The sequence below is a fragment of the Pseudophryne corroboree genome, assembly GCF_028390025.1.
Source record: "Pseudophryne corroboree isolate aPseCor3 chromosome 3 unlocalized genomic scaffold, aPseCor3.hap2 SUPER_3_unloc_1, whole genome shotgun sequence".
NCBI classification, from domain to species: Eukaryota; Metazoa; Chordata; class Amphibia; order Anura; family Myobatrachidae; genus Pseudophryne; species Pseudophryne corroboree.
In genome coordinates, this window is record NW_026967493.1 from 236,076 (window position 1) to 308,164 (window position 72,089).

The 72,089-nt window shown below is 47.6% G+C and overlaps 1 protein-coding gene across 1 annotated transcript; it reads right to left on the bottom strand.

Annotated features, from left to right (window-relative positions):
* Positions 1-2,508: 2,508 nt before the first annotated feature.
* LOC134983077 (uncharacterized) lies at positions 2,509-30,277 on the bottom strand. The gene is made up of 8 exons (XM_063948772.1): positions 30,174-30,277; positions 28,350-28,473; positions 28,175-28,272; positions 27,924-28,026; positions 11,892-12,029; positions 4,695-5,174; positions 4,460-4,528; positions 2,509-4,380 (listed from the first exon to the last, which is right to left on the bottom strand). Exons 2-8 carry the CDS (start codon positions 28,432-28,434, stop codon positions 3,740-3,742), a joined length of 1,614 nt encoding a protein of 537 aa, XP_063804842.1. The 5' UTR covers positions 28,435-28,473; positions 30,174-30,277; the 3' UTR covers positions 2,509-3,739.
* Between the last annotated feature and the right edge of the window lie 41,812 nt (positions 30,278-72,089).

The window sequence follows — 72,089 nt, forward strand, 5'->3', positions numbered from 1 at the left end:
GAGCATCCTCATTCTTTCCGGCTTATAGTTGGTCTGGGTCAGTTTAATATGCAATTCTGGTACTGTATGTGGATAATTAGCTAGTCACAGAGACTTTTGCAAAATCAAAATGTAACTTGTAATAGAAATAAGTTTATGATATAGGTATGAAATTTGTAAAACAACCATAGAGCGCAAAGAACTGGGCAGCTTAAAGTGGTACCATGTGCAACCACAATACAAGGTAAGAATATATCAAGAGGTAGTGTGTAAACGATGAATATTAAGCACAATGCCTTGTGTACATCCTGGGGATGAGGGCAGTGTAAACAGTCAGTCTGCAATATAAGGGTTACATCACAATAGCATAGGTGAATAACTATTATTTGTCCTTTTTTATCCTCTTCCCTCCTTATATCTGGCAAATATACTGTCACACACAGGACTGGCTGCCCAATTATCTTATCCGGTGCTGCCACTTCCAGGTGTTTGTATGTGTCCCACACTGTGCTGCTGGCAGTAGTTTGTTTCATAACTAGAGCCCGGACAGCAACATCAGCACTGCCAGTCAGCTGATCACTTCTCAACCAATCCTAGACCTGATTCCCTGCACATGACTTCAGTGACCTATCAGCAGCCAGGGTGCACTATATAACTCTCTCCCTGGCCATTACTCATTGCCAGATTAACTTCTGCTATTATCTGCTTCCTAGTATCCTAAGTGCAGTTGTTTTAGAATTGGCTCCACAGCACACAATCAGATTCTACTTAGCACCTTCTAGAAGATAATAGCTATAAGCCTATTTTGCTGCTATGGACAACATCTACACTTCTATAAACCCGCACTTTAGTAAATATACCCCTAGGAGTAAGTCTTGCCAAATTGAATAAGTTACCATATCTGATATGGGATCTTCCTGCAGGACCATTTGTAGCACTGCAAGAATATCTGGATGTGTGTCGGCCTCCTGACTACAGACCCGTGTGTTTGAGGTGGGAATCACGATGGAGAACCGGAGAGCCTTTAGTTTAAGGTGCCAGTAACTACTGCAGATAATAGATGTTGCCGGGAGTATGAATCTGCAGGGAACCGGAGCCCTTCAACTGTAGGGTCACTACATCCAAAATCAGTGAGGAGAGATAGGAATCACATATTCCAGGTGTACCCCAAAAGGTGAATCAGCCTTATTCAACAAGGCCCGCTAATGCGATACAATTGCATTGAACCTTGTTAGGCCCCAGTGCACACGTGCCGGTCGTTCTGCACATGTGCAGGGCTGGCAATGCATTGATGTGAACGCCTCTGCATGATTGACTGGGTGGGAGGCTGACTTCTTCAGTTTGCCCATGCTTGGTGTCGGATCACAACGGACACCTGGGTTCAAGAAGTGGTCTCCAGCAGATATGCCCTTTCTTTCCTGACAAGGGGAATGGTTGCGGGGGCTTGGCGTCGGAAACTGGCGTGACGTCACGTGCAGTCACTGTGACGGGAAACATGGTGGCGGCCTGACTGCCTTCGTAGGGGGACTACCCTAAATCAGCTGAGTACTAGTAACACAATATTTGGGGATAAAGAATTACTGTGGATTATACATAGTATCTAGGGGATTCAGTCAGGATCCTGGCTGTCTGTATCCCGGCAGTCAGAATACTGACCCTTTTCTGAATGCAGACACCGGCATCCAGAAAGGTACAGCATCCCGAAGCTGGAACACCAACAGCAGGAATCCCGAATGAACATCCAGCGGGCCGTAAGGCAGGTAAGCCGCGGGGGGAGGAGGGGGGGGAGGTAATGTCTATGCTGCGGGGAGGGGGGTTAGGCACCCCCTCGGTGGGTTAGGCTGCGGAGAGGGTTAGGTTTAGGCTGCGGGAAGGGGGGGGGGGGGGTTAGGGTTACGCACCTCCGGGTAGGGGGGGGGGGGCAGGGGGGGGGTTTATAGTTAGGCACCAAGGGTGGAGGTTATGGTTAGGATGCAGGGAGTGGGGGTGAGGGACCCCCCCATACTCACCCGTTGGCATCAGAAACTTCGGGATCCGGCCGTCAGTATCACGACCGCCGGGATCCCACCCGCCGGCAAATCCTACTGTTCCCGTATCTAGAATGCTGAACCCCTAAAGATTAACTTGTTATGCAAGAACAATTCTTATAGTAGTTTTTGTTGTTCGGTTTTTTTTTTATAAATATTTTGCTTATTGATGTTCAGGATTCTCGTATACACTGAATTTTAAGTTAACAGAGTTTGACATTTTTATAATATTTTTTTTCGTATTGTCCCTTTCCCACTACAGGTTAAGAATTTACTTTGCGCCTCTGTTTAAAATACATTTCTAGATTATGATTTCCAGTGGTAACAAATCCACAAACATTACCCACAACACAATAACAAAAATACTTATTAAGCTACAATACATATTATACATTGTATATAGCGATGGTAAATGGATGATGACAGATATGCAGAATGGTGCTGCGGGGAAAACCCCCAAATCTGTTAAAGAACAGAAGGTCTGTGATGGAAACATAGATCATGAGTGTAGTAGCAGGCTTTTATTTATCTGGTGCCACACGGGATCCACCGCGCCTTACATAATACATAAAGAGCAGTTGTGCAAACAATAAAAAAATGGAAAATAAAATGCAAATACTTACAGCACAAAACGTTGCATAACATAGGATACAAGCTGTCTAAACACTGCTGCACATGCAGTCATAATATCCACAAAAGCAGTGACGGCTAAAAGATGAGGTTGGCGGCCATTATTGGCAATAGAGAGGTGATGGTCTACAGACGTGTCCACATACATCTATTCTCAAACTGCACCAAATTAACCCCTTAATCTTTAAAAAAAAAAAAAAAAAACACCTCCCAGGGTGTGTTTTTAAAGTGGGGGGAGTGCAGGGGGGCGATTTCCCGCAGGGATCGCCAGCGCTGAATCCTGGCCATCTTGCGGCACCCGAGAAATAGCACAAACCATTACGCAGTTAAGCCCGCCCCCCAGCCAATAGGAGGCCAGGGGGGGAGGGCTTAACACTATAATGGTTTATGCGGGTTCCCAGGGCGCCGTCCAATCAGCGCCGGCGGTCCCCAGGGAATTAGTGAGGTAGCCCAAAAATCTTCCGGGGGGGCCAGCGCCGGCAGTGCAGCTGGCCCCATAAGATTTCCGCCCATACCGATTGAGTGGTTAAGCGCATCATGGGCTTGCTACTTAGCAGTGACAAAACACTAAGCCTAAGTACACTATAGGCAAACTATGCCGCAAAGCTGAGGAAAAAGTAGCACCCCATGGGAATTGTGCCAGGCCTCTCACGCCATGTGGCACAGAAAGGGTAGGTGTAAGAAGGCACGTCTGTAGGTGAGGGATGGAAAAGCACATGAAGGATGAGGGTACTGCTGGTATATGCCATAAGTTCTGTATCCTTTGCTAGTCATCACTATGCTGCAGACTTGAGCCATAGGGAATGATCATGTGATGACTACTGAGTATGTGATTGGGCACACCTTTGGCGTTCAGGTGCCTTGCTAAGTCTGGTGCTAATTGGTATTGTTGCTGCTTACTATCTATTGCGCTACATGGTTTTATTACAATATAAGCCTACTGATAGACAGCGAAGAAAAATACTTAGGTGCAGATCACTGAAATAATAATTCAACAATACCTCATATGTAAAAGGTGTATAAAAAGCATTTTACTTATTACCAATGCTGTAAAGGAATACACAAAAATACAATATATATTTATTTTTTTATAAAATCCTAAACTATTTTTCTTTCATTTTTTTATAGGATGGTTCACTTTTTATGCCCCTACTTCTGCCACGTCTGGGGCGGCCACGTCGTCTCGGGGGAGTACCTGTCACAGATGTTGAGGGGGTGCTGGCAGCACTGCTCTCGGGAGAAGGCGGCGTGAGCGGTAGGCGTGCCAAGACATCATGGTGCAACTGGGAAATGGTAGCTATACAAGCAGCGCTATGTTCCCTCACAGACCCTGTTAAGCCCTGTAACGCCCCGCTAATCTGTAATAAATGGCTGTCTATTCTCTCGAGGGCATTGGCGATCCGATTCTGTGCGTTTATATCTACGCAATTGTGTCTTAAGCCCCTTTGCAAGTGGGCATTAATTTGACGCATCTGACGATTTTGGCCGTGCATAAAGTCTCTTTGGGTGCGCCTGAAATCATCGACGGCACCTTGCAGATTAGTGAAAGGCTCAGAAGGGCGTGGCGGTGGGTGAAGGGGGGCTTCATTCTGAGACGGGTAACGCGTTGGACTTCTGTCGGCGGCAGGCCGGGGGGCGTCTGTGTCGAGAGGATGGAGTGTAAACAGGGTGTCACGTTCAACCTCCGTAGGCTCGTCGTCGGGCTCTTCTAAATTTGTCTGCTGTGTGTGGTGCCACGATGGTCCTGCAAAAGGTTAATAGATGTATTTTACAATAACTTTCAATGGTCACGTTGCTGCCAAGGCATTAAAAAGTGGACTCACCAGGTTCCTCCTCATCTTTGGTTGTGTCGGCTTGAGAGGGCGGAGGTTGCCTGCGGGAGGAACCTCTTGCTTGAATGGTGGGATAAAAAAAATAACATAATAAGTACATATAAGGGACGCGTCAAAGACTTGCCCAGTTCCTGTACTAATGTTTAATTTACATTTATTATGATTTAATGATATAATGAAACATACAGTGCATACATTTTATGGGCAAATTCACGGTTATGCTCACCAGCCTGATAAGAATCATTGGCACCATGAAGAAGCTCAAATGGGAGGACGCGCCTCAGCTGCTCCTCATAGGACAGGTATTCGACAACCACTGGAGGCTCGCCGTCTGCCGCCCCAACAGCGGCCCTTCTCTCCTCTGCCACCTTCTCTTTCACGCGCCTCTTTATGTCTGAATACCTCTTCTTGCAGTGTGTCACAGAGCGTTTCAGCGGGCCCACCGCATTTACAACGTGGCAGACCTGGTTCCACAGCTGGCGTTTGCGACTAAGGGGCGTCTTGGCTGCCCGACTCCCCAAAATCTGCTCGTAGCAGGCGACTATGCTGTTGATGAGGACGCAGTTCTCGTCGTGGGAGAACCGGATGTTGCGGCCGCACTTGGTTTTGCATACTTGCCCGTTGTCATCGCCCCAGTTCTCCTCTCCGAAGTCCTGCAGTTCCTCTGCCATTCTCTTCCTCGCTTCCCTTCTCTTGTGTTGTGGTCCTGCTTGGTGAAAAGTATGTGGCTTAAGATTTCAGAAATGTTATTTCTCTTACGTCCTAGAGGATGCTGGGGACTCCGTAAGGACCATGGGGTATAGACGGGCTCCGCAGGAGACATGGGCACTCTAAAGACTTTAGATGGGTGTGCACTGGCTCCTGCCTCTATGCCCCTCCTCCAGACCTCAGTTAGAGAAACTGTGCCCATGAGTGACTGGATGCACACTAGAGGAGCTCTCCTGAGTTTCTCTGAAAAAGAATTTTGTTAGGTTTTTTATTTTCAGGGAGCACTGCTGGCAACAGGCTCCCTGCTTCGTGGGACTGAGGAGAGAGAAGCAGACCTACTTAAATGATAGGCTCTGCTTCTTAGGCTACTGGACACCATTAGCTCCAGAGGGTTGGAACGCAGGTCTTATAAATCGCTGGTCGTCCCGGACCCGCGCCGCCGTCCTCCTCGCAAAGACTTCAAAGACGGCAGAAGACTTCAGATCTTCACTGAGGTACCGCCATTGAGGGGGCGGAGCTTGATCCTCCAGCACTAACCAGCGCCATTTTCTCCACAGCACTCTGAAGAGAAGCTGCTCCCCGTACTTTCCCCTGCTGAACACAAGTACAGAGGGCAACGTTTATTTGGCGCAGCGAGTGTATTATTGATATATAACGCGCTGGACAGACTGGGATTTTGTTCCAGTGTCCAGTGGCGCTGGGTGTGTGCTGGCATACTCTCTCTCTGTCTCTCCAAAGAGCCTTATTGGGGATTGGGGGACTGTCTCCATATATATATATATATATATATATATATATCCCAGTGTGTGTGGTGGTGTCGGTACGTGTGTGTCGGCATGTCTGAAGTGGAAGGCTCGTCTAAGGAGGAAGTAGACCAGATGATTGTGGTGTCTCCGTCGGCGCAGTCGACACCTGATTGGATGGATATGTGGAATGTTTTAAATGCAAATGTGTCTTTATTACATAAAAGATTGGACAAAGCAGAGTCCAGAGAAAAAGCAGGGAGTCAATCCATGGCTTTGACTGTGTCACAAGGCCCTTCAGGGTCTCATAAACGTCCCCTGTACCAGGTAGCAAACACTGATACCGACACGGATTCTGACTCCAGTGTCGACTACGATGATGCAAGGGTGGACAAAAGTATTCATTATATGATTATTGCAATAAAAGATGTTTTGCATATCACAGAGGACCCCTCGGTGTCTGACACGAGGGTATGCATGTTTAAGGAAAAGTAACCTGAGGTAACCTTTCCCCCATCTCATGAGCTGAACGCTTTATTTGAAAAAGCTTGGGAAACTCCAGACAAGAAACTGCAGATTCCCAAGAGAATTATTATGGCGTATCCTTTCCCCGCACAGGACAGGTTACGGTGGGAATCCTCGCCCAGGGTGGACAAGGCTTTGACACGCTTGTCCAAAAAGGTGGCGCTACCGTCTCCAGACATGGCAGCCCTCAAGGATCCTGCTGATCGCAGACAGGAGACTACCTTAAAATCAATTTATACACATACGGGGGGCTTGCTCAGACCGGCAGTAGCGTCGGCATGGGTATGTAGCGCAATAGCAGCATGGGTAGATAACTTGTCATCTGACATTGACACCCTAGATAAGTATAGCATTTTATTGACCTTGGGTCATATAAAAGACGAAGCGTTATATATGAGAGACGCTGCGAGAGACGTTGGGCTGTTGGGTTCAATAGCCAATGCCATGGCAATTTCTGCTAGGCAAGCCCTGTGGACCTGCCAATGGACGGGTGAAGCCGATTCAAAAAGACATATGGAAACTTTGCCTTACAAGGGTGAGGTTTAATTTGGGGAGGGCCTCGCGGACCTGGTTTCCACAGCTAGCGCAGTAAATCTTCTTTTTTGCATTATGTTCCTCCACAGCAAAAGAAAACACCTCAATATCAGATGCAGTCCTTTCGGTCGCATAAGTCCAGAAGGGGCCGGGGCTCTTCCTTCCTCACCAGAGGTAAGGGTAGAGGGAAAGGAATGCCTGCTACGGCTAGTTCCCAGGAACAGAAGTCCTCCACTGCGGGAATCCGCGCCGGTGGGGGCACGTCTTCGACTCTTCAGCCAGATCTGTGTTCTGTCAGATGTGGATCCTTGGGCGATAGAAATTGTATCCCAAGGCTACAAACTGGAATTCGAAGTGCCTCCTCGCTGCTTTTTCAAGTCGGCTTTGCCAGCCTCTCCCCCAGAGAGGGAAATAGTTTTAGCTGCGATACAAAAGCTGTGTCAACAGCAAGTGATTATCAAGGTTCCCCTAGTGCAACAGGGGAAGGGGTACTATTCAACTCTATTTGTGGTCCCGAAACCAGATGCCTCGGTCAGACCCATTCTGAATCTAAAATCCCTAAACCTGTATCTAAAAAATTTCAAATTCAAGATGGAATCTCTCCGGGCAGTGATCTCCAGCCTGGAAGGGGGGGATTTTATGGTGTCACTAGACATAAAGGATGCATACCTTCATGTCCCCATTTATCCTCATCGGGCGTACCTGAGATTCGCTGTACAGGACTGTCATTACCAGTTTCAGACGTTGCCGTTTGGGCTGTCCACGGCCCAGAGGATTTTTGCCACGGTAATGGCGGAAATGATGGTGCTCCTACGCAGGCAAGGAGTCACAATTATCCCATACTTGGACGATCTCCTGATAAAAGCGAGATCGAGAGATCAGTTGCTGAAAAGCGTGTCACTCTCCCTGAGAGTGCTGCAGCAACACTGCTAGATCCTAAATCTGCCAAAGTCGCAGTTGATTCCAACGACTCGGCTATCATTTTTAGGCATGATTCTGGACACGGAAAAGAAGAGGGTTTTTCTCCCAACGGAAAAAGTCCAGGAACTCTAGAGCACGGTCAGAGACCTGTTAAAGCCAAAAAGAGTGTCAAGTTCATCAATGCACTCGAGTACTGGGAAAAATGGTGGCGGCCTACGAGGACATACCCTTCGGCAGGTTCCATGCGAGGACATTTCAGTGGGACCTTCTGGACAAATGGTCGGGGTCCCATATACAAATACATCAGAAAATAAGCCTGTTCCCCAGGTCCAGGGTGCCTCTCCTGTGGTGGCTGCAGAGTGCTCACCTTCTAGAGGGTCGCAGGTTCGGCATTCAACACTGGGTTCTGGTAACCACGGACGCGAGCCTCCGAGGATGGGGAGCAGTCACACAAGGAAGAAATTTTCAGGGACTGCGGTCGCTTGTCTACACATCAACATGCTGGAATTAAGGGCCATATACAACAGCCTACGACAAGCGGAGACTCTTCTTCGCGACCTACCTGTTCTGATTCAATCAGGCAACGTCACAGCGGTGGCTCATGTAAACCGCCAAGGCGGGACAAGGAGCAGAGTGGCAATGGCGGAAGCCACCAGGATTCTTCGCTGGGCGGAAAATCATGTACATACGCTGTCAGCAGTCTTCATTCCGGGAGTGGACAACGGGGAAGCAGACTTCCTCAGCAGACACGATCTCTATCCAGGAGAGTGGGGTCTTTATCAAGAAGTTTTTGCAGTGATAACAAGTTGTTGGGGGCTTCCTCAAATAGACATGGTGGCGTCACACCTCAACAAGAAACTTCGGAGGTATTGTTCCAGGTCAAGGGACCCTCAGGCGGTAGCGGTAGACGCCTTGGTGACACCATGGATGTTTCCGTCGGTCTATGTCTTCCCTCCTCTTCTACTCATCTCAAAAATACTGAGAATCATAAGACGAAAAAGAGTCCAGACAATACTCATTGTTCCGGATTGGCCTCGGAGGGCCTGGTATTCAGATCTTCAGGAAATGCTCACAGAAGATCCGTGGCCTCTTCCTGCCAGGGAGGACCTGTTACAGCAGGGGCCCTGCGTGTTCCAAGACTTACCGCGGTTACGTTTGACGGCGTGGCGGTTGAACGCCAAATCCTAGCTAGGAAAGGTATTCCGGGGGAGGTCATCCCTACTCTGATAAAAGCTAGGAAGGAGGTGACGGCGAAACATTATCACCGTATCTGGAGGAAATATGTATCTTGGTGTGAAGCCAAAAATGCTCCTACGGAAGATTTTCACCTGGGCTGTTTTCTCCACTTTCTGCAGACAGGAGTGGATATGGGCCTAAAGTTAGGCTCTATTAAGGTACAGATTTCGGCCCTGTCAATATTCTTTCAGAAGGAATTGGCTTCTCTCCCAGAAGTCCAGACTTTTGTAAAGGGAGTGCTGCACATCCAGCCTCCTTTTGTGCCCCCAGTGGCACCATGGGACCTTAACGTGGTGTTACAGTTCCTTAAGTCACACTGGTTTGAACCTCTTCAAACAGTTGAGTTAAAATTTCTCACTTGGAAAGTGGTCATGTTGTTAGCCTTGGCATCTGCGAGGCGGGTGTCCGAATTGGCGGCTTTGTCTCACAAAAGCACCTGATTTTCCATGTGGATAGAGCAGAGTTGAGGACTCGTCCTCAATTTCTGCCTAAGGTGGTTTCATCGTTTCATATGTTTCATATTGTGGTGCCTGTGGCTACGGGGGACTTGGAGGATTCCAAGTTTCTTGATGTAGTCAGGGCTTTAAAGGTTTATGTAGCCAGGACGGCACGGGTTAGGAAAACAGAGGCACTGTTTGTCCTGTATGCAGCCAACAAGGTTGGCGCCCCCTGCTTCTAAGCAGACTATTGTCCGCTGGATCTGTAACACGATTCAGTAGGCTCATTCTACGTCTGGATTGCCGGTACCAAATTCGGTAAAGGCCCATTCCACTAGGAAGGTGGGCTCTTCTTGGGCGGCTGCTCGAGGTGTCTCGGCATTACAACTTTGCCGAGCAGCTACTTGGTCGGGTTCAAACACTTTTGCTAAATTCTACAAGTTTGATACCTTGGCTGAGGAGGACCTCATGTTTTCTCAATCGGTGCTGCAGAGTCATCGGCACTCTCCCGCCCGGTCTGGAGCTTTGGTATAATCCCCATGGTCCTTACGGAGTCCCCAGCATCCTCTAGGACGTAAGAGAAAATATGATTTTAAACCTACCGGTAAATCTTTTTCTCCTAGTCCGTAGAGGATGCTGGGCGCCCGTCCCAGTGCGGACTACATTCTGCAAGACTTGTATATAGTTATTGCTTACATAAGGGTTATGTTACAGTTTTGATCAGGCTCTGACTGATGCTGTTTTGTTTCATACTGTTAACTGGTTCGTATGTTCCCAGTTGTACGGTGTGGATGGTGTGGGCTGGTATGTATCTTGCCCTTAGATTAACAAAAATCCTTTCCTCGTTCTGTCCGTCTCCTCTGGGCACAGTTCTTTAACTGAGGTCTGAAGGAGGGGCATAGAGGGAGGAGCCAGTGCACACCAATTTAAAGTCTTTAGAGTGCCCATGTCTCCTGCGGAGCCCGTCTATACCCCATGGTCCTTACGGAGTCCCCAGCATCCTCTACGGACTAGGAGAAAAAGATTTACCGGTAGGTTTAAAATCTTATTTTTATCATCACTACTAATTATATAACAATATGAATCTTGCTATACTAAGGGTATCAGTAATCTGTTTCAACCAATAAACCTTCACTGAAAGCCTTCCTTGCAGTAGGTGGTATCCTGTCTCTAGGTCGACCATACTTAGGTCGACAGTCATTAGGTCGACCACTATTGGTCAACATGCAGTAGGTCGACGGTTTCTAGGTCGACAGTCAGTAGGTCGACATGACAAAAAGTCGACACGAGTTTTTCACAAAATGTTTCAAATTTTTTTTTTTTTTTGACTATTCCATACTTTACGATCCACGCGGACTGCAATTGGGAACGGTAATCTGTATTGAGTGCAGCTGTAGTGGAGCGAGGCACCTTGCCCGAAGCATGGTGAGCGAAGCGAGCCATGCGAGCAGACACAGTGCACTAATTGGGGTTCCCGGTCACTCTCCGGAAAAAAAGACACAAAAAAAACCCTCATGTCGACCTTTTCTTATGTTGAACTAATGTTTGTGTCGACTTAGTCGCAGTCGACCAATAGTGGTTGACCTAGACACTGTCGACTTAAGTGTGGTCGACCCTATGAAACACACCCGCAGAGACCATAGCACCCAAAATTTTGATTACCATTCACGGTTCTAGCACCTCCCACCTCAACCCCCCACAATCCTCAGATTCAGAGATCTTCCACACTTTCCCATGCTATTTGGGACTTTGTAGACATGCATTAGATGCAATTCCAGTCAAATCGCATGTTATGAAAACCTTTGGTTTGTATTTAAAGTCTGCATCCGATAGCGGTAATTTCTGTATAAAACAAATTTGGGTGCTGGTTTTTTTCGTGTGTGTGTGTATTTGGATGCAATTTCACAGTAAAGCCACAAATGTTTTCTCTCTTTGCTTTGACCTGCAAATATATCTGTGTAAACTGCCTGATGAAGGGCCGGTAACTAGCGGCGCTCCAGATGCTGTGGGACTACACATTCCAGCATGCCTTGCCACAGTTTTAGCAGGATCTAACAGCAAAACGATAGCAGTGCATGTTGGGATATGTAGTTTCACAGCAGCCGGAGAGCCGCAGGTTGCCTACCCTTGGTCTAATGCTCAATAAAGTCTGATTTCCAGGTAAAACATTTCCCACCCTGAGAGCAAGATTATGTTTTCTACTCTATGTGGATTCTCTGTTTGTTAAGAAAAACTAGGGACGAGACTGGTCTTCAATGTAGTTCCATCCCACCACCACATCTGTTGTCTACCTAAATCGGTCATTAAAACATTTCTCACCAAGGGGCGAAGATTCGGATTCCTCCGTAATATAAGTAGATGAATACGGTGTATGATCTGTGGACGCATAGATGTCACGGTATGGGAGATTTTCTCCGTCACATGAGTCGGATTCCTGCTTGATGCGAGCAGATGGATCTTTATGCCATTCGTTTTGGAGAAAGAAAAAAAGAATGATAATTCGATTTATCAGATATTATTTTATCCTTACTACTAATCCGGTGATATAACAATACCAGTCCTGCTGGCCACCCCTATGTATTATACAAAGGATTACAGATTTTGGTTGTAACCAATAGTCTCCCACTGAAGGCTTTCCTGTTAAAAACGATAACACAAGAAATCTGCTTATGGGTCATGGCTTCCTAAGCCTACCCTTAGAACAGGAATTGGTGACTTTTCACCAGTCCCTTAACAATGGAAAACAGAGCTGGAGGGAACCGTTACGGAGATCACTCCTAGAAACCACACCTGCAGCAGAACCACGCACAAATCCTCTAACCAAGGTTAGACCCTATCCCTTTTATGGCACTGGGTAGCTCATGCAACCTGGATTGTAATGTGACTAGAGTCTGAGGTTTTGTTACCTTTTTATGTGCTGTAGATAATGGTTATATGGGTAGGTGCCTTGTGTAACCCAGACAAGTATGCTTATTAAGACTAGTGCAATGGCACAGTAGCAAAATGGCTGCATGGGTCAGTTTCCTAAATACGTACAACATAGAGGCTTTGCACTGAAGTGACCTGGGGCACACTACAGCTTGCAAGCGAGAGACGGAGCACCCCACAGGAGTAGGGACACCGGATATTTAAGATGAAAGGCTTTGTAGCTTCTCATTCCCTGTCTGAATTTACAACTTGAACCAAGACATGTACCAACGCGTTTCGCCACAATGGGAACTTGGTCAGGAGGTTGGCCTGGTCCTTTAAATAAAAACTCACTGTACTATGAATGGCACTCTCTCTTTCACTCAGAATGTGGATGAGAAAATACAAAGGGAAAGTTGCAGACCTGCTAAGCCGGCTTTAGTGCATTGTGTTGTGACTAAGGCACATTGTTGCCACAGAGACGCCTAACACTAAAAGGGTCTCGCGGGACCTGCGTGCCAAGAGGGGCTGTTTGCAAGACTGCAGCAGAGATGTATGGGCGGCTGATGGGTTCCTGCATGTAATTGCCCCTGATGCACTGCCCCATCCTTCCTCACTCTTTTCTTATTTGCAATCTTTCACTACTGGACTTTGTAAAATCCATTGATGATGGGAAAAAAATGAAGTTTAACTGTTTATTGATCGGGATTTTGTTCTAATTCCTTAAAGAATGTACAATAGTTTATTTTTATTAATCACAGATTGGACGGCTTCTATTTACAGACCGATGAGATAGTTGGGTAACAACTGTTTTCTCAGACACCCCATCCATTTAAAACCGGATGATCTGCCCATTCATTTGAATCCAGTCCACTAAAACACTCCCATCTCTACCCTGGTGTGCATAATATACAGTATCATAGAACATACAATCATATATACAATGATATAAGGAGATTTATGGTAGACTTATCATGGTCAAATCTCTTTCTGCGAGGTACGCTGGATTCCACAGGGAATACATCGGGGTGTAGAGTGGGATCTCGATCCACAGGCACCAACAGACTAAAGCTTTGACTGTTCCCAGGAAGCATTGCACAGTCTCCTCTATAACCCCGCCTCTGTGCACAGGAGCTCAGTTTCAGTAACTAGTCCAATGCAGTAGTAGGGTAAAGAGTAGGCAGATGTTAGTCACATAGAACCACATTCTCACGACAGGAGTAGAGACTAGCGGCTAATGCCATACAAACCCAAAGAAGCTAAGTGCATCAGGGAGGGCGCCCTGTGGAATCCAGTGTACCTCGCAGAAAGAGATTTAACCATGGTAGTAAGCATAGCATAAATCTCCTTTTCTGCAGCGGGGTACACTGTGTTCCACAGGGAATACATCGGGGATGTCCTAAAGCAGTTCCTCAAGGGAAGGGACGCACTGTAGCGGGTACAAGAACCCGGCATCCAAAGAAAGCATCCTGGGAGGCGGAAGTATCAAAGGCATAGAACCTAATGAACGTGTTCACTGAGGACCACGTAGCCGTCTTGCACAATTGTTTTGTGGACGCGCCATGACGGGCTGCCCAAGAAGGTCCAACAGACCGAGTAAAATGGGCCTTAATAGCAGCAGGAGCCGGGAGCCTGGCCTGCGCATAAGCTTGTGCAATCACCATTCTAATCCATCTGGCCAAAGTTTGCTAATTCGCAGGTCAGCCACTTTGGTGAAAACCAAAAAGGACAAAAAGGGAATCTGAGCTCCTGATAGAGGCAGTCCTTTCCACATATATACGGAGAGCCCGTATCACATCCAAAGACCGCTCTTTGGAGGACAAGTCAGAAGAGGTGAAGGCCGGAACCACAATCTCTTGGTTAAGGTGAAAAGATGACACCACCTTAGGCAAATGACCTGGGCGAGTGCTAAGAACTGCCCGGTCACAATGAAATATCAGAGAGGGTGGACGGCAGGACAAAGCGCCTAAGTCCGAAACCCTTCTAACAGAGGCAATAGCCAGCAAAAAGAGGACCTTGGCAGTAAGCTATTTAAGGTCCACCGTCTCAAGAGGTTCAAATGGAGACTTATGCAGGGAATACAGCACCACAGACAGATCTCGTGGAGCCACAGGAGGGAAATAGGGAGGTTGAATTCGCAATCTTCCGCTGAAACCAAACCGACAAGGCAGATATGTGAACCTTGAGGGAGGCCAGACGAAGTTCTAAGTCCAGGCCTTGTTGCAGAAAAGCCAAAAGTCTGGAAGTCGTGAATTTGTATGCGTTGTAATTCTTAGCAGCACACCAGGTGAAGTAAGAATTCCAGACCCTATAATAAATCTGTGAAGAAGCCGGTTTGCGGGCCTTTAACATAGTTTGGATAACCGCCTCAGAAAATCCCTTGGATCTCAGGAGTGAAGCTTCAAGAGCCACGCCGTCAAAGCCAGTCTGGCCAGGTCCGGGTAGACTCAAGGGCCCTGAATGAGGAGGACTTGGCATTGAGGAAGTAGAAGAGGACACTATCGATAGACCCTGCAGGACTGAGAACCAATACCGTCTGGGCCACACTGGAGCGACCAGAAGTAGTATTCCTCCTTCTTGCTTGAACTTCCGCAGAACCTGGGGCAGGAGCGACACTGGAGGGAAGACGTAGGGCAGCCGAAAGTTCCATGGAATTGCCAGGGTGTCCACAAATGCTGCTTGAGGATCCCTTGTCCTTGATCCAAAGACCGGAACTTTGTGATTGTGTCGAGACACCATCAGGTCTACGTCTGGTAGACCCCACTTGTCCACTAGGAGTTGAAAGACTTCCTGATAAAGACTCCACTCTCCGGCGTGCACGTCCTGACGACAGAGGAAATCCGCTTCCCAGTTGAGAACTCCAGGAATGAACACTGCCGATATTGCTGGCAGATAACGTTCCGCCCAACAAAGGATTTTTGACACTTCCATCATTGCCATGCGGCTTCGAGTGCCGCCTTGATGATTTATGTAAGCCACTGTGGTAGCGTTGTCTGATTGTACTAGTACAGGCCTGTTCTGTACCAGAGGCAGAGCAAGAGTCAAAGCATTGATCACTGCCTGCAATTCCAGAATGTTTATCGGGAGGAGAGATTCCTCCCTGGTCCACCGACCCTGGAGAGAGTGTTGCTCCAACACTGCACCCCAACCCCTCAGTACCCGATCCTGTCCTGAAGTTTCAGGACTGAAACAGTCTTTGGCTGTGTGTGTCCAGCAGTGCCCCCAGGTGCATCATGCTCCGAGCAGGGACCAGCAAGGACTTTTTCCAGTTGATGAGCCACCCGTGGGCTTGTAGGAACTGGACTGTCAGTTCCAGATGACTGAGGAGAACATCTTGGGAGTTCACCAGGATCAACAAGTCATCCAGATATGGCAGGATCCTGATTCCTTGATGATGGAGATGGGCCGTTATCACGGGCATTACCTTGGTGAAGATCCGAGGGGCCGTGGTCAATCCAAATGGCAGAGCCTGGAATTGATAATGTAGGTTGCCAACAGCAAACCGCAGATACTGATGATGCGAAACAGCAATAGGAATATGCAGGTAAGCATCCTGTATGTACAGGGATACCATATAGTCTTCGGGTTCCATGGCCAGGACAATTGAGCGCAGAGTTTCCATACGGAATTTTGACACCCTCACAAATTTGTTCAATGATTTGAGGCTGAGTATAGGCCGGAAAGACCCATTTGGTTTCGGTAATAGAAACAAAGTCGAATAGTATCCTCCGCCTCTCTGGGACAGAGGTACCGGCACCACCACTCCTGTATCCAGGAGAGAATGCACAACCATGTGTAGAGCTTGCGCTTTTAACGGATTCGAATGGATAAATGTCGAGCAGAACTGGCGAAGGGGACGTCTCTTGAAAGAGATTGCGTACCCGTGAGAGACAACTTCCCGCACCCAGGCGTCTGAAGAGTGCTTTAACAAGGCCTGGGCGAACTGCAGAAGTCGGACCCCCACCCTGGGATCCCCCAGTGGGAGTCCCGTCCCGTCATGCAGCAGGCTTGTCTTATTTGGAAGCAGGCTGACAGGCGGCCCAAGATTGTTTAGGTTTGGGCTTAATGGATTTGGAAGTACGAGCCTGTCTCGGGTATACCTGACCCTTTGTTTTTCCTGGAGGACGAAAATAAGATTTTACTCACCGGTAAATCTATTTCTCGTAGTCCGTAGTGGATGCTGGGAACTCCGTAAGGACCATGGGGAATAGCGGCTCCGCAGGAGACTGGGCACAAAAGTAAAGCTTTAGGACTACCTGGTGTGCACTGGCTCCTCCCCCTATGACCCTCCTCCAAGCCTCAGTTAGGAAACTGTGCCCGGACGAGCGTACACAATAAGGAAGGATTTATGAATCCCGGGTAAGACTCATACCAGCCACACCAATCACACCGTACAACTTGTGATCTGAACCCAGTTAACAGCATGATAACAGAGGAGCTTCTGAAAGATGGCTCACAACAACAATAACCCGATTTAGTTAACAATAACTATGTACAAGTATTGCAGATAATCCGCACTTGGGATGGGCGCCCAGCATCCACTACGGACTACGAGAAATAGATTTACCAGAGAGTAAAATCTTATTTTCTCTGACGTCCTAGTGGATGCTGGGAACTCCGTAAGGACCATGGGGATTATACCAAAGCTCCCAAACGGGCGGGAGAGTGCGGATGACTCTGCAGCACCGAATGAGAGAACTCCAGGTCCTCCTCAGCCAGGGTATCAAATTTGTAGAATTTTGCAAACGTATTTGCTCCTGACCAAGTAGATGCTCGGCAAAGTTGTAAAGCCGAGACCCCTCGGGCAGCCGCCCAAGATGAGCCCACCTTCCTTGTGGAGTGGGCATTTACAGATTTTGGCTGTGGCAGGCCTGCCACAGAATGTGCAAGCTGAATTGTACTACAAATCCAACGAGCAATAGTCTGCTTAGAAGCAGGAGCACCCAGCTTGTTGGGTGCATACAGGATAAACAGCGAGTCAGATTTTCTGACTCCAGCCGTCCTGGAAACATATATTTTCAGGGCCCTGACAACGTCTAGCAACTTGGAGTCCTCCAAGTCCCTAGTAGCCGCAGGCACCACAATAGGTTGGTTCAAGTGAAACGCTGAAACTACCTTAGGGAGAAACGGAGGACGAGTCCTCAATTCCGCCCTGTCCGAATGGAAAATCAGATAAGGGCTTTTACAGGATAAAGCCGCCAATTCTGACACGCGCCTGGCCGAGGCCAGGGCCAATAGCATGACAACTTTCCATGTGAGATATTTCAAATCCACAGATTTAAGTGGTTCAAACCAATGTGACTTTAGGAACCCCAAAACTACATTGAGATCCCAAGGTGCCACTGGAGGCACAAAAGGAGGCTGTATATGCAGTACCCCTTTTACAAACGTCTGAACTTCAGGAACTGAAGCCAGTTCTTTCTGGAAGAAAATTGACAGGGCCGAAATTTGAACCTTAATGGACCCCAATTTCAGGCCCATAGACACTCCTGTTTGCAGGAAATGTAGGAATCGACCCAGTTGAAATTCCTCCGTCGGGGCCTTACTGGCCTCGCACCACGCAACATATTTTCGCCAAATGCGGTGATAATGTTTTGCGGTTACATCCTTCCTGGCTTTGATCAGGGTAGGGATGACTTCATCCGGAATGCCTTTTTCCTTCAGGATCCGGCGTTCAACCGCCATGCCGTCAAACGCAGCCGCGGTAAGTCTTGGAACAGACAGGGTCCTTGCTGGAGCAGGTCCCTTCTTAGAGGTAGAGGCCACGGATCCTCCGTGAGCATCTCTTGAAGTTCCGGGTACCAAGTCCTTCTTGGCCAATCCGGAGCCACGAGTATAGTTCTTACTCCTCTCCGTCGTAAAATTCTCAGTACCTTGGGTATGAGAGGCAGAGGAGGGAACACATACACTGACTGGTACACCCACGGCGTTACCAGAGCGTCCACAGCTATTGCCTGAGGGTCCCTTGACCTGGCGCAATACCTGTCCAGTTTTTTGTTGAGGCGGGACGCCATCATGTCCACCTTTGGTTTTTCCCAACGGTTTACAATCATGTGGAAGACTTCTGGATGAAGTCCCCACTCTCCCGGGTGGAGATCGTGCCTGCTGAGGAAGTCTGCTTCCCAGTTGTCCACTCCCGGAATGAACACTGCTGACAGTGCTATCACATGATTTTCCGCCCAGCGAAGAATCCTTGCAGTTACTGCCATTGCCCTCCTGCTTCTTGTGCCGCCCTGTCTGTTTACGTGGCGACTGCCGTGATGTTGTCCGACTGGATCAACACCGGCTGACCTTGAAGCAGAGGTCTTGCTAAGCTTAGAGCATTGTAAATGGCCCTTAGCTCCAGGATATTTATGTGAAGTTATGTCTCCAGGCTTCCCTGTGTGACTGCTCCCCAGCCTCGCAGGCTGGCATCCGTGGTCACCAGGACCCAGTCCTGAATGCCGAATCTGCGGCCCTCTAGAAGATGAGCACTCTGCAACCACCACAGGAGAGACACCCTTGTCCTTGGTGACAGGGTTATCCGCTGATGCATCTGAAGATGCGACCCGGACCATTTGTCCAGCAGGTCCCACTGGAAAGTTCTTGCGTGGAATCTGCCGAATGGGATTGCTTCGTAGGAAGCCACCATTTTCCCCAGGACCCTTGTGCATTGATGCACTGAGACCTGGCTCGGTTTTAGGAGGTTCCTGACTAGCTCGGATAACTCCCTGGCTTTCTCCTCCGGGAGAAACACTTTTTTCTGGACTGTGTCCAGGATCATCCCTAGGAACAGAAGACGAGTCGTCGGAATCAGCTGCGATTTTGGAATATTGAGAATCCAACTATGCTGCCGCAACACTACCTGAGATAGTGCTACTCCGACCTCCAACTGTTCCCTGGATCTTACCCTTATCAGGAGATCGTCCAAGTAAGGGATAACTAAAACTCCCTTCCTTCGAAGGAGTATCATCATTTCGGCCATTACCTTGGTAAAGACCCGGGGTGCCGTGGACAATCCAAACAGCAGCGTCTGAAACTGATAGTGACAGTTCTGTACCACAAACCTGAGGTACCCTTGGTGAGAAGGGTAAATTGGGACATGAAGGTAAGCATCCTTGATGTCCAGAGACACCATATAGTCCCCTTCTTCCAGGTTCGCAATCACCGCTCTGAGTGACTCCATCTTGAATTTGAACCTCTGTAAGTGTTCAAAGATTTTAGATTTAAAATCGGTCTCACCGAGCCGTCCGGCTTCGGTACCACGAACAGTGTGGAATAATACCCCTTTCCCTGTTGCAGGAGGGGTACCTTGATTATCACCTGCTGGGAATACAGCTTGTGAATGGCTTCCAATACTGCCTCCCTGTCGGAGGGAGACGTCGGTAAAGCAGACTTTAGGAAACGGCGAGGGGGAGACGTCTCGAATTCCAATTTGTACCCCTGAGATATCACCTGAAGGATCCAGGGGTCTACTTGCGAGTGAGCCCACTGCGCGCTGAAATTCTTGAGACGGGCCCCCACCGTGCCTGAGTTCGCTTGTAAAGCCCCAGCGTCATGCTGAGGGCTTGGCAGAAGCGGGAGAGGGCTTCTGTTCCTGGGAACTAGCTGTTTGCTGCAGCCTTTTTCCTCTCCCTCTGCCACGGGGCAGAAAAGAGGAACCTTTTGCCCGCTTGCCCTTATGGGAACGAAAGGACTGCGCCTGATAATACGGCGTCTTCTTATGTTGAGAGGCGACCTGGGGTAAAAACTTGGATTTCCCAGCTGTTGCCGTGGCCACCAGGTCTGAAAGACCGACCCCAAATAACTCCTCCCCTTTATAAGGCAATACTTCCATATGCCGTTTGGAATCCGCATCACCTGACCACTGTCGTGTCCATAACCCTCTTCTGGCAGAAATGGACAGCGCACTTACTCTTGATATCCCGCTGTGCATCACGTATATATAGAAATGCATCTTTTAAATGCTCTATAGTCAGTAATATACTGTCCCTATCTAGGGTATCAATATTTTCAGTCAGGGAATCCGACCACGCCAACCCAGCACTGCACATCCAGGCTGAGGCGATTGCTGGTCGCAGTATAACACCAGTATGTGTGTAAATACATTTTAGGATACCCTCCTGCTTTCTATCAGCAGGATCCTTAAGGGCGGCCGTCTCAGGAGAGGGTAGAGCCACCTGTTTTGACAACACCCTAGGGGGTGTTTCCCAACGCACCCTAACCTCTGGCGGGAAAGGATATAATGCCAATAATTTTTTAGAAATTATCAGTTTTTTATCGGGGGAAACCCACGCTTCATCACACACTTCATTTAATTCCTCAGATTCAGGAAAAACTACAGGTAGTTTTTTCTCACCGAACATAGGCCCTCATTCCGAGTTGATCGCTCGCAAGGCGAATTTAGCAGAGTTGCTCACGCTAAGCCTACGCCTACTGGGAGTGTATCTTAGCTTCTTAAAATTGCGACCGATGTATTCGCAATATTGCGATTACAAACTACTTTGCAGTTTCTGAGTAACTTCAACCTTACTCTGCCTGTGCGATCAGTTCAGTGCTTGTCGTTCCTGGTTTGACGTCACAAACACACCCAGCGTTCGCTCAGACACTCCCCCGTTTCTCCAGCCACTCCTGCGTTTTTTCCGGAAACGGTAGCATTTTCATCCACACGCCCATAAAACGCTGTGTTTCCGCCCAGTAACACCCATTTCCTGTCAATCACATTACGATCGCCGGAGCGATGAAAAAGCCGTGAGTAAAAATACTATCTCCATTGTAAAATTACTTGGCGCAGTCGCAGTGCGATTATTGCGCATGCGTACTAAGCGGAATTTCACTGCGATGCGATGAAAAATACCGAGCGAACGACTCGGAATGAGGGCCATAATACCCTTTTTAGCGGTACTTGTATTATCAGAAATGTGTAAAACATTTTTCATTGCCTCAATCATGTAACGTGTGGCCCTACTGGAAGTCACGTTTGTCTCTTCACCGTCGACACTGGAGTCAGTATCCGTGTCGACGTCTGTATCTGCCATCTGAGGTAACGGGCGCTTTAGAGCCCCTGACGGCCTATGAGACGTCTGGACAGGCACAAGCTGAGTAGCCGGCTGTCTCATGTCATCAACTGTCTTTTGTAAAGAGCTGACACTGTCACGTAATTCCTTCCAACAGTTCATCCACTCAGGTGCTCTGATAGAGGACAGGACCCCACTAGCCCTTTGGGGAGACAGAGGGAGAGTTTGCCAGCACACACCAGAGCGCTATATATATACAGGGATAACCTTATATAAGTGTTTTTCCACTTATAGCTGCTGTATAGTTAATACTGCGCCTAATTAGTGCCCCCCCAGTCTTTTTTACCCTTTTCTGTAGTGCAGGACTGCAGGGGAGAGCCAGGGAGACTTCCTTCCAGCGGAGCTGTGAGGGAAAATGGCGCCAGTGTGCTGAGGAGATAGGCTCCGCCCCCTTCTCGGCGGCCTTTTCTCCCACTTTTTATAGTAATCTGGCAGGGGTTAAAATTCATCCATATAGCCCTGGGGGCTATATGTGAGGTATTTTCGCCAGCCAAGGTGTTTTTATTGCTGCTCAGGGCACCCCCCCCTAGCGCCCTGCACCCTCAGTGACCGGAGTGTGAAGTGTGCTGAGGAGCAATGGCGCACAGCTGCAGTGCTGTGCGCTACCTTGGTGAAGACAGGATGTCTTCTGCCGCCGATTTTCCGGACCTCTTCTTGCTTCTGGCTCTGTAAGGGGGCCGGCGGCGCGGCTCTGGGACCGGACTCCATGGCTGGGCCTGTGTTCGATCCCTCTGGAGCTAATGGTGTCCAGTAGCCTAAGAAGCCCAATCCACTCTGCACGCAGGTGAGTTCGCTTCTTCTCCCCTTAGTCCCTCGATGCAGTGAGCCTGTTGCCAGCAGGTCTCACTGAAAATAAAAAACCTAAAACTAAACTTTTCACTAAGAAGCTCAGGAGAGCCCCTAGTGTGCACCCTTCTCGTTCGGGCACAAAAATCTAACTGAGGCTTGGAGGAGGGTCATAGGGGGAGGAGCCAGTGCACACCAGGTAGTCCTAAAGCTTTACTTTTGTGCCCAGTCTCCTGCGGAGCCGCTATTCCCCATGGTCCTTACGGAGTTCCCAGCATCCACTAGGACGTCAGAGAAAAAGGAATGAAAAGTAGTACTGTTTGCCTTCAGTGCAGAAGGATTACTACTTGGGAGGAACGCAGTCTTAGCAGACGCCAAGTCAGTCAAAAAATCTTATTCAGATCCTCTCCAAATAGGATTTCTCCCTTAAAAGGGAGCACCTCCAAGGTCTTTTTGGAGTCTAGGTCCACCTTCCAGGACCTTAACCACAGAATTCGACGAGCCAGTATAGACGTAGTAGACGCCTTGGCCGCCATTACACCTGCCTCAGAGGACGCCTCCTGAATATAGTGGGAGGCTGTGGTAATGTGAGACAGATATTGTCTGCCAGTGTCAGAAATATCCTGAGGCAGCTCATCCTCTAAAGCCTGAACCCATGCATCAATTCCTTTTACGGCCCGGGAGGCTGCCATAGTGGGTCTATGTACAGAATCGGTAAGGGAGTAAATAGACTTCAGGCATCCCTCCACACGCTTATCCGTCGGTTCCATCAGTGAGGTGACAGTGGTGACAGGCAGAGTAGATGACACTACAAGACGGGCAACATGAGCGTCCACCGGCGGTGGAGTTTCGAACTTGTTACTCGACTCCGCAGGGATAGGATAACGAGCTAGCATCTTTTTAGACAGGGAGAATTTCTTTCCTGGAGGCGACCAGGATTCCTGACGAATGTCAATTAAATGGTCAGAATGTGGTAAAACTACTTTAGTAACCTTCTGACGTTTGAATTTATCAGGTTTCTTAGACACAGTAGTGGGATCTACATCATCATCAATTTGTAGAATCAGCTTAATAGCCTCCACTAGGTCAGGAACATCAACCTGAACTGCAGGTTCCTCGTCAGAAGCGACTGTATCAGTGTCTGACAGATCAGTATATTCCCCATCCTCATCAGAAGAATTATCTGAAATATTAGTGGATTGTGAGGAGGAAGCAGCCCGCTTAGATGACCCCTTGGCCCCAGAGGGGCGTGGGATCGACTTTTGTCTAACCAAAGATTGATTTAATTCTTGTATCTGGGTAGACAAAGTGTCGGCCCAAGGCGGATTAACTACAGGGACAATGGCTGCAATGGCACGGGAGGTCCCACAGGGGGCGTAAGACGTGTCAAAAGTGTATTCAGCATACTTGAAAACGTTGTCCAAGGTGGTTCCTGATTGACCACAGGTGCTGCGGGCTGACTGGGAGATGTATGACACCCAGTACCTGAACCATCAGTTAAAACTTCCCACTCAGGTAAATCCTTGGTGCAAGCACTGCATGATGCAGTAGCGTCCGTGGATTTCCCACCCTGTGTGGCAGACGTTATAGGGACTGATGCCTTAGAGTGTAACAGTACAATATAGCCAGACAAATACAATACCTGCAACAACAACAAAAAAACTGATTTGTGTGACAGTAAATACAGGACACAAACAGAGAATTAAAGCGGTATGAGGTACAAAACAGTATATACTGTGTAGAACTAATATATATATATATATATATATATATATATGAGACCCAGGGTACAGAATATAGTGAAAGCAATAAGTGTGATACACTAGAATTAAATCCACACAGCAGCTACAGGCAGAAGTTATTTTAGATAAACAATAAAACTGCGCTGGACTAGTAAAATTACATATATATGTATATATAGATATAACAATGGCGGTCATTCCGAGTTGATCGATCGCTGGCAGTTTTTAGCAGCCATGCAAACGCTATGCCGCTGCCCACTGGGGAGTGTATTTTAGCTTAGCAGAAGTGCGAACGCATGTGTAGCCGAGCTCAGCAAAAACAGTTTGTTCAGTTTCTGAGTAGCTCTGAACCTACTCAGCACTTGCGATCACTTCAACCTATTCGTGTCCGGATTTGACGTCATACACCCGCCCAGCGAACGCCCAGCCATGCCTGTTTTTTTTCAGACACGCCTGGGTTTTTGGCATATTATGAACGAGGGGTGTGCAATACATTTCCGGATGTGCAGTGCATAGGTAGAGTATACACAATCTGACTGTCTGGTTGTGAGCTGTAATCTGTGACTGAAGATCTAGTGACACGTCAAGGCTCAAACCATATATAAGCAGCACTGCACACTGAAGAAGTCATCATATTCCCTTCCCTCACGAACTAGTTATGGAGCTCACCAGAGGCAACTGGAGAGCAATGATCTTCTATAACTACAAGAGTGGTCTGTGACAGCCGGAGAGTTTAAACATACGTCAAGATGCGTTTGGGGGAGAAAGCACCATCCTGAACCACTGTGTTTGAGTAGTTTGCAGAATTTTGGTGCAGGAGACGGTCCCTGGAAGACGAGCTGAGTTGCAGTGAACCTGTGTCTGCCATCACATAGGACAACGTACCTGCCGTACAGGCCATAGTTGCAGTGGACGTTAGGGTGACCTTGGCCAAGTTTGAGAAGGAGATAGGCATCTCATGGGGATCCATCCGTTTAATACCCTACAAAAAGCTTGGCCTGAGCAAGGTTTCTGCACACTGGGTTCTCCACCAGCTGGCTCAAGAGCAGAAGAGCTGTAAGCCATTTCCGACTTCTTCGTGTTCCCACAAATCAAGCACAAGATGCGTGGGATCAATTTTGAGTCACCGGGAGCTAGAGTGGAGACCTTCATCCAGTATGTAGAAGACATACCTGCTTCGTACTGGTCCAGCTGCTTCACCAAGTGGTTTGAGCGCATGCAACTTTGCATTGACTCCTCTGGAGAATACTTAGAAATAATGTAATGTTCACTTTATTTGTAAATATAACACTTTCTGTGCATCCAGAAACCTATTGCACACCCCTCGTATAGGGGCACATCTGTTTGACATATAAAGGATTGGGGACACTGCTGTGTGGCATATTATGAATGGAAGGCACTGCTTTGATGTATATTAAAATTAGGGGCACTAATATATGGCATATTATGGGGTGTATTCAATAACTGTCGGAAGCTGCCGTCTTGTCGGAAAGACGGCAGCCTCCAACAGAAATAGGTTGGCAGGGGTTCTGACCTATTCAATAAGGGCTGATTTTTTCCGACAAGTCGGGAATTCCCGACTTGTCGGAAAACACGTGGATCTGCGGTATAGACGCCGATCCACGTGCTTCGATCGGAAATGGAACGGCGGAATAGACGCCGATCCACGTGCTTCTGTCGGAAATGGGCCTCCCCCCGCTGCCGGAGACATGTCTCCCCGCAGCCAGATCCCCCCACTGGCCGCCGATCTCTGCTCCCCCCACGGCCCACAGGCACCTCTTCCCAAGCAGCGCCTACCCTCGTCGCCCCAGACATGCCCCCCCCGGCGATCTCTGCTTCCCCCCACGCTGCCCAGCTTACCCCGCCGCCGTCCCGCTCACGGCCGCTGCCATCTGCACTCTTGGCCGCTGCGGTCAGCGCATCCGCAGCAGTTGACAGCAGCGGCAGGACAGGACCCTGTGTACGGCCAAATCCGACAGTCGGATTTGGCCATACACTGAATAGGGGTTGTCGGATCCATTCCGACAACAACATGTCGGAATGTATCCAACTCTTATTGAATATACAAAAGAAATTTACAAAGTGATAAGGATCAGGGCAAACGTTGTTAACAGTGCAGCTAGGGTCTATAATTCACAGTGCATATCCCCTTGCACCAGACAATAGCAATTTAAATATAGAAAAAGGAAAAACAGATCCCAGCGCTCAAACAACTACCAATTTTACAAAAGCACCAATAAAGTGAAAGGGAACAATAACAGTACCGTAATATATGATATTCAATTATTCCATTATTCACAATCCAGTCATAATATTCCAGATTCTGTAACAGATTGTAACTCCTTCATACAAAAGAGCGTCAATGCTCATAAAGGAGTACAAGGAAAAAGAAGAAAGTGCAATAGTGCAAATTATCCTTCATTTTAAAGCACCAATTTATTTATCCATCACACTTACTCCTAACAGACGAATTTAATGGCACAAGGATTTCCTCATAGGCATTAACAGCAACCGGTGTCAAAGTTCTGAAGATCATATAAGGAGATACGCCAAATAGATGATTCTGTAACAGATTGTTACCCCTTCACATCTGGATAAGCATCGAAGCTCGTGGTGGGGTACAAAGAGTGGAAAAAGTGCAATAGTGCAAATTATCCTTTAAAATTAAAATCAATTTATTTTGCACTTACACCAAAAAGACGAATAACAGCACATCAAGGTATTCCCAAAGGCATTAGCAGCAGCTAGTAGCAGAGTCCTGGAGGCTCCAAATGGATAGGAGCACCCTGGGTAACGGCTCCAGTAACCGCGATCCAGCTCAGTAACCCGGTACCAGCTCGAGATGTCAGCCACAATGGGGTAATACCACAGGGAGATTGTCCGCTTAACACGTTTCAGACAATTAGTGTCCTTCCTCAGAATAGACGATTAGTGTCCATCCTTGAATATACCCCTATGAGTATTATCTTTAGTGACACGTCCAAAATGTTGCCCTTTCAAAATTAAAATATGCCCTTCTCTGTGATCTGCACCCTGTCCGAGACACTCCTAGGGGGGAATTCAATTGCTGACGGGAAATAAAATAAATAAAATAAAACACAGCCGCTGGGTTTTGCTATTCAATTGAAGGACAGAAAATGGGACGTGGTGATTTCTATAAAAATCGCTGAGTCTTTTTTTCACGCACCTCCACAGCAAGTCTGATTTTTTTCCTAAAATTGCTACTTTTAGGAAAACTCACCAGGACATGTTCTGGTACCCCCACTGAAGACTAATTAAGCAATTAGTAGTTTCCAATCAGTATAATTAGTCTGTAATTACTGACCTTCCGAAGCGGTGTTTTCTCCTACAGCGTCGGGATCTGGTCCTCTGAGTGTAATGCACGTGTGAGTGTGTGTGTGAGCGTGTATAAGTATGTGTGTGACCCCCCCCCAAGCCTCCACCCTGTGTAGTGTCACACACACACACACACACACACACACACACACACACACACACACACACACCCCCCCCCTCCCCTCCCCTCCCCCAGAGGCAGCAGCTGGAAAAGCGACATCTTTCACAAGCCCTTAAGCCTCCTAGCAGCCTCAGACCCTACCGGCAGCCCCTCCCTGTGGGAGAATGGAGGGAAGACCACCGGGAGCCTCGGAGACCACCAGACAGGTATCTTTTTACATTTTTTTATTGATACCGCGAGTATCGGGAGCGCGCATACACACTGTAATACAAACTCAGTCGCAAGTTTTTTTTACCTCGCTAAACTTTGCGCCCAATTGAAATCCCCCCTAGAGTGAACCTTAACATACAGTACACAGTAACAAATATAGGACTCTGTTCTGTACCTATTGTGCATTACTCACCTGTGCCGATACCCGTAGGGATTTCCTCCTCCTTACACTGCTGATCATACGTCTCCTCTTCTTCGTCTATATATTCTACTTTAATACCAGTAAGATCTTCGTCCTAAATAAACCATAAAATACTTATGCTAAAAGTCTGGTTTTCATTCATTCACACTAGACAGCAGAAGATCAGTGTAGAAGACCCACACACAGCTGTTTTACTAATGAAATACTAAAAAGTCAGTTTGGTATTTTGATTTTATATCTACCTGATAATCTGGTGAGGTACTGTGATTTTCTTCTTTATGATCCTGTGAATAAAGCTGACGGGAACATCTCTCTGGGGGATTTCTGTAACTGGTCCTGCCTGCAAGAGACACATATAGTATATATGTGACTATCAGATGATGTGTGCATCTAAATTAACAGAAAGTCTCCTCTTACCCAGTGATGTGAGGGGCCGGTGATTCTCCATCATCACGTCCTTGTACAGATCCCTGTGTTCCTCTATATACTCCCACTCCTCCATGGAGAAATAGACAGTGACATCCTCACACCTTATAGGAACCTGAAACACACAATGACATACTATAGTCATCATTTAAAAAAAAAAAAAAAAAATTAAAGCAAACCACAGTACTCTTTTAATCCATTCTCACTGTACAGACCTTTTTCGTCTATAGTATATTAGCCCCAATAACATTCACAATGTGTTGGGAGCAGTCTCATTCCTTCCCGTATATCACTTTACTGATCCCTATACTCAGGGGTTAAAGTGAGCTGGAACGGGGCGGAACTGCGTTCCGTCAGTTCCACTTGGAGACAGCTCCGGCTCACCTAACCCGATGTGTGCCCGGCGCTGCCGGAGCTCAGTACTGAGCTCCGGCTTCCGACGCTGTCCCTGTGCGCTACGGTAGAGACGTCATGACATCTCTCCCACAGTGCAGAGGAGCGGGCGCCCAGAGGACTGCAGCGGCCGGACATAGGAGTGGGGCTTGCTAAGTATTGTGATTTTTGTTTGTTTTTTTGTGCTTTCTGTAGCGGCGCATCTACTGGGGAGCATTACTACTGAGGGGCATCTACTGGGGGCATTACTACTTGGGGGCTAAACTACAGGGGCTAAACTACTGGGGGCATTACTACTTGGAGGCATTACTACTGGGGGCATTACTACTTGGGGGCTAAACTACAGGGGCATTACTACTTGGAGGCATTACTACTGGGGGCATAACTACAGGGGCTAAACTACAAGGGGACATTACTACTGGGGGCTAAACTTCAAGCGCCAACTACTGGGGCTAAACTACGGAGGGCATTACCACTGGGAGGCGAAACTACATGGGGCAAACTACATGACGGCTAAACTGTTGGGGACATTACCACTGGGAGGCTAAACTAAAGGGGGGGTAATCTACTGGGGTCATAAATGCAGGGGCATTACCAGTGGGGGTATAACTACTGGGGCCAAATGACTGGGGGCATTACTACAGGCAACATTACTACTGGGGGCAATACTACACAGGGGCATTACCATTAAGGGTCTTACTACTGCGGGCACTACTAATGAGGGCATTGTAAAGGGGGCACTTCATAAGGGGCATCACTCCTGGGGACATAAGGGGCACTACTATTGCGGCCATTGCATAAGGGACACCACTACTATGGTCTCTATATAAGGGGCACCACCACTGTGGGCACTACCAGTACAGTGGACATTGCATAAGGAGCACTACTACTGTGGGCATTGTATAAGGGGCGCTACTGCTGTGGGCATTATGTGTATTATGGGGTGCTACCACTGTGGGCATTATTACTATTGCGTGACCACGCCCCTTTCTTGTGAGGTCACGCCCCTTTTTGCGGCACGCGCAATATCATTATTACATGGTTGCCGTGGGGGGAGTTGGGGGGGGGGTGAGTTCCATCACATCTCTAGGACCACTTTAAGCACTGTATATACTATTCATAATAATCCCAATAACATAGTGTGCATACTGGGAGCTGTCTTATTGCTTCATATATATAACTATATAGTCCCATCTCCCCTATATAATAATACCACATATCAGTATGTGCCAGGAGCTGTCTTATCCCCATAATATATCACTGTACAGCCCCCTCTCCCCAATTTAATAATAATAATAATAATGTCCCCTACCATAGCCTGTGTGTAATGGGAGCTGCATTATTACTCCTCACACCCCACTGTACGCAGATAATAGTATATTAGTATAAATATAATAGTATATTATCACAGATACACGGTACCTCCGCCTTACTGCTAACGTTGCACACCGTTCCGTTATCAGGAAGTGGTTTTGGGCATGTGATAGAGAAGCGCTCGCCAGGATCTAAGATGGCGCCGGAGAGAGTCTCTAGCCACGCCCATTTCCTTGCGTCACCTGTCAGATGATGTAAACATTACGCTTTGGTCCTGGGAGACTATGAGAAAATGGCGGCGGCTCTATATTGATTACACGGCAGGTTCTGCCTATAACAAGGTCGCATTATATTTACCTACAGAAACAAAGGACTTGTTTTTTTTAACTTTTGTAAGGTGTCCTCTGTTTGAACCACGAGAAAATGGCGGCTGCTTTCACCCACTTTTCTCAAGTCAAATGCCCTGTTCACACAGCATGTTATCAGTGAAATTCAGCTTCATGTACATATTGTACACTGACTGACTGGGAATTCCCTGTATACTTACACAGAGATGTTTGCCAGGAATAGGTGTGCTAATAGAAAATGGGCATATGCTGACGCATACCGCCAGTGCCCTATTGGGTCTACTCTTACCTCCCAACCATGCAGGAGTGTGCATCTGAACAGGGACCTGGTTGCAAGATGGAGGGGACATGGATAGCCAGGGGCATGTGCTCTAGGTCGCCCCCATATCCATCTACGGCCCACCCTCCCCTGTCAATGACGCACGTATCAGGGGTTGTTACTAGGCGTAGCAGCAGTGAACAGTACATACCACTCATCTGCCCAGCTGATTGGGACATGGACGCAGAACAGAAACCTCAAAATGTCACTTTCCCGCCAAAATCAGGACGGTTGGGATGTATATACAGGAAGAACGTCTATTTATCTGGTACACATGGCTTCTTCTTATCTACTAAATCTTCCCAGCTGGTGATAGGTGTTCTGTGGCGGTGGTTCTCCTCTCTAATAAATACAATGGTTGACCACTGCCAATCCTCACCACCAACCACCCTCTCAGGATGGCAATATCGGTGAACGCTTTCAGGAAAATGATGCGGCTTTATTCAAAGAGAGCATTTGTGATTCATTTTTCATTTCAGATTTTTTTTCTACGATGCTCTTATTTATTTTTTAGTTGAAAGTGGAACCAAAAGCCTGTGAGTCATAGGTGTGCAGAAGCTTTTAGATCTGGTAGATGAAGCAGTAAGTTCCGGACAACTGGGCATCACTCAGCTGTTTCGGCAATATTTTATGGGTAAGTTGTGGCGATGCCAAACCAGCCCTATCGCCACCTATTAATAAATACGTCTGTGATATATGAAGTTTTAACAACGAAAAAAACAACAAAAAACTGCTGTATAGCGCCTCAAATATAGTGATGTAGCAAGTAATTAATTATAATTTAAAATTACTCTGACACCTGCACTGCCGTAAAATACTGTGTGGGTGTTTAGTTAGGAACAAATATGGAAAAAAGTAGAGAACGGCTGCGCAATGTGTTAGGGCAATACAAAAATAAGCTGACGTGTAAGCGATAAAAATAATTTATTATACTAATGACATTGAATTATCACATTAAAAGTCAATTATATATTTACGAAAAATAAAATAAAAATGATACCAAAGTTTGGATGTTAAAACACCTTGATATTGAAGGTATATGAGCTGGAGGTTAACACCTTCAGTGATGATGAGACAATGTGTCCAGTTTCAATCTCCATAGAATGTATCCACAGTCAAATGAGCCACCGATCAGTTAATGGCTGATATAGGAGCGCCGTAATTAACAGTCTCAATATGGCAAATGGAAAGCTGTTGCCTGACACATAAATGTGTACCTCTTCGTGGACTGGTCCAAACCGAGCGTCCTCGGTTGTGTTGTCCTGCAATGCCCACTACTTGCTATGCAGCGGAGAGGTGATCGTGCTGTCGCCGGGCGGGTATATTAAGTTGTCAGCAGGGTGCTGGTGAAAGCTGCCGGCGGCAGTGAAGTAAAGCTGGAATGTGGAACCAATGTGGAGATAGCTCAATCAGCAGCTTGCTACCTTTACAGATACCAGGATCAAGGTGTACAAGGAGGCGGGGTCCTGACGCGTTTTCGTCACATACATGTGTGGTATGTGACGCCGGCAGCTTTCACCAGCACGCTGCTGACAACTTAATATACCCGCCCAGCGACAACACGATCACCTCTCCGCTGCATAGCAAGTAGTGGGCATTGCAGGACTATACAACCGAGGATGCTCGGTTTGGACCAGCCCACGGAGAGGTACACATTTATGTGTCAGGCAACAGCTTTCCATTTGCCATATTGAGACTGTTAATTACGGCGCTCCTATATCAGCCATTAACTGATCGGTGGCTCATTTGACTGTGGATACATTCTATGGAGATTGAAACTGGACACATTGGGGTAAATTTACTAAGATGGGAGTTCTATTTAAGATGGGATGTTGCCCATAGTAACCAATCAGGTTCCAGGTATTATCTTCTAGAAGGTGCTAGATAAATGAGAAGCAGAATCTGATTGGTTGCTATGGGCAACATCCCATCTTAAATAGAACTCCCATCTTAGTAATTTTACCCCATTGTCTCATCATCACTGAAGGTGTTAACCTCCAGCTCATATACCTTCAATATCAAGGTGTTTTAACATCCAAACTTTGGTATAATTTTTATTTTATGTTTCGTAAATATATAATTGACTTTTAATGTGATAATTCAATGTCATTAGTATAATAAATTATTTTTATCGCTTACACGTCTGCTCTTATTTTTGTATTGCCCTAACACATTGCGCAGCCGTTCTCTCCTTTTTTCCATATATGACGTTTTGACTTAAGCACGCTGACCAACTGGAAGTGTGAGTAACAGATTGTTTACTACTGAGTCAGAGCCATAACTAGACATTTTGGAGCCCTGGGACAGAGAAAGCATTGGCGCCCCCCTCCCGTCTTCCAAGGGTGGTGAGGGTGATCTCATGAGAAGGGATGTGGCCTCGCTGCATGCCCCCGTTTTCATCACTCTGGGTGTGTGCCCAGAAATTCTGGAGAGGCAGGACTTCCCCCAGGCTCTCCCCTAAACCACCCCATCACGGCCCTACAACAACCCTAAGTTTGGAACGGGGGTGATTCAGCTATGGATGGATTGAGCATCGCTGTTGCTTACTTGGAAGCAGCAGTGATGCTAACGTATGGTAAAGCAGCAGGAGGCATCGGGTAGAAGTAGACACCGCCTGCATGAATATGTGGTCCAAAGACGCAGCATCGGATCACCTGCGACATCACTGGCCAGCTGAGTGACCCTGAGGTAACGCAGACCGCCCGCCGCAGCTCCGTCACTGGTGCCTGGAAATCTCAGTCGGAAGACGGAAACCCTGGCCTTGACACTCCCACAAAATGGAGACTACCACTGCCCTCTCCCCGCTTCCCAAATGGCTGCAGACTGTCAATCACCTGTCATCTGCCGCCTTACTACATCCGAGGACGTAGGACTTGTAGTACAGGTCCGGCTTATGCACAATGCAACTAAGCCTTGAAAAGTGATAAAGTGGAGAGTGATAAACTACCAACCAACCAGCTCCTAACTGTCTTTATTCAAGCACAGCCTGTAGCATGGCAGTTAGGAGCTGATTATCTGGTATTTTATCTCTCTCCACTTTATCACTTTTCAACGTTTAGTACATCTGGACATTTTAGTATTTTAATAGTAGCAACTGATATCCCACAGAATGTCTTTTCTCACCAGCAGTAGTGGGAATTACAGATCATGACATTGCAGATAAACGACGTCACCCACCATAAAAACCAGTGAACTGAACGAAGAATAAATCCGTGGTGCCACGGCTTCTCGCACGGCACTGTGGGTGACAATGCTCCCCGCACATCTGTCCGGAGCCAGGCAGGTACCTGGAGATGAGCTATTGTAACATGCATCACAGTGGCCGTCAGACAATAGGTATTGCGGCGGTCCAACATGGTAGGTTCCGCCCCCAAGGCAGCCTGCCGGCACCGGCTGTACCGCCCTTCTTATGGCCCTGTCATAAGGTCAGCCTTTTGTTCCCATCCAAAAATTACAGCTTTTGGATGTCCTCTAGGTGCTGTATGCTGCTATCCTCAATCAATAGGTGTTATTTTTTATACTTGATATGCAATTATTTTATCACTGAGGAATACACACTCCAGCCCTTGTTACTGTGTATGCTATAAGAGCAATGGTTATTGGGGGTCATTCTGACCTGATCGCACGCTAGGTTTTTTTGCTGCGGTGCGATCAGGTCAAAACTGCGCATGCGTATGGATTTAACGAAGAATCCATTCACAGAGCTGATCGCAAGGAGATTGACAGGAAGAAGGCGTTTGTGGGTGGCAACTGACCGTTTTCTGGGAGTGTTTGGAAAAACGCAGGCGTGTCCAAGTGTTTGCAGGGCGGGAGTCTGACATAAATTCCGGTCCCGGACAGGCTGAAGTGATCGCAGCAGCTGAGTAAGTTCTGGGCAACTCAGAAACCGCACAAGCGGTAGAGGTCAGCTGCACAAGCGTCCGCACACTTGCAAAGCGAAAATACACTCCTCGGTGGGCGGCGACTATCTGTTCGCAGCGCTGCAAAAAGAAGCCAGCGAGCGATCAACTCAGAATGACCCCCATTGTTACAGTGTGTTTCACTGAATGCTTGTCTTTTTTTATTACTTTTTTTGGTTGCTTCTGTTATTCTGGTACTAAACTGATTTAGCTAATATATTAATAAAGTGGATTGGTTATCATGTTGGCAGGTCCAATACCCAGGGTACTGCTCCCTACCCCATATGGTATAAAATGTTATGGTAAATACAAGATATCACTTTTTTAATATAAAATAGATGGGTTATTCACTTTCTTTTTATACTGGCGTCGGCGGCGGAGCTCGGTTCCTGCACAGTCCAACTCCCTCTGGCTTCTTGGAAAGCACTGTGACTGTGTGAGACGTGTCTCCCCGCAGTGCGTAAGAGCTGGGAGGCGAAGCTGATTCTGGTATGAATGGCCGACCATGTTAAGGTCGACATTTATTCGGTCGACCACTACTGGTCGACATAGACATGGCCGATGTGGACTAATAATCGACACATGAAAATGTTCAACGTGGGGCAGGTTGACACATGAAAAGGTCGACATGGATTTTTTTACCTGTTTTTGCTATCATTTTTTTATGTAACATGACCAGGAACCCCAATTAGTGTACCGCGTCCCCTTGCATGGCGCGCGAAGGTGCAGCGCAGCGCTCGGCACAGGTTACCGTTCCCAGTCATAGTCCACGTGGATGGTAAAGCATAACATACATCACAGTGGGCGTCCGGCAATAGGGATTGCGGAAGTGCAACGGGTGAGTACGGCCGCTCTACCCTCGGGGCATTCTACCCTGTGCGATGACCTGGCCTCACCATCCTCCTTATCATTAGGAACATGGGCCCTCATTCCGAGTCGTTCGCTCGGTAAATTTCATCGCATCGCAGTGATTTTCCGCTTAGTGCGCATGCGCAATGTCCGCACTGCGCCTGCGCCAAGTAAATGTGCTATGAAGATAGTATTTTTACTCACGGCTTTTTCTTCGCTCCGGCGATCGTAATGTGATTGACAGGAAATGGGTGTTACTGGGCGGAAACAGGCCGTTTTATGGGCGTGTGGGAAAAAACGCTACCGTTTCCGGAAAAAACGCGGGAGTGGCTGGAGAAACGGAGGAGTGTCTGGGCGAACGCTGGGTGTGTTTGTGACGTCAAACCAGGAACGACAAGCACTGAACTGATCGCAGATGCCGAGTAAGTCTGAAGCTACTCTGAAACTGCTAAGAAGTTTGTAATCGCAATATTGCGAATACATCGTTCGCAATTTTAAGAAGCTAAGATTCACTCCCAGTAGGCGGCGGCTTAGCGTGAGCAACTCTGCTAAAATCGCCTTGCGAGCGAACAACTCTGAATGACCTCCATGACACAAACATCTCCAAAATATAGTACCGGCATCTAACAATAAATGTGGGTGGGGGAGGGGGGAGATATAAAATAAACATGATAAGACAGGAGAAAGAGATACAGGGAAGTGGAGGAAGTTAGATGGGAAGTGTGGAGAAAAGAGGCAGGGACAAAAAAGCCTGCCAACACCAGGCACAACTGCTAGTTACCCAGCGAGTGACAGGTCCGTGACACTAGTATAATATATATAAGCATTTTGTGTCTCTACTGCCGCTTTCTGATCGCAATGCCGGGTCACACCCGGGAATTGGAAACAGGTCCTTCCCGGGTGCGCCCCGGCACTGGACCCTTTCAAACTGGCTCGCCGACACGACAATATGCCAGGTCAGGTTGCCATCGGGGCGGGTACGGAGGCGGCGCTGGAAGGTGAGATCATCTCCACGCCGCCTCTGCCTATACTGTGAACGGGTCACGGGTCGCATCGATCCAGCAACCCGTTCACACTGCACCTGACCCGAGAATTACCCTTCTTTATTGCTGGGTTGAAATACTGGCTCAGGCGACACAGGAATTCGGGACTGACCCCTTTCACAGCGCCTGATTTTACCCTATCTGCCTCGTCACAATCAGAATGCTCACTACACTCATGTTCTTGCCCCCCCCCCCTCATTCCTCTCCGGTAGGTACAAGCTGGTCAGCCATTGGCTCATTACCCCAGTGTATCTCTGACTCATTCTCCCAGTGTCTAGAGCCTCCATCGCCCTCCCAGTCTATCCAGCCTCAACCCCACCACACCCTATTTCTTCAGACTCAATCCTCCTCCCTGTGTTTCTCCAGCCCTATCATCAAATTGTCTCTGCAAGCCCCATATGCCCCTTCAGCACCATCCTTCTATGTCTCACCAGCCTCATTCTCCCCCGTGTCTCTCCATCTCCAGCCTCATCCCCTCCGTGTCTCTCTGGCTCCAGCCCACATTTATCTGCTTACATCTCTTTGCGGCTATTCTGCCCTTCAGTGGCACAGCATCATGAAATCACAAGTGCTGCACCACCCAAAGAATTATTACGCTGGCCACCGAGCTTCATGACTGCGCCCTGCTGAGTATTGTGACGGCACAGGCATGCGTCAGCAGTCAGAAACCGACTGGTCCAGGATGCTGATGGACTGGGCTCTGCAGACTCCTGGGTGTCTCTTGAGTCTCAGTTCCACCGGCCAGTATGTACAGCCCTAGGCAGTGGCGTAACTAGAAATTTTTCTCCCCCTAGCCAAAAAATTATTCGCCCCCAAAGGGGCGTGGCTTCATTGAAATGGGTGTGGCTTCGCATAAAGGGGCATGGCATTGCAGGAAAAGACTACCTTATACCCCAGTTTTGCAACCTACACGCCCAGACGTTAGCCACCACAGGAAAGAAAAATAATCCTGATTCATGCCCCTTACATTATTTGCCATTTTTCCTCCTTATAGTAATGCCCAGTATACATTATTCCACATACTGCAATGGCCCTTAGCCATTATGCCACACACAATAATGCACATGACACAATATGCACACACTGTAATGCCCCCGACACATTATGCCACACACCGTAATGCCTGTGACACATTATGACAGGAATCGCAATGCCCGTTATACATTATGCTACACACTGCAATGCCCCTGATACATTATAGCACATACAATGTCTGTGACACAGTATAACACACACCGCAATGATCCTGAGACATTATTCCACATACCACAATGCCCGTGATATAGTATACAACACACCGTAATGCCTGACACATTATGACACACACCGCAATGTCCGTGATACATTATGCCACACACCGTAATGCCCATTACACATTAAGTTCTACAGTAAGGCTTCTAATTACTTTTAAATTACCTGCTCGTTGCCAGGGGTTTCATGCTCTTGGTTCCATGCACGGTGCCAGGGATTTTCATGTTTAGGGTGACATGCTCGTTGCCAGGGGTTTCATGCACTGGGTGTCATGCTCGTTGCTAGGGGGTAGTGCTTGTTGCAAGGGCCGTGCTCCCAGTGCCACATATGCCCCCAGTGCCAGATATTCCCCCAGTGCCAGGTATATGCCCCCCAGTGCCAGATATTCCCCCACAGTGCCAGGTATATGCCCCCAGTGCCAAATATACCCCCCACCCAGTGCCACATATGCCCCCAGTGCCAGATATCCCCCCACAGTGCCAGGTATATGCCCCCAGTGCCAAATATACCCCCCCCCCAGTGCCACATATGCCTATGCCCCCAGTGCCAGATATTCCCCCACAGTGCCAAGTATATGCCCCTAGTGCCAGATATTCCCCCACAGTGCCACATATGCCCCCTCAGTGCCTGCTCCCCCCAGTGCCAGGTATTACCCCACAGTGCCAGGTATATGCACCCAGTGCCAGATATTCCCCCACAGTGCCACATATGCCCCCTCAGTGCCTGCTCCCCCCAGTGCCAGATATTCCCCCACAGTGCCAGGTATATGCCCCCAGTGCCAGATATTCCCCCACAGTGCCTGCTCCCCCCAGTGCCAGGTATATGCCCCCAGTGCCAGATATTCCCCCACAGTGCCAGGTATATGCCCCCAGTGCCAAATATACCCCCACCCAGTGCCACATATGCCCCCAGTGCCAGATATCCCCCCACAGTGCCAGGTATATGCCCCCAGTGCCAAATATACCCCCCCAGTGCCACATATGCCCCCAGTGCCAGATATTCCCCCACAGTGCCAAGTATATGCCCCTAGTGCCAGATATTCCCCCACAGTGCCACATATGCCCCCTCAGTGCCTGCTCCCCCCAGTGCCAGATATTCCCCCACAGTGCCAGGTATATGCCCCCAGTGCCAGATATTCCCCCACAGTGCCACATATGCCCCCTCAGTGCCTGCTCCCCCCAGTGCCAGATATTCCCTCACAGTGCCAGATATTCCCCCACAGTGCCACATATGCCCCCTCAGTGCCTGCTCCCCCCAGTGCCAGATATTCCCTCACAGTGCCAGGTATATGCCCCCAGTGCCAGATATTCCCCCACAGTGCCTGCTCCCCCCAGTGCCAGGTATATGCCCCCATTGCCAGATATTCCCCCACAGTGCCAGGTACATGCCCCCAGTGCCAAATATACCCCCCCAGTGCCACATATGCCCCCAGTGCCAGATATTCCCCTACAGTGCCAGGTATATGCCCCTAGTGCCAGATATTCCCCCACAGTGCCACATATGCCCCCTCAGTACCTGCTCCCCCCAGTGCCAGATATTCCCCCACAGTGCCAGGTATATGTCCCCAGTGCCAGATGTTCCCCCACAGTGCCACATATGCCCCCTCAGTGCCTGCTCCCCCCAGTGCCAGATATTCCCCCACAGTGCCAGGTATATGCCCCCAGTGCCAGATATTCCCCCACAGTGCCTGCTCCCCCCAGTGCCAGGTATATGCCCCCAGTGCCAGATATTCCCCCAGAGTGCCACATATGCCTCCTCAGTGCCTGCTCCCCCCAGTGCCAGATATTCCCTCACAGTGCCAGGTATATGCCCCCAGTGCCAGATGTTCCCCCACAGTGCCACATATGCCCCCTCAGTGCCTGCTCCCCCCAGTGCCAGATATTCCCTCACAGTGCCAGGTATATGCCCCCAGTGCCAGATATTCCCGCACAGTGCCTGCTCCCCCCAGTGCCAAGTATATGCCCCCAGTGCCAGATATTCCCCAACAGTGCCTGCTCCCCCCAGTGTCAGATATTCCCCCACAGTGCCTGCCCCCCCCCCCCCCCCGCCCGCTCCTTTGTGTTGGAGGGACACTGAGGGCACAGCGCGCGCCTCTCCCGTGTCCCTCCTGGCTCTCCGGCCGGTCTAATAAAGGAAGTGCCGGTTCGTGAGTCAATCAGAACTCACGAACGGCACTTCCTTTATTAGACCGGCCGGAGAGCCAAGTGGGACACGGGAGAGGCGCGCGCTGTGCCCTCAGTGTCCCTCCTTACAGCAGCGGAGGGAGGAGACCGCAGATTGACAAGTGGACGCTCGTCCGCATGTCAATCTGTGCAAAGTCAGTGGCGCCCCCGCAGCCCCTTGCCCCCAAGCCACTGCGAGGACTGCGGGGGCAGTAGTTCCGCCACTGGCCCTAGGATTACCCTGAAGGAAGACTCAAGACACCTCCTGTGGCTTTTGTATATTTTACAAAGACGCAGTGGCTGTAGATAAATCGTCCACCTTCTGTATCAGCCCCATTGTGGATGAGCGTCATGTAGAAAAGTGTTTATTATATTCTTAAAGGGGATTCTTCCCTTTTGGGTTTATTTATTGTACGGGTTTTGGATACCTGCGCTCACCCTCTATTTGGTGTTTGTATGTGAGAAATAATGTATCTCTATGATCTGTAAATACCTTTATAAGTCACAATGCTTAGTATAACATATGGTACAATAAATTAATATATAATCGATGATATTGTGATTACACATAAATGCCCTTATTTGCAGTAGTAACATGCATATTGTGTGAACATCCGATGTATAGGGAAAATAAACACAAGATGAAATAAAATATGGTATTGCCGTGTGATAAATATCCTCGATTATATATGAATTATTGTACCATCTGTTATACTAAGCATTGTGACTTATAAAGGTATTTACAGATCATAGAGATACATTATTTCTCACATACAAACACCAAATAGAGGGTGAGCGCAGGTATCCAAAACCTGTACAATAACACTAGCCTTAGAGTCTGGACAACTCAGATACCAGCAGCCCCCTTAAACAAGATGCACACACTGTGCGCTCCACGCAAACCCCTTGATTCCTTTTTGGGTTTAACCAGGGTTGCACAATCGAGGGGGGCGATGTCAGGCAACCATAGATAGAGGAACGGATTCAGGCCTGGATATAGGGCCAGACAGGGGCGGATTGGGAACAAAAAGCGGCCCTGGAAAAATTTGTACTAGTGGCCCCACATGGGCAGCACCAGAGGTGTAAAGTCTAGCCATGGGCCATGGCAGCAGCACCCTCCCCCCAAGACTTTCCGGATAGTGGGTATATCCAGCATCAAGGGGAAGGGGGAAGTTAAAAAGAAATAAAATCATGAGCACATTATATGATACACCTTCAGAATTTAGGAAACTATATAATTCTTTATCAATATATATTTTCTTGCTTATTACACCAACCATATCCCACTCACTAGTCACTCAATCTTATATGTCAGCCAAGCAGGCAGACAGAGCATACACTAGATCATCTGCAATCACAGGCTAAGTGGCAAAGTCATTTTCATACAGTATATGCAAATTATTTTTCATCTTATTCATCATGGCAGCCCACCGGGAATCTTCCCTGTGAGCCCTATGGCCAATCCGCCTCTGGGGCCAGATTAGCAATGGGGCGAACTGAGCTAAAGCTCCAGACCTGAACCTAAAAATAGGCCGTCATCATGACAGCATGAGGACGACCAGCCAACCAACTGGTCACACGTCAGCCAAAAATCATACATTTAAAAAAATTTATTTCTATTTTCTTCACAAAATTATGCAATTTTTATGCTTTTACATATTTATGGAGATTTTGAGGCTGATGGTGTAGGTGGTGTAGACGCCCATTGGCATTTCTATAATGTGTGCGGTGCACACAGGCCCCTGGGTCCAGGGGGGCCCACACCGCACACATTGCACCCACATTTTAATACTTACCTTTACGGAGTCCCACGTCGGGCGCTGCAGCCATGGAAAAAAATCATACCCAAAGAAATCATACCCAAAATGGCCACCACGCATGCGCAGAACTGAAATTAGTCTCTAGATTATGGTGGGCACCATGTTTCTGGAGACCTGCACATGCGCAGTAGACTCCAGCACAATGGCAGAGCCTACTGCGCCGGACAGAGGAGGGGGCCCACCCTGAGTCTGCACAGGGGCCCCTGCACACGCCCACGTACTTTCAGCCCCAGGCCCATGTGGCCCTTAATCCAGCTTGGCCTGGTTGCTGTAGCGAATCGGTCGCTGGAACAGATCTGGTCTTGCAGATCTGGTAAGACAGCAGTGTAAAAAGACACCTCCTGCTGCATTTCCATAGCTTCTCAGATCCCCCCGCTACCAAAGACGAAGCATCAACACCACTTGCGTCCACCTCTGAATCAAGGCCTAGAAAACCATTGATGTTCTGGAACATCGGTAGACGATGATCATCCCTAGACTCTGCAATTGGTGCCATCTCCTGACACGTCCAGCGCAGCTTGGCACTGCCTTTTCGTCCCATCGGTTCACTACAATAACCCTTCCAAACTTGTGGTCACTGGGTGCCATGATCCACTGAATCCTCCGCTACACCCCGCGCACTTCTTAGGACCTACCCATTCACTTTCCAGTTTCATAGGGGTCTATTTACTAAGCCTTGGACAGAGATAAAGTACCAGCCAATCAGCTGCTGTCATTTTTCAAACACAGCCTGCGATATGACAGGAGCTGATTGGCTGGTACTTTATCTCCATCCGAGGCTTAGTAAGTAGACCCCAAAGTCACTGTTTTATTGTGATTTGGCGATTTCCTCCCCTATTATAATTAGTGATGAGCGGATTCGGTTTTACTCGGTTCTCAAAACAGAATCTTATGGGCTATCCAAAACACGTGACATCCGTGAGCCAATAAGATTCTGTTTTGAGAACCGAGTAAAACCGAGTAAAACCGAATCCGCTCATCACTAATTATAATATCAGTCTGCCTTGTGCCTCTATATATACATTACAATGCAAAACATACCAATCTCCTATATATTTGGCCAGGTCTGTCACTCTGTGACTGTGTGGATAATGCTGGGTGGAGTCACAACACTGGGCGGAGTCAGAGTCATACAGTCACAGATCTGGCCAAATAGTTCTGGGCAAATATATAGGAGATGCCAGCAGTTAAGTGAGGGGGTCCTACGTGGGAGGATTGTGTGCACCCACCACCACCACCGCCATGTCTCCTCCCTGTGATTCCCAGCCCTCTGACATGTACAATGTGACCGGAGCTGGGGCTGCCTCCTTCCCTCCCTCCCCTCTGCTGGAGCTGCATGGATTCTGATGGGATGGACAAGTGCTCCCCTCTCATCACTCCTCATTCCGGCAATGTCACCCCCACCGCGCCCCCCTACATCCAGGAGAGCCACCTGTGAGGTAAACCCAGGCTGGGGACCTGGAGCCGGCCCTCCAGTGTCCTCTCCATGGAGGGTGGTGGTGGCTCTGTCTGTATGAGGCTCACGGCAGAACCTCTCGCTGGGATTGCAGCTCCTGCGCTTTTTGTGACTGGGATATGGAAGTATAATATGCACACTGTAATACCCTGTGACTGGGTGCTGGTGCCCTGGGGTCTGCCTGCTGCATAATGCCCAGTGCATGGTACAGAACCTGCAGCATAGAGCAGCATGTTCACTGATCAGTGCATCTATGTGTCTCCTGCTGCACGTGTCTATTATCTGCTACTTGCCCCCTCAGAGCTACCAACACCTGCTTACCTACCTGACCGGGATCCTTGCTACCCCGCCTCTCCACCACCCACAGCACCACCTCCCCGCCCCACCCCTTCACTTTCTCCAACCACCCCTCCCCCACCCGCGGCACCCCCGCCCCTCCCCCACCCGCAGCACCCCGCACACGCCCTCCCTCACCCGCAGCAACCCCTGCACATGCCCCACCCCTGCACCACCAACAGCTAGCTGCCGTTGTTCGCTGCGTAGTGATCATCTTAAAAAATGGCAAAACTGTGCATGCGTATGTACCGCAATGCGCACGCATGGCGTACGGGTACAACGAGCATCGTGGTTTTGCACAGATTCTAGCGACACTTTCAGTCGCACTGGCGGACGTAAGGAGATTGACAGGAAGTGGGAGTTTCTGGGTGGCAACTGACCGTTTTCTGGGAGTGTTTGTAAAAACACAGGCGTGGCCGGGCGTTTACTGGGCGAGTATCTGTACAGAGGATAGGAAGTGATGCACCCTCCATCCTTCTACAGCAATGCACTGTAGAAAATACACCATAGTCCTGTGCAGTATAATGTAACATGTGTCACAACTGAGGGTTTTGGCTGACAGGAGGAAGCCTCAGTTGTAGGGGCTGAAAGGAACTTAAACCGGGGAGGTTTAATCAGACCCCTGGACATGTAAGTGTTAAAGGAAACCCGAAGGTGTGACCATGACAACCAGGTAAAAGTAAAATAAAAGTTTATTAACAGACTCCGTGTAATAACAGACAGCAAATAATGGCAATGGCAAATAATATAGTTCCTGGAACACTTTGACCATGGAAGGTATCACAGAGCACTGGTAGGTTAAAGAACAGCTGTTAAAGTCCTTTGGTGGAATAACCTTACCGGGCCTGGCTGTAGTAGTGAAGATAACCGAGGAACATGCCAGTAGATGAAATAGATGAAGTTGGTAACTTGAATAAGCTGTTTGTATTTGCTGGACAGAACCAGCCAGGTGGTAAGACACGGAGTGGATGCTGAATGGGATCAGCCAGGTAATAAAGTCACGGAGTGAATGCTGGGTGGAACCAGCCAGGTGATGAAACATGGAGTGGATACTGTAAGATGCTAGGGAGCGTGGAAACAGAGGAGTTGAAGGATGGTTACCGGTGGTAGTGGAGTGGATACTGCTGGTGAGTAGGGATCCGCTGGAACAACACCGGCACTTTAAAGGAGCTGGAATCTGCTGGAAGCGGACTGCTGGAAGCAGATTAATTAATAGCTGGAAGCTGGGAGCTGGATCAGCCACGGGAGACTGCAGAGTCAGGCTGAACCGCAGGATGGTAGGCAGGAGCGGGTCTCTTAGTGGATACTGGAGGCAGGAGCTGGAACCTGGAGAAACAACAACAGGAGAGAGAGACTGGAACAAGGTATGACAAACAAAGAACTGCTGATTTCCTGGCCCAGGCACAGGATACTTATACCTGCAGCAATGCAGGCATTGTCTGGGCAATTATGCAGATTTCCAGAGGCAGTGGATTGGTGGAACTGAAGCATGTGATTGGTTCCAACATGACTGCGCCCATGTTAGAACTTGGAGGGAAAGCTGGCTTAGAAAACCATGTGGAAACATAACTGTAATGGCGGCGCCGGCCGCAGAGGACAGGAGACGCCAGGTTGACAAGTGTATGCTGAGACTCGTGGATGACAGCGGAGGCCGCGGCAGACATGAAGCACACTCTGACAACCTGCAACTATAACACAGGAGCGGAGGCCGCGGAGGACGGGAGACGCCATGCAGGATTCAAACATGGCGGCGCTGTGACAGCGTCTCAGCGTGACAGGAGGGATATGCAGCATGTAGAGACAGATGGGATCCGGCCTTGGAACGCTGAGCCAGCCTCAGGAGACATCTGAAAGGCAAGTAATGGCGTCCAGATACCCGGATCGTGACAGCACCCCCTACCCCTTTAGGAGTGGCCCCAGGACACTTCTCAGGCTTTAGAGGAAACTTCGAGTGGAAATTCCGGACCAAGGCAGGAGCATGGACATCTGACGCATTGGTCCAAGAGCGTTCTTCAGGACCATAGCCCTTCCAGTCAATAAGATACTGCAACTGACCGTAACGGAAACGTGAGTCCAGAATATTGGCCACCTCATACTCGACTCCCCGTTGAGTCTGAACTTTAGGAGCTGGAGGAAGTGCAGAATGAAACCGATTCAGGATCAGCGGTTTCAACAGGGAAACATGGAATGTCCTGGGTATTTTCAAGAAGGGAGGTAACTGGAGCTTGTAAGCAACAGGATTGATGACTTGTTCAATTCTAAAAGGACCGATGTAACGAGGTGCAAATTTCATGCTGGGAACTCTCAACCTCAAATTCTTCGTGGACAACCATACACGATCACCCACCTTGATAGCAGGAACCGCTCTACGCTTCCTATCGGCAAACTTCTTGTACCTGAATGAGGCTTTAAGCAGGGCTGCGCGGACATTCTTCTAGTTATTTGAAAACTGACGCAAGGTGACATCCACTGCTGGAACAGAAGTTGCTGGAAGCGGTTGGAAATCTGGAACTTTAGGGTGGAATCCATAGTTGATGAAGAATGGTGTTGAGGAGGATGAGGAATGGTATTGATTGTTGTAGCTAAACTCGGCCCAAGGAAGGAGTTGAACCCAGTCATCTTGGGCGGAAGACACATAAATGCGGAGGAAGGCCTCCAATTCCTGATTCACTTGACTTGGAGGGCTTGACTTGGAGGGCTTGACACAAACTTCGCCAAAATTTGGCTACGAATTGTACTCCACGATCGGAGATGATCTCTTCAGGAAGACCGTGAAGTCGGAAGATCTCTTGGATAAACACTTGAGCCAACTTGGAAGCTTACGGAAGACCGGTGAGGGGTATGAAATGTGCCATCTTGGTGAACCGGTCAACTACCACCCAGATGGTATTAAACTTGTTGCACATAGGCAGGTCTGTAACAAAGTCCATTGACAAATGGGTCCATGGTCGACGGGGAACAGATAATGGAACCAGTTGCCCCGCAGGCGACTGGCGGGAGACTTTGTGTTGGGCACACTTTGTGCAAGAGGCAATAAATTCCATGACGTCCTTCTTCAGAGTTGGCCACCAGTAGGACCTAGAGATAAACTCGAGGGTTTTCTGAATGCCTGTATGTCCGACAAAACGGGAAGCATGGGCCCAATGCATGAGCTTCTTCCTTAACACCGGCTTCACAAAACTTTTCCCTGGTGGAGGCGTAGAGTCCATCCCTACAGTGGAGAATGCCAACGGATTAATAATAGGATGTTTGTCTGAAGACTCTGACTCATTTTCTTGCTCCCAAAAGCGGGAAAGGGCATCGGCCTTGCGATTCTGAGAGCCCGGACAAAACTGGAGTTTAAAGTCAAACCTGGAAAAGAAAAGTGCCCATCTGGCCAGACGAGGGTTAAGACATTGTGCGCCTTTCAGGTATAAAAGATTCTTGTGGTCGGTAAGTATTGTGATTGATACTCCAACAGATATCTCCACTCCTCTAGAGCGAGCTTGATGGCTAGCAACTCCTGGTCACCAATGGCATAGTTGCGCTCAGCTGGGGAGAACTTCCGGGAGAAGAAACTGCAAGGATGTAGATGGCCATCTTTAGCCCTCTGGGATAACACCGCTCCTACTCCAACGGAGGAGGCATCCACCTCTAAGATGAAAGGAGAGTCGGTGTCGGGCTGTTTCAGAACTGGTGCAGAGATGAAACGTTGTTTTAGAAGATGAAAAGCTTGCGTAGCTTCTTCAGACCACTTAGACGGGTTAGCACCCTTCTTGGTTAATGCAGTGATAGGCGCCACAATGGTGGAAAAGTCTTGTATGAACTTTCTGTAATAATTGGCGAACCCTAAGAACATCTGGACCCCTTTGAGGGTTAAGGGTATCGGCCAATTCTGGATTGCTTGTAGTTTCTCAGGATCCATCTCTAGTCCGGAACCGGACACAATGTAACCTAGAAACGGAATGGATTTAACTTCAAAAACACATTTCTCCAATTTGCAATAGAGATGATTGACACGGAGACGGGACAGAACCTCCTTTACCCAGAAAAGATGTTCCTCTAGATTATTGGCAAAGATGAGGATATCATCTAGATAAACCACGACATGGCGGTATAAGATGTCTCTGAAGATCTCATTCACAAAATGCTGGAAGACAGCTGGAGCGTTGCTCAATCTGAAGGGCATGACGAGGTACTCATAATGTCCATCACGGGTGTTAAAGGCGGTCTTCCACTCGTCACCCTCACGGATCCGGATGAGATTGTAGGCACCCCTCAAATCCAACTTAGTAAAGATGGTTGCTCCGCTGACTCTATCGAAGAGCTCTGTAATCAAGGGTAAAGGATACCGGTTCTTGACGGTAATGTCATTCAGACCTCTGTAATCAATGCACGGTCGCAGACCACCATCTTTCTTCTTAACGAAGAAGAAGCCTGCGCCAGCTGGAGAAGAAGAAGGTCGGATAAAACCCTTCGCCAGGTTCTCTTTGATGTACTCCTCCATGGAGTGCGTCTCAGGCAGAGACAACGGATAAGTTCGGCCTCGAGGTGGAATCTTCCCTGGAATTAGATCAATTGGGCAGTCCCATTCTCTATGAGGAGGAAGGATATCAGCAGAAGCTTTACTGAACACGTCCGTGTAGTCTTGATATGGAGGAGGTGGAACATCAGATGACCTGGGGAAAGAAGAACAAACAGGAAGCACTTTGGACAAACAGGTCTCAGCACAGGAGGGACCCCATGCTAGTATCTGCGTAGTCGTCCAGTCAATCGATGGATTGTGGAGGCGGAGCCATGGAAGGCCCAAAACCACTGGATGTGTGGCTCTTGGAATCACTAGAAAGGAAATAAATTCTGAATGAAGAACTCCCACTCTCAGATGAACTGGTAGAGTCCTTAGAGAAATAACTGCATCAAAAATCTTGCTGCCATCCACGGCAGTCAAGGAAATGGACGAGGAAAGTCTCTCGGTGGGTAGGGACCACCGCTTAACATAAGCTTCGGTTATAAAATTCCCAGCTGCTCCAGAATCAAGGAGGGCAATGACGTTCCTGTAACGTTGAGCAATTTGAAGCGAGACTGGGAGAGTACAATCATGAGGAGATGGAGAGGAGATCATTACTCCTAGCCGGCCCTCTCCTTGGCGAGCTAGGATTTGGAGTTTCCCGGACGTTTGGGACAGGCATTGATAGTGTGAGACGGAGCTGCACAGTAGAGACAGAGAGACTCAGAGAGACGTCTTCGGCGCTCAGCGGGAGATAGATGGGAACGACCAATTTGCATGGGCTCATCCTTGGATGGAGATGGCTGACGAGGAGGAGGAGCAGAAGATTTAGGAATAGATGATCTTCCTCGTTCGGTTGCTCTCTCTCTAAACCATAGATCAACCTTTGTGCATAATGAAATTAGCTCATCCAACTTAGAAGGCAAGTCTCTGGTAGCTAACTCATCCTTGATGCGTTCAGATAAGCCATGCCAAAATGCAGCATACAGGGCCTCGTCGTTCCATGCCAGTTCGGATGCCAGGATTTTGAACTGTATGAGATTCTGTCCCACAGTACATGTTCCCTGGCGTAAACGGAGAATCTCAGATGAAGCAGAGGTTACCCGGCCTGGCTCGTCGAAGATGCGCCTGAATGTTGCCACAAAGTCAGTATAGGAGGTCAGCAGGGGATCAGACTTCTCCCATAAAGGTGATGCCCAGTCAAGGGCTGAGCCACTGAGAAGGGAGATGATATAGGCAATTTTAGTACGGTCACTGGGGAAATTGCCAGGTTGAAGCTCAAAATGGATTTCACATTGGTTGAGAAATCCCCTGCAGAACCTTGGAGATCTGTCAAATTTTGCTGGCGTTGGAAGATGAAGACGTGGAATGAAAATTGGTAAGGTGGGTGGGGTTACAGCTGGTGTCACTGTTGTGGACGCACCGGACGTGCCAGGTCCACGGAGGGTCGTTTGAATCCCATCCAGCCGCGTAGAGAGATCCTGGAGACAGCGGAGAATGTGGCCTTGTGCAGCCTCCTGATGTTCAAGTCTGGATGTCAGTTCTTGCATTGGCCTGGCCGCTTGATCCTGGTCTCCGGCTGGATTCATATGGTCAGTGCTTACTGTCACAACTAAGGGTTTTGGCTGACAGGAGGAAGCCTCAGTTGTAGGGGCTGAACGGAACTTAAACCGGGGAGGTTTCATCAGACCCCTGGACATGTAAGTGTTAAAGGAAACCCGAAGGTGTGACCATGACAACCAGGTAAAAGTAAAATAAAAGTTTATTAACAGACTCCGTGTAATAACAGACAGCAAATAATGGCAATGGCAAATAATATAGTTCCTGGAACACTTTGACCATGGAAGGTATTACAGAGCACTGGTAGGTTAAAGAACAGCTGTTAAAGTCCTTTGGTGGAATAACCTTACCAGGCCTGGCTGTAGTAGTGAAGATAACCTAGGAACATGCCAGTAGATGAAATAGATGAAGTTGGTAACTTGAATAAGCTGTTTGTATTTGCTGGACAGAACCAGCCAGGTGGTAAGACACGGAGTGGATGCTGAATGGGATCAGCCAGGTGATAAAGTCACGGAGTGAATGCTAGGTGGAACCAGCCAGGTGATGAAACACGGAGTGGATACTGTAAGATGCTAGGGAGCGGGGAAACAGAGGAGTTGAAGGATGGTTACCGGTGGTAGTGGATACTGCTGGTGAGTAGGGATCCGCTAGAACAACACCGGCACTTTAAAGGAGCTGGAATCTGCTGGAAGCAGATTAATTAATAGCTGGAAGCTGGGAGCTGGATCAGCCACGGAGGACTGCAGAGTCAGGCTGCACCGCAGGATGGTAGGCAGGCGCGGGTCTCTTAGTGGATGCTGGAGACAGGAGCTGGAACCTGGAGAAACAACCACAGGAGAGAGAGGTATGACAAACAAAGCACTGCCGATTTCCTGGCCCAGGCACAGGATACTTATACCTGCATGGGAGGGGCCTTAGACTGCACACCTAGAGCTGCCAGTAATGTGAGGTGCTACCTACTGAGACTTGTAGTTCTACAGAAGAAAAAGGGGGTGTTGTAGGTGCACTGTCTCTAGCATTACTGATATCATATAGCTTAGCATATAATAAATAGTGGAGTTTAGTTATGAATTGATCAATGCATTAAGCTGCAGCCCCGCGGCAAGGGACTCCACTCTGCTGCAGTACCTAACACTATAGGGGTTCAAACCTAGGGCACGGGACCCCCCAAAAAACCACAGCCAAGCAACCCAAGGGCATCGCAGGAAATAATTATGTGTAGTGAGAAGGAGTAAGGGATAGGTGAGAAAAAAAAAAAATTAATATAAAGGGGGTGTTATGGGGTGAATTAATATAAGTGAAAAAAGTGTGTAACATGTATAATAAACAAACAGTGAAAGTGCCAAATTAAATGTAATGCTGCGATGCCCTGTTGTTGCCCAGCCACAGCAGTCCAGGAGGCCCCGCACCCCAGGAGCCACCCCATTGCTGACCTATTGTTCAGAATAATTGGACTTACCTAGAATTGTGCCATATTCACAAGTGCAGTCATGCTAGGTACCCTAGTTAAAATAAATGAGGGTCAGGTGCGGGTGGGTGCAAGTCTAAGAATGAAGGTGTCTCACTCCTTCAGGTGTGTCTATACAAAACACTTTTAGTTTGCTAGGGAGGGGCCTTAGACTGCACACCTAGAGCTGCCAGTAATGTGAGGTGCTACCTACTGAGACTTGTAGTTCTACAGATGAAAAAGGGGGTGTTGTAGGTGCACTGTCTCTCACCTATCCCTTAATCCTTCTCACTACACATAATTATTTCCTGCGATGCCCTTGGGTTGCTTGGCTGTGGTTTTTTGGGGGGTCCCGTGCCCTAGGTTTGAACCCCTATAGCAGTGATTTTCAACCTTTTTTTAGTCACGGCACACCGAATAATATTTTAAAATTCCCAGGGCACACCATCAGTTCCCCACAGAAAAAAAAACAAAAAACACACATTGGCCCTCACAGTAAAGAAAAATCCACACATACATTGGCCTACACAGTTGCTCCCCACATAAATCATGTTGCTCACACATAAATCAATCACATTTCTCCCCACATAAATCGTATTGCTCCCCACATTAATTATTCACATTGTCCCCCCCATAAATCCATATAAATCCTTATTCTCCCCACATAAATCTTATTGTTCCCCACAGGAGAAATAAAATAACAAATATTAGCCCCTACCGGTCAGCTGTCCTCCTCCCTGTCCCTCGGTTGCGGGCGTTCATAGTGGAGTGCTGCAAATACTGAGCAGGGGGCGGTTGGGCAGGTGTGGATGTGGGTTGGCAAGGAAAGGTGTGTATGCAGGCGGGAACTGGAAGATGTGTAAGCAGGCAAGTGGGCTGACTGGGTGGTAGACGCGGCAGCAGTGACCTATGATATCACACCGCCACGTCTTCAAGTCATAGGTCACGGCCGGAGCATGACTGATCCTCTAAAAAGAGCCCGGGCCAACAGTTCACTCTGAAGGTGCAGGACACTGCTCTGGCTCCGCGGCACACCTTGCAACTGGTCGCGGCACACTAGTGTGCCACGGCACACTGGTTGAAAAAGCCTGCCCTATAGTGTTAGGTACTGCAGCAGAGTGGAGTCCCTTGCCGCGGGGCTGCAGCTTAATGCATTGATCAATTCATAACTAAACTCCACTATTTATTATATGCTAAGCTGTATGATATCAGTAATGCTAGAGACAGTGCACCTACAACACCCCCTTTTTCTACTTATACCTGCAGCAATGCAGGCATTGGCTGGGCAATTATGCAGATTTCCAGAGGCAGTGGATTGGTGGAACTGAAGCATGTGATTGGATCCAACATGGCTGCGCCCATGTTAGAACTTGGAGGGAAAGCTGGCTTAGAAAACCATGTGGAAACATAACTGTAATGGCGGCGCCGGCCGCAGAGGACAGGAGACGCCAGGTTGACAAGTGTATGCTGAGACTCGTGGATGACAGCGAAGGCTGCGGCAGACATGAAGCACCACTCTGACAACCTGCAACTATAACACAGGAGCGGAGGCCGCGGAGGACGGGAGACGCCATGCAGGATTCAAACATGGCGGCGCTGTGACAGCGTCTCAGCGTGACAGGAGGGATATGCAGCATGTAGAGACAGATGGGATCCGGCCTTGGAACGCTGAGCCAGCCTCAGGAGACATCTGAAAGGCAAGTAATGGCGTCCAGATACCCGGATCGTGACAACATGTATAATGTGTAATTCAAGTGCACAGTCTGGAACCTGATCCCTAGAGGAGGGGTTAGGCCCCCAGGCAGTGGTGCCCACCAGGTGTTTCCACTGTGTCCCCTGTGGGCCAGTCCGATCTTGTTGGTGAGCTCCTGTTAATATTCTACTAGCTCATATATGAAGTATTAGTACCTTCTGTGAGATGACTTTTATGGAACATTTTATGATTAATAAACATGGACTGTATTTTGTTAGATTTGGATGTTTGTTGAGGCGGATTTCATATTGAAATTAGTTTTATTCTAGCTCAAAGGAAAAATATTGTTTGCTTAATGAAGAGGCTTGTGTTCTTCAGACACGTGTAAAATTGCATTTGGGACAAATCTTTTTTTTTTGTAATTGAGGAATATGTTATTCTTCTCATATTGGAGATAGAAGGCGGGATGTGATACCGTCCGAGTTGGCCGCAAGTGCAGGATGCCAGCCGAACTGGAAAGTGCTTTTTAAAGCGGCAATCATTAACAAGCCAAAACCATGCCTTGTAAATGACTGGTACTTTAAAAAAAAAGGTCCAAGTTATGCCAACGTCACGCACCTCCCACAAACTCAGAGAGTATTACGTCCTGCCTATAGTTCTTTCCAAAAAGAGAAAGAATCAAGGTCCTTTTATACTGAATTCGATAAGGTTATAATTAACAATAATATAAAGAAAAGATTAGAATATAAATGATACCCCTGTCCAACTTTACTACCAAGATTCACTTATAGCCCTTCTGGTGTCCGTGCTCTGCTTGCTGAAGTGTAAAGCCAGACATGGATGGCAGCCATGGAATATTTTAAGTAAATAAATTAGGATAATTTTACTATTTTTATGGGCGTTAAAGTGCGTTGCTAGCTCAGGTTTTATAAAGCCTCTTAGGGCCTAATTCAGACCTGAATGCTCCTCTGCATTTGCAGAGGTCGCCGCCCAGACAGTGTGAATACCCACCCAGTGCAATTCTGCGTACACCGGGGGTAATTCTGAGTTGATCGCAGCAGCAAGTTTGATAGCAATTGGGCAAAACCATGTGCACTGCAGGGGGGACAGAAATAACATTTGCAGAGAGAGTTAGATTTGGGTGGGTTATTTTCTTTCTGTGCAGGGTAAATACTGACTGCTTAATTTTTACACTGCAATTTAGATTTCAGTTTGAATACACCACACCCAAATCTTACTCTCTCTGCACATGTTATATCTGCCTCCCCTGCTGTGCACATGGGGGGTAATTCCAAGTTGATCGCAGCAGGAATTTGGTTAGGAATTGGGCAAAACCATGTGCACTGCAGGGGAGGCAGATTTAACATGTGCAGAGAGAGTTAGATTTGGGTGGGTTATTTTATTTCTGTGCAGGGTAAATAAATACTGGCTGCTTTATTTTTACACTGCAAATTAGATTGCAGATTGAACACACCCCACCCAAATCTAACTCTCTCTGCACATGTTATATCTGCCTCCCCTGCAGTGCACATGGTTTTGCCCAATTGCTAACTAAATTCCTGCTGCAATCAACTTGGAATTACCCCCATCGTTTTGCCTAACTGCTAACAAATTTGCTGCTGCGATCAACTCAGAATTAGGCCCACCGTGTGAAAAGCTTTGCAATCGCCAATCAGCTGCAAATTCGTTCGCAACTCACTCACCATCTAATGATTTTTCCAGTGTGTGCAGTCTGTGCGTAGCCCAGGACTTACTCCTACGATAGAATCAGGCTGAACGGAGCCGGAGCTGACATCACACACCCTCCCAGAAAACGCTTGGGCTTGCCTGCATTTTTCCTGACATTGCCAGAAAACAGGCAGTTACCACCCCCAAACGCCCGCTTCCTATAAATCACCTTGCGTACGCCTAGCGATGGAAAAAAATCGCAGAATTCTTTCGCAGTTTGGCCTCGCGCCTGCGCATTACGATCCGTACGCATGTGCAGTCGATCGATAATCGGCCTCATTGCGAATTCGCACAACAGTGATCAGGTCTGAATTAGGCCCTGAATGCGGTGTTAATAAAGGAATATTGAGGTCGCTGGAGGACGTTTGACTGGTTCTATGTAGATATTGAAGTGCATTAAGATTAAGCGTGAAGGATGAGGGCCTGGCTTGTGAGACGTTACATTCTAAAGGGGAGGGACAGACAAAGTGGTGAGACACATGTTCATAGAGGTAATGTTTGGGTGGCTTATCACCTATGGAATCATGTCTATGTAACACTTGGGAGATTTAGTTACTACATAGATTGTGAATTCCGAGACATGATCTTTTGATCATTTAACGCAGGGCTGGCCAAACCGGTCCTCGAGATCTACCAACAGTTCATGTTTTCCATGCCTCCTGGAGATCTGTAGAATTGTCAATTAGGAATGAATGCAGCACATCTTAATTAGTAATGATTACACCTGTGCACCAGCTAGGAGGTCTGGAAAATGTGCACTGTTGGTAGATCTCGAGGACCGGTTTGGCCAGCCCTGATTTAACAGTATATGACTGCCTATTTAAAGAACAGATGTAGCCATGCTCATCCTTGCTGTGATTTCACAATACATGCATCTTAGTCACAGCCTACATATAGCGCAGGTTGCCATAGTAAAGGCATACTAAGGTGTATATTTACTAAGCTACCGATTTTGACCGATTTGGTGTTTTTTCTTCTAAGTGTCATTTCGGGAATTTACTAAAACTCAAATCACGGCAGTGAAGAGTGCATTCGTGTTTTTATTACGGCTGTGTAGTAAAAGTACGAATGAATACACCATCGGTCAAACGCGGCTGATTAGATATAGAACTCGGTCATTTACTAAGCATTCGTATTTGTATTTTATACCGTGAAAATGGTTTTGCGGTCGTAATATTTTACTATTCGTACAAAAAGCCGAAAAAAAGTAGACCTGCTTTTGAGAAGCGTGTTTACATGTGTTGTCAATTCTACATTACTCACACCTGTCGTTTTAGACCTTTAAAAGGGGCTTCAACACATTTCTCAACATTCTCAATCTGAAATGGCTGCTACTGTGTGTAGTACTGCTGTCTTGTTTGCTGTGGGATACCTGACACTGCTCCATGATGCTACAATAAAACCAAGCCAGGAAAAACAACAGGGTCAGCAGGTTGTACATGTTCCGCGTAGGCTGGCCATGCCTTTATTTTTTATTGGCCGTTTAAACTAAAACTAACTTGCTGATGACCATGTTATACAGATGCTCAGACTAAATGTTATAACTTATTTCACTCTGTATGATCTGTTCAAACTGACCCTAGACCCTGAGACAGCACGCTCTCGCCCTGTCTCAATACTCATCTGGCCCTAGACACTAATGTGTTTGTTTTGTTGGTAGCTAATTAAGCAATACACATATTTGGTGTGAACAATTTATTTTAAACAACATACCAATTTAGGCATAACACATATTTTAAATAATTAAATGGCCACCATATTCTGGACAGTCAATATAATTTTTTACGTTTTTGGGTGCTGGGTGCAGAGGCTTGTGGTGGCTCGTGGGTGCGGCTTCGACTTGAACGTCGAACTGGTGATTGAACTGGGGTTTGGCTAGGGGTTGTTGTGCCTGAGCTTGAGGTCACATGGTGTGGGCCCAACACACTTAGATTTTGGCTTAAAATATTTAAACTTGCCGTAAGCTAGGTATAAGCGGCAGTGTTGTTGGCAATGATGCGAGACAGATTGTCATTGATTAATTGGTTATGCTGGATCATCTGTATTAGTGTTTGCTGCTGCCGCTGTTGATCATCCATGATGCGCTGAAGGCTAGCCTGCATTTGGGTGTTGTCTGCCCTCATCTGCTCCATAGTATTCGCTATTCGGCCCACCTGCACTATGAGTCTGGCTGAGTTGCGACTCACTTTTGGCAAATGATGGGGCAGACTTAACAGGTGTTGTGTTTGGGTGGTGAGGCACGCGGAGTGGTGTGCCTGGTGTGATGCCCAACCTGACCAAAACTCTTGGTCCGTTTGTGTTGTCCCTGGTGTTGTGCTCATTTGGAGGCTTTGGGATGCTTGAGGTAGTTGGGGAATGTCCTGAGGCATGTTTGCCTGTGTTGGATCGATGGGCTGCAGGTGGAGTGTAAAGGTCTCCTGGGCACGGTCCTGCTGGACATCGTCGCTCATGATGGCTGGGTCTGTATGGGGTTGAACACAGGCAATATTTAGAACATATGTCGCATTGGTCTTACAATAGTTTTTCTGCAACATGCATTACTTCATAATATTAATGTAATGGCTAAATCGATTATTGAATAAACGTAACTATGTTGGTCACCTTTTAGTTAAATGATGTGGCTCCAAACGTATACTACTCAGTTGATTGATATTTTTTGAAATTGTAGGATTCAGAGTCATAATTACTGTTTACACTCCATGTACTCTTACAAATTTAAAGTACTACATTTTATTTTGGATTATGAAGCTTCCTTTGGACCAACACACAAAAATCTAAAAATGTGTTGAACAATGCAATCATACATTGGTCAAGGCAGTCAGTGGTCTTGCGAAAACGTTTACTAATATAGTGGTATAAAATGTACACATTAACAATGTTATTTTCTTTTTTATGGTGCCCTATGTTTAGAACTGGAATTTTGGCCCATGTCAATGGGGGTAATTCCAAGTTGATCGCAGCAGGAATTCTGTTAGCAATTGGGCAAAACCATGTGCAGTGCAGGGGGGGGGGGGGGGGGGGCAGATATAACATGTGCAGAGAGAGTTAGATTTGGGTGGGGTGTATTCAATCTGCAATCTAATTTGCAGTGTAAAAATAAAGCAGCCAGTATTTACCCTGCACAGAAATAAAATAACCCACCCAAATCTAACTCTCTCTGCACATATTATATCTGCCACACCTGCAGTGCACATTGTTTTGCCCAACTGCTGAAAAATTTCCTGCTGCGATCAACTTGGAATTACCCCCAATGTTTTTTTAAGATTTGTCTTTTTTTTTTTTTTTTTTTTTTTGCAAAAAAACTTTTGAGGAAATGTGTGGATATGGGCATCCTCTAATTTTGCAATTAACATCCTAAAATAACGTTAACAGCATCTGCTTGCAGTTGTTTATTATTGCAAGTATGAGTGGTCATTTTGAGTTTAGAATTTACAGTACTAACAGTGGTGCAGATGTCTAAACCTGGAGAAGGCATAAGGAAGTGAGAAACCAGTGATATGTGCAAGGTGCTAAAGGCACAAGGCAAGCATCTCCAAAATGTACCTTCACATTTTTATTAATTTTTGTACTGCTGCCTTTATCATCTTGCACATAACAGTGTTTTTTCAATTCCTTATGCCTTCACCTGGTTATTTAATCTACTACACTGTTTACTAATTGTTTATTAAAATAAATAAAAATTTACTCACCAGACACCTGTGGGGATTGTGGTTCATCACTTTGGGGGCTGGCCAAAAGCGCGAGTGGTGGCACGGCAGACACTGCAGAGATGCGCCTTTGGGGGGGTGATGCTGGTGCAGGAGCAGAAGCCTTAACACGGGGCCTCTTGGGTGGCCTTGTAGCCACAGTAACGCTGCCCTGTAATGGGCGCCTTAGTGGACGCGGAACAGACGAAGAACCTGTGTGATAGTATCCTCATTAGAATTTAAATTTTAAATGTGTTTGCAGAAGATGTGGTTACAGTAAAATCTTACCAGCATTCCCACCATCATCAGCTCTAGGCAGGGTTGGCTGTGGCCTGGCTGTGCTGCTTCTCTGGCGTACTGTAGAAAGAAGAAGAATGTCGATATGAACATACTCTTTGTTAAGTTTATGCAAAATTATTTTTGGGATGAAAACATATGTGGTAGCTGCTGTGACTTAAACTAAGCGATGCTTAGCCTTGAATGCATGACTACATTGGCTGTGTATACTTTCAATGGCAAAAATAAAAAACCATACAATACATACTGAAATGCTAATAATCTCCAATATTATACTACTTAAAACACATACGTCGTAGCTTTACACAGCCACAATATTGCATGCTCAGTTAACTTTTTTTTACGGCAAAAAAAATTACAGTAGCCACAGATATCTGCACTAAAATAAAATCACCAAACCTACAAATGCATGCAAATACACATCATCAAAACCAATGATAAACCAGAACAACACAAAATAAATATACATCCATGGAAAAAGGAAATATTTAAAAACATATGCATAAAACACCGTCATCACACTTCATTAATAAACTCTAAATAACATTTACTTTGTAAAGCAGACAGCAGAAAATGACCAACACAAGCAGAAACATTCACAATACATAATGGCTAAAAAAGCATAATTAAGACACCCGGCCCAACCTGTGTCTCTCCAGATGTATTGCAACTACACATCCCAGCATGCCCACCAACACATTTGTCATTCACTAAGTACCAAACTGTGGTAAGGCATGATGGGACTTGTAGTTCGACAACAGCTGGAGAACCACAGGGTGGCCAGGCCTGCACTACATCACCAACACATTTGAAATAAAAAAAAATGAGCAACACAATTATCATAATTAATTTACACACAACTAAGGACAAAGCACAGATGTTATAAATAAAGGCAGAAATATTAAAAACTCACCATCCTGCCTTGGGCGGTCCGAATCCCGGACATGAATGGCTGAAACCACCTCTGGCGGAATCAGCGTACGCATAGGCTCCTCCCAATCTTTATAAGACGCTCGGAAGGGGTGTCCACCCCCGGTTTGATGGGCAGATTTTGCCTCCTTAGCCATCTTCGCCTTCACACGGCGCTTGATGTCATAGAAGCGTTTCCGACAGGTGTCCTCGGTCCGCCTCACCACACCCTCACTGTTCACAGCAGCAACAACCTTCCCCCACAGGACAGTCTTCCTGCGGGTCGACACCTTTGCTGCATCAGACCCAAACAACTGGCGATGATGCCTCATCAGCTCCCGCACCAGAGCCATATTTTCGGAGTAACTAAACTTTACATTGCGGCCCGTCCTTGTAGTGGTGCGTGGCTGCAGAGCCACAACACCATCACTATCACTATTAGTGGAAGCCGCAGCCGCAACCTCCCCCTCCTCCTCACTAACCTCCTCCCTCTCACTCACCTCCTCCACCTCACTCACCTCCTCCCTCTCACTCACCTCCTCCACCTCACTCACCTCCTCCCTCTCAATCACCTCCTCCCTCTCACTCACCTCCTCCACCACACTCACCTCTGACTGTGACATAATCAGAACAAACAACAAATAACACAGAGAAAATAAAACAAATAACACACTCCTCCACTACCGCTACACACCACACACCCAACACACACACACTCACTCACTCACTCTCTCACAAACAATGACAATAGACGTAACTAAAAAACAGAAGACAAAAAAATAGACAGACTTTTAAATAACTCCACAACAAGTATGACAAGACTACTTACACACACAGTACAGCACTCACCAATCACAAAACTCTGCCTCAAAAACTCCACAAACTCCACAAAACTCTCCAACTCCTAATACACCTTCCTCTCTACTCTCCACTAGCTAAACCCACGAGGTGCGGCCGGTTTGGGGCGTTTTTATAGTAATGTGCACAGACACTCCTCCATCACGAATCTAACCAATCACGGACGAGTGACAAAAACGAAACTTAGGAAAAAAACGTGCCAGTGAACGTACAAACACTAACCGAAATGTGACGCATTCGTAACAAAAACCACAGAACACGGCCGACAAACCGCAAAATCGGCCGCATTATACCTTACAAAACCACGAATGACATCGACATCGTAAAACACGAAAAATACAAATACGACAGCTTAGTAAATGAGGCGTAACAAATTCAAAAAGTTGCACAAATACACTTTCGATGTCATTCGCGATGATTCTCACTACAAATCGGTACTAATCCGAATCTTAGTAAATATACCCCTAAGTCTCAAGATGATCCACAGCATGCAATACACAGCTTCACCACTGGGTGGCAATTGTTCCACCAATGAAAATAGTGCTGAAAATAATAACTGGATGGCTATGCACTACAGAATACTGTACAATAGCAAGCCCTGACAAGTTGGCCAGTCACTTGCTGTAAAGATTTACAGTGTAAATAAAGTTCTGTGTGTAATACAGGTCACACATGGTCCTTGCAATTTTGGCAGCATGCATCACAAATGAATGGTGAGCTCCAGGGGCACTCTAGGAAATGACCACTCAAGGCCCAGATTTATCAAGCCTCGGAGAGTGATAAATTGCACGGTATAAAGTATCAACCAATCAGCTCCTAACTGCCATTTTTCAAACACAGCCTGTAACATGGCAGTTAGGTGGTGATTGGCTGGTACTATTTCACCATGCAATTTATCACTCTCCAAAGCTTGATCAATCTGGGCCTTAATCTCAGGACAGAAAAAGGACTTTTTTGCATTGAACTGACTGAGCATCTTTCTACGCAAATGAGCATGAATACCTTTGGCTAAAAGCAGACAGTGAAGGTTGCAGGAACACACAAGTTATTATACTGTGCGTCTTTTGCCCCCTATTATATTGTGCGTCTTTTGCCCCATTTTCAGTTGAACAAATCAAGCAACCAGGTTCTGGGATACAATGTGTTAAATATGGAAAATGACAAGGCATTTAAAAAAGGATAAGCATTTATTTATCCAAGTTACAACAATAAAAACATACAAGTAATAACAAGTTATATTCAGTTACAATCATAATAGAAACAAGTTATATTCTCAGCTGTTTATCAGGTGTTTAAGGACTGTCCCGGAAAATGGACATCGGTTATAAGTAGATTCAAAGAAATAAGAGTCCGTCATTTTCGGGGTCCCGTCTTAATAACTCCATCTGAGTTATTAAGCTGAGGTGGGTTTGTAGAATACTGGATCCGCTGCAGACAGAACCAGCTTCAGTTGGGACTGATTTGCTTTGTTTAAACCTCTAGGCTTTATAGCACGCCAGCAGGGACACTCTAACATTGGGGGTCATTCCGAGTTGATCGCTAGCTGCCATTGTTCGCAACGATCAGGCTAAAAATCGGCTGTTCTGCGCATGTGTATGGGCCACAGTGCGCACGCGTGAAGTACTTTCACACAAAACTATGCAATTTTACACAAGGTCGAGCGACTCTTTTCAGTCGCTCGGCTGATCGGTGAGTGATTTACAGGAAAAGAGCGTTTCTGGGAGGTAACTGACAATTTTCCGCAAGTGTGCTAAAAACCGCAGGCGTGTCAGAAGATAACGCAGGCAGGAGTGGCTGGCAGAACGAAGGGCGTGTATGTGACATCAAAACAGGAACTAAATAGTCTGCAGTGATCGCAAGGTAGAAGGGTTTGCAGCTACTCAAAAACTGCATGAACATTTTTTCGAGCAGATCTGCTAACCTTTCGTTCGCACTTCTGCTAAGCTAAGATACACTCCCAGAGGGCGGCGGCCTAGCGTGTGCAATGCTGCTAAAAGCAGCTAGCGAGCGATCAACTCGGAATAAGGGCCATTGTCTTAAAAGATATTACTTTCAGTGTCTGTGATGCTGGGTGCAGAAGTCGGTCACATAAGATAATTTATCTGAAACCTGACAGATTCCACTAACAAACATAGCGTTCTAGACAGTTTCCATATGAGATCCTGATAATTTTTATATATATATATATATATATATATATTATAATCAGTCAGCATAAAATCTGTGTACACTTCCCACTCACTATGGTCCTCATTCCGAGTTGATTGCTCGCTAGCTCTTTTTAGCAGCCGTGCAAAAGCATAGTCGCCGCCCACGGGGGAGTGTATTTTTGCTTTGCAAGTGTGCGAACGGCTTTGCAGCCGAGCTCTGCAAAAACAGTATGTGCAGTTTCAGAGTAGCTCTAGACTTACTCAGCCCCTGCAATCATTTTAGTTTTTTTGGTGCCGGAATTGACGTCAGACACCCGCCCTGCAAACGCATGGACACGCCTGCGTTTTCCCTACCACTCCCAAAAAACGGTCAGTTGACACCCATAAACGCCCTCTTTCTGTCAATCTTCTTGCGATCGTCTATGTGTATGGATTCTTCGTTAAATCCATAGCTCAGCAACGATCTGCATTGGACCCGTACGTTGCGCGTGCGCTTTGTGGTGCATGCGCAGTAGAGACCTGATCGCAGCGCAGCGAAAATCGGCAGCGAAAATCGACTCGGAATGACCCCTATGTCTTTTCACACTAGAAAAAGTTACGTAAAGTGAGACTATTTTTCTAGCTGGTGCCTATGTGTCTGCAAAGCACTGACATCATAAAAAATACTATATATATATATATATATATATATATATACCTTGGCGAGCGGTTTGCAGGCTTCCGTGCATTGGCCAATTCACTAACTAAACCCCCATCATTTATTTATTGATGTTGTGAGGACAAGTGAGCTTGCTATGGTGAGTGCTGAATTTTCTATTTGTATGTGTATATATATATATATATATATATATATATACACATACACACATATATATATACACATACATTATATATGTATATCTATTAATTATATATATATTTATATATATATATACACGCGCGCACACACGCACACACACGCACACACACACACATACAGTGCACAGGGGTGTCAGAATGTTTTTAGGTTGGGGGGGCAAGATATAATCTGAGTTTGGCGCCCCTAGCTTCCCAGCACAGTGTGACAGTGGGTGACATAATAGGCATATGTGTCGGTGCATCATTATGATTATTAGCATTACCAGCAACATGGTAAACATGGGATCTGGTTTGGATCCCGGCAGTCGAAATACCTACGTCGGAATACCGACACTGCTCGGAATGCTGGTGTTAGCATCCCAAATAGGATCACAATCCCGGCGCCGGATCCTGGACGGGATTGGCGGGTTAGGGTGAGGCTGCTGGTAGGGAGGGTTAGGGGGGTAGAGGGGGAGGGTTAGGACACATAACTCCCAGGTGTCGGATTCTGTGCATGGGGATGCAGCATTAGGTGTTCTGACAGTGTGCAGGCAGTTGAATAATATATACTGTACCCTGGCTGGTCTCTGTGTCAGCTTGACAGTTCAGCCCCACATACAGTACATAAGTTAATATCTCATTGTGCTTAGGTAAGCACTGGCTGCTTTCTGGTATATTGCCAAACTTGCAAAAGCGGGTACCTTGCAGTGGGCGTCCTCTCCTCAATTTTTGCACTGGGGACGTCATGAGATCAGACGTCACGGTCAGACCCCAGCCAGAAGCAGCAGTGTGCCAGTGCCAGCGGTGGAGGTCAGAGGAGAGAGGAGGGGATGGAAGGAAACAGAAGCCCCCGGACGCCTCCTTCCTCTTTGTCATGTCCTGCAGCCGGCTGGGTACTTGGAGTACTATAATGAGTCACTTTAACTCATTATTAGTACTGCTCATACTACTGCTGTGGGCCCATTTGTTGCTTTGGGACCCGGTGCAGTAGTTCCGCCGCTGCGCAGCGGGTATCTAACTGCAGCGCTCCCAGTGCAGATGCCAGGCAGAGAGAGATGGAGGGGAGGCAGATGTTGGGCAGAGAGAGAGGGGGCGACAGATGTTGGGGGGAGGTGGGGACAGATGCTTGGGAGAGAGAGGGACAGATGCTAGACTGAGAGAGAAGGGGAACAGATGATGAGCAAAGAGAGGAGAGGAGGTAGATGCTGGGCAGAAAGAGGAGGGGACGCAGATGCCGGGGAGAGGGAGCAGATGATGGACAGAAAGGGGGGGGCAGATGCTGGGCAGAGAGGGGGGGGGACAAATGCTGCGGAGAGGGAGGCAGATGCTAGGCAGATAGGGGGGGACAGATGCTGCGGAGAGGGGGGCAGATGATGGGCAGAAAGAGGGTCAGATGCTGGGCAGAGAGAGGGGGGACAGATGCTACAGAGGGGGGGCAGATGCTGGGCAGAGAGAGGGGGGAAAGATGCTACAGAGGGGGGAAGATGATGGGCAGAGAGAGGGGGACAGATGCTACAGAGGGGGGAAGATGATGGGCAGAGAGAGGGGGGACAGATGCCGGGCAGAGAGAGGGGGGACAGATGCTGCAGAGAGGGGGGCAGAAGCTGGCCAGAGAGAGGGGGACATATGCTACAGAGAGGGGGGCAGATAATGGGCAGAGCGAGGGGGGCAGATAATGGGCAGAGAGAGGGGAGGCAGATGCTAGGCAGAGAGAGGGGGGACAGATACTGCGGAGAGGGGGTCAGATGATGAGCAGAAAGAGGGGGAAGATGCTAGCCAGAGAGAGGGGGGGCAGATGCTACAGAGAGGGGGCAGATGATGGGCAGAGCGAGGGGGGCAGATAATGGGCAGAGAGAGGGGAGACAGATGCTGGGCAGAGAGAGGGGGGACAGATACTGCGGAGAGGGGGTCAGATGATGAGCAGAAAGAGGGGGCAGATGCTAGCCAGAGAGAGGGGGGGCAGATGCTACAGAGAGGGGGCAGATGATGGGCAGAGAGAGGGAAGACATGCTGCGGAGAGGGGGGCAGATGAGGGGCAGCAGATGCTGGGCAGAGAGGGGGGGCAGATGCTGCGGAGAGGGTGGCAGATGATGGGCAGAAAGATGGGGGGCAGATGCTGGGCAGAGAGAGAGGGGAGGCAGAGAGAGGGGGGCAGATGCTGGGCATAGAGAGGCGAGGCAGATGCTGGGCAGAGAGAGGGGGGCAGATGCTGGGCATAGAGAGGCGAGGCAGATGCTGGGCAGAGAGAGGGGGGACAGATGCTGGGCAGAGAGAGGGGGGCAGATGCTGGACAGAGAGAGAACCATGTAGGACAGAGAGAGAACCATGTAGCAGTCAGAGAGAGACAGCAGCTGCATAGAGAGAGTGGCAGAGACAGGCAGGAGCTATGGAGATAGAGGAGGCAGGTTGAATACTCACATTTAGACAGGGACCATGCTGTGACGGTTGGTTCTATATCGGAGTGGCAGAAGGGACCTTCTGACGTATCTAGGGGAGGAGACACGTCACATGGGGGAGGAGCTACGGCCAAACATGGTACCCGAAAAGTACCCTCGCGGCCTCGCTTCGCTCGCCATGATTCGGGCACGATGGCTCGCTCCGCTTCGCTCGCCACCTGATTACTAAAGGTAATAGTTGGTGGCGTGGATAGTAGAGGAACTATCCGGCTGGCATAGCTCCTCCCCCTTGTGTCGTGACTCCTCCCCCAGACGGAAAAGGTCCCTTAGCCCACTTGATTCTAGCATCTACCATGCTGTGACATCCTTCGTGTTCCAGGGGTCAGAGGAGCATGTGACAGCTCCTCCAGTCAGGGGCTCTTCTAATCAACATGTACTGAGCTCCTCCAATCACTGCTCGGCACATGTCCTTCTGACCCTATTGCTGATACCAGGTAGGGGAGGAGAGTCACTGCAGTGAGTTGCAGGGACTTCCCCTGCTGCTTTCACAGTCAGTATGATCTAACCCCTACTCCCATCCCTGTGCTGCCAGCGCTGCTGCCTGTCATGCAGTGTGACAGGCGCAGCAGCAGAGTAGCAAAGCAGGGAGAGGGCCTCCCTGCTTTGCAGACTCTGAGCGGCTAGCGCCAGACCTGGGCACCTCTCTCATGTTTGGGGGGAGCGAGCTGCCCCCTCTATTCCGACGCCCCTGACAGTGCATCCGGAAAGTATTCACAGCACTTCACTATTTCCACATTTTATGTTACAGCCTTATACCAAAATGGAATACATAAAATTTTTCCCCTGAAAATTCTACACATAATACCCCATAGTGACAACTTGAAAAGTTCTATTTTTTAGATTTTTTTTAATATATATATATATATATATATATATATATATATATTTTATTTAAAAAAAAATAAGAAATCACATGTACATAAGTATTCACAGAAGTTCAAAATTGAGCTCAGGTGTATCCTGTTTCCACTGAACATCCTTGAGATATTCCTACAGCTTAATTGGTGTACATCTGTGGTAAATTCAGTTGATTGCACATGATTTGGAAAGGCACACATCTGTCTATATAAGGTCCCACACTTGACAGTGCATGTCTGAGTACAAACCAAGCATGAAGTCAAAGGAATTGTCTGTAGACCTCCGAGACAGGATTATCTCTAGGCACATATCTGGGGAAGGGTACAGAAAAATATCTGCTGCTTTGAAAGTCCCAATGAGCACAGTGGCATCCATCATCCGTAAATGGAAGACGTTCGGAACCACCAGGACTCTTCCTAGAGCTGGCCGGCTGTCTAAACTGAGCGATTGGGGGAGAAGGGTCCTAGTCAGGACCTGTGCTACAGCATTCCTCTGTGGAGAGTGGAGAACCTTCCAGGAGGACAACCATCTCTGCAGCAATCCACCAATCAGGCCTGTATGGTAGAGTGGCCAGACGAAGCCACTCCTTAGTAAAAAAGCACATGGCAGCCCAACTGGAGTTTGACAAAATGCACAAGGAATCAGGAAACAAAATTCTCTGGTCTGATGGGACAAAGATTGAACTCTATGGCCTAAATGCCGGGCATCATGGTTTGGAGGAAAGCACTCACTGCTCATCACCAGGCCAATACCATCCTACCATCCCTACAGTGAAGCATGGTGGTGGCAGCATCATGCTGTGGGGATGTTTTTCAGCGGCAGTAACTGGAAGACTAGCCAGGATAGAGGGAAAGATGAATGCAGCAATGTATAGAAATATCCTGGATGAAAACCTGCTCCAAAGCGCTCTTGACCTCAGACTGGGGCGACGGTTCATCTTTCGGCAGGACGACAACCCTAAGCACACAGCCAAGATATTAAAGGAGTGGCTTCAGAACAACTCTGTGAATGTCCTTGAGTGGCCCAGCCAGACCCCAGACTTGAATCCGATCGAACATCTCTGGAGAGATCTGAAAATGGCTGTGCACAAATGCTTCCCATCCAACCTGATGGAGCTTGAGAGGTGCTGCAAAGAGGAATGGGTGATACAGCCCATAGATACAGTGCCTTGCTAAAGTATTCACCCTCCTTGGATTTTTACCTATTTTGTTACATTACAACATGTATCTTAATTTTTTTTTTATCTGAATTTTATGTGATGGATCTGGACAAAATAGTCTAAGTTGGTGAAGTGAAAAGAGAAAAATTTATATATATATATTTTTTTAATAAAAATTCAGAAAATTGGCATGTGCATATGTATTTACCCCCTTTGCCAGGGCCGGACTGGCACTTCTGGCAAATGCCAGAAGGGCCGATGGCCACGTGGGCCGGTCCAGCGCTCACTAAGACACGCTGCCGCTCAGTCCGGGGGCAGCGTGTCTCAGCTGTCAGGGGAGGAGAGCGCGCCAGCGCGGCTATGTCTGGCGGCGTATAGTGGTCTTCAAATCAGCCGCCGGTTCTTGAACCAATCAGAGCTCGCGCACCAGCAGCCAATCAGGAGCCGCTGCTGCCGGTCCGCGAGCTCTGATTGGCTCACGAACCGGCGGCTGGTTTGAAGTCCGCTACATGCCGCCAAACATAGCCGCGCTGGCGCGCTCTTAGTTCCTGACAGTCACATCCCAGCCGGAGGAGCCGGGGGAGCAGCAGCAGCAGCGGTAAGCAGCTGCAGCACTGCTGTGGGGGCAATTGGCACTGTGGGGGCAATTGTTTACCTGGCACTGTGGGGGCATTTGTATACCTGGCACTGTGGGGGCATTTGTATACCTGGCACTGTGGGGGAAATTGTGGATCTGGCACTGCACTATTGGGGGCATATGTCTGTGTATCACGTCCCACTTTAATTGGCCACACCCATATTTTTAGTACCTCTATGGGGCACTCTCTGTCTGTTTAGTCGCCGCTTAGCCCCACCGGGAGTGCACACAGACGCTCTCATTCTAGTGAATGGGGCACGTGCGTGTCCATGCCCCTTTTCTGGAGCACGCGCGCTTAGTTACAACCTTTTTTTTTCCATATCCCCACTTCAACATTTCCACTTCAACCAATGGTTGTGTGTATTTTAATACAGAATGATGTACACTTGTATGTTGTTATAATATTAATTTATATTTGTAAGAGCATAGACTAAGAAGTAGGAGGAGTCGGGAATAGTAAGGGGAGGAGTCAGATGCTGACACCGAGGTGGGCCAGGGCCTATTTTTGGTCCCAGTCTGGCCCTGTCCTTTGCTATGAAGCCCCTCAAATGTTCTGGTGCAACCAATTACCTTTAGAAGTCACATAATTAGTGAAATGAAGTCTACGTCTGTGCAATCTAAGTGTCACATGATCTGTCAGTATAAACACTCCTTTTCTGAAAGGCCCCAGAGGCTGCAACACCACTAAGCAAGAGGCATCACACCATGAAGACCAAGTTCTCCAAACAAGTCAGGGACAAAGTTGTTGAGAAGTACAAGTCAGGGTTGGGTTATAAAAAAGATCCAAATCTTTGATGATCCCCCAGAGCACCATCAAATCCAGCATCTGCAAATGGAAAGAACATGGTACCACAACAAACCTGCCAAGAGAGGGCCGGCCACCAAAACTCACAGACCAGGCAAGGAGGGCATTAATCAGAGAGGCAGCACAGAGACCAAAGGTAACCCTGAAGGAGCTGCAGAGTTCCACAGCAGAGACTGGTATATCTGCGCATGTGACCACAATAAGCCATACACTCCATAGAGATGGGCTATATGGAAGAGTGGCAAGAAAAAAAGCCATTACTTAGTGTTAAAAATAAGAAGGCATGTTTTGAGTTTGCCAAAGGCATCTGGATGACTCCCCAAATGTATGGAGGAAGGTGCTCTGGTCAGATGAGGCTAAAATGTAACTTTTCGGCCACCAAGGAAAATGCTATGTCTGGCGCAAACCCAACACTTCCCATCACCCCAAGAACACCATCCCTACAGTGAAACATGGTGGTGGCAGCATCATGCTGTGGGGATGTTTTTCAGCAGCAGGGACATGGAATCTGTTTCTAGTTGAGGGAAATGGATGGTGCTAAATACAGGGATAATCTTAAGCAAAACCTCTTTCAGTCTGCCTGTGATTTGAGACTGGGATGGAGGTTCACCTTCCAGCAGGATAGTCACCCGAAGCATACTGCTAAAGCAACACTCAAGTGGTTTAAGGGGAACCATTTAAATGTGTTGGAATAGCCTAGTCAAAGCCCAGATCTCAATACAATTGAGAATCTCTGGTCAGACTTGAAGATTACTGTTCACAAGCGGAAACCATTCAACCTGAAGGAGCTGGAGCAGTTTTGCCTTGAGGAATGGGAAAAAAATCCCAGTGGCAAGCTCATAGAGACTTATCCAAAGCGACTTGCAGCTGTAATTGCCGCAAAAGGTGACTCTACAATGTACTGACTTGCACGCTGAAGTTTTCTGTTATTCTGTCCTATTTGTTGTTTCCTTCACAATAAGAAAAATAAAAAATCAAAGTTGTAGGCATGTTCTGAGACTGAAATGAAGTAAACCTTCAAACAATCCATTTTAATTCCAGGTTGTGAGGCAATTAAACAGGAAAAATGCAAAGGGGGGTGAATACTTTAGCAAGGCACTGTAGGAGTGCCAAGCTTGTGGCATCATATTCAAAGCTTGAGGCTGTAATTGTTGCCAAAGGTGCATCAACAAAGTATTGTGCAAAGGCTGTGAATACTTATGTACATGTGATTTCTTAGTTTTTTATTTTTAATAAATTATCAAAAATCTCAAAAACACTTTTTTTCACGTTGTCATTATGGGGTATTGCATGTAGAATTTTGGAATACGGCTGTATGTTATTTATTACCAGTTATTTATATAGCACATACATATTCCGCAGCACTTTACAGAGAATATTTGGCAATTCACATCAGTCCCTGCCCCAGTGGAGCTTACAATCTATATTCCCTATTACATGTACACCAGGCTTTTTCAACCAGTGTGCCGTGGCACACTAGTGTGCCGCGACCAGTTGCAAGGTGTGCCGCGGAGCCAGAGCAGCTTTCTGAACCGTCAGAGTGAACTGTTGGCCCGGGCTCTTCTTAGAGGATCAGTCGTGCTCCGGCCGTGACGTATGCCTTGAAGACGCGGCGGTGTGATATCATAGGTCATGGCCGCCGCTTCTCACCACCCAGCCAGCCCACCCGCCTACATACACATCTTCCAGTTTGACTGCATACACCGCTTTCCTTGCCCACCCACATCCACACCTGCCCGACCGCCCACTGCTCAGTATTCGCAGCACTCCACTATGAAAAATCCCCGCCACTGAGGGACAGGGCGGAGGACAGTTGACTGATAGGGGATAATATTTGGAGGTTCTTTTTCTCCTGTGGGGAACAATAGGATTTATTTGGGGAGAATAAGGATTTATGGGGGGGACAATGTGAATAATTTATGTGGGGAGCAATAGGATTTATGTAGGGAGCAATGTGATTGTTTTTTCTGTGTAGGCCCATGTATGTGTGGATTTTTTTTTTTTTTTACTATGAGGGCCAATGTGTGTTTTTTGTTTTTTTTCTGTGGGGAGCTGGTGGTGTGCCTTGGCAATTTGAAAATATATTTTGGTGTGCCGCGAGTAAAAAAAGGTTGAAAATCACTGATGTACACGCACACACATTCACACCAGGGTTAAATTTTTGTTGTGAGCCAATTAACCTACCAGTATATTTTTGGATTGTGGGAGGAAACCGGAGTACCCGGAGCAAACCCACGCAAGTATAGGGAGAATGTACAAACTACACACAGATAGGGCCATGGAGGGAATCGAAACCATGTGCTGTTAGGCAGTGCTGCCCAACACGGCAAAATGTGGAAAAAGTGAAGCACTGTGAATACTTTTCGGATGCACTGTATCTATATAATATCTCAACATAAGCAATAAAGTCATATATTAGCAAAATGGAGTCATACAAGAACAACATGGGGGTATATTTACTAAGGTCCCGATTTTGACCGAGATGCCGTTTTTTCTTCAAAGTGTCATCTCGGTCATTTACTAAACTCAAATCACGGCAGTGATGAGGGCATTCGGTTTTTTTTGGAAGTCCAACTAAAAAAATACGAATGAATACACCATCGGTCAAAATACGCCAGCAAATTAGTAGAACTCGGTCATTTACTAAAAAGTGCAAATCTCAAAAGAGGAAAACACTGCCGTGAAAAATTACAAATCGCAAAAAAGTGCTAAAAAAAAACAGACCTGCTTTTTTGATCCGTGATTGGATAGGCATGCACGGATCCATGAGATCCGTGCATGTATATCAGTGGGAAGGGGTGGGAAAGTGTTAATTTTCCCCAAAAAAATTGCGTAGTACTGCTACTAAAAACAATATCTTTACATTTTCAACAAAGGCTATCAGCCCCCCATCCGCAGCCCATTGGATGGGGGGGACAGCCTCGGGCTTCACCCCTGGCCCTTGGGTGGCTGAGGGGGGGACCCCTTGATTGAAGG

Excerpts from the sequence above, each read along its gene's own strand:
- LOC134983077 (XM_063948772.1), bottom strand. The coding sequence starts at position 28,434 with ATGGAGGAGTGGGAGTATATAGAGGAACACAGGGATCTGTACAAGGAC. Across the intron at positions 5,175-11,891 it reads ATCCGAATCTTCGCCCCTTG|GACCACAACACAAGAGAAGG; the intron begins GTGAGAAATGTT and ends TTCACCAAGCAG. Across the intron at positions 4,529-4,694 it reads CAATGATTCTTATCAGGCTG|CAAGAGGTTCCTCCCGCAGG; the intron begins GTGAGCATAACC and ends CCACCATTCAAG.